Genomic DNA, 72,089 nt, shown 5'->3' on the forward strand with positions numbered 1-72,089 from the left:
TTGATAATCTCGGTTGTATGTTATTTGTAAGCCTTGTGCTCGGTCTCGGCAGAGGGAGGGGCTGGAATTTGCCCTAAGTGAAGAACTTCGATAAATCCTTTGTTTGCCACCTTCTTACTCATGGTCATGAGAAGTTCACATTAACTTCATGGAAAATGGAATTAACATAGATTCATAGATTCATAGATTCTAGGACTGGAAGGGACCTCGAGATGTCATCGAGTCCAGCCCCCTGCCTGCACGGCAGGACCAAATACTGTCTAGACCATCCCTGATAGACATTTATCTAACCTACTCTTAAATATCTCCAGAGATGGAGATTCCACAACCTCCCTAGGCAATTTATTCCAGTGTTTAACCATCCTGACAGTTAGGAACTTTTTCCTAATGTCCAACCTAGACCTCCCTTGCTGCAGTTTAAACCCATTGCTTCTGGTTCTATCCTTAGAGACTAAGGTGAACAAGTTTTCTCCCTCCTCCTTATGACACCCTTTTAAATACCTGAAAACTGCTATCATGTCCCCTCTCAGTCTTCTCTTTTCCAAACTAAACAAACCCAATTCTTTCAGCCTTCCTTCATAGGTCATGTTCTCAAGACCTTTAATCATTCTTGTTGCTCTTCTCTGGACTCTTTCCAATTTCTCCACATCTTTTTTAAAATGCGGTGCCCAGAACTGGACACAATACTCCAGCTGAGGCCTAACCAGAGCAGAGTAGAGCAGAAGAATGACTTCTTGTGTCTTGCCCACAACACACCTGTTAATACATCCCAGAATCATGTTTGCTTTTTTTGCAACAGCATCACACTGTTGACTCATATTTAGCTTGTGGTCCACTATAACCCCTAGATCCTTTTCTGCCGTACTCCTTCCTAGACAGTCTCTTCCCATTCTGTATGTGTGACACTGATTTTTCCTTCCTAAGTGGAGCACTTTGCATTTGTCTTTGTTAAACTTCATTCTGTTCAACTCAGACCATTTCTCCAATTTGTCCAGATCATTTTGAATTATGACCCTGTCCTCCAAAGCAGTTGCAATCCCTCCCAGTTTGGTATCATCCGCAAACTTAATAAGTGTACTTTCTATGCCAATATCTAAGTCATTGATGAAGATATTGAACAGCGCCGGTCCCAAAACAGACCCCTGCGGTACCCCACTCGTTATGCCTTTCCAGCAGGATTGGGAACCATTAATAACAACTCTCTGAGTACGGTTATCCAGCCAGTTATGCACCCACCTTATAGTAGCCCCATCTAAATTGTATTTGCCTAGTTTAGCAATAAGAATATCATGCGAGACCGTATCAAATGCCTTCCTGAAGTCTAGGTATACCACATCCACAGCTTCACCCTTATCCACAAGGCTCGTTATCCTATCAAAGAAAGCTATCAGATTGGTTTTGACATGATTTGTTCTTCACAAATCCATGCTGGCTGTTCCCTATCACCTTACCACCTTCCAAGTGTTTGCAGATGATTTCCTTAATTACTTGCTCCATTATCTTCCCTGGCACAGAAGTTAAACTAACTGGTCTGTAGTTTCCTGGGTTGTTTTTATTTCCCTTTTTATAGATGGGCACTATATTTGCCCTTTTCCAGTCTTCTGGAATCTCTCCCGTCTCCCATGACTTTCCAAACATAATAGCTAGAGGCTCAGATACCTCCTCTATTAGCTCCTTGAGTATTCTAGGATGCATTTCATCAGGCCCAGGTGACTTGCAGGCATCTACCTTTTCTAAGTGATTTTTAACTTGTTCTTTTTTTTATTTTATCTGCTAAACCTACCCCCTTCCCATTAGCATTCACTATGTTAGGCATTCCTTCAGACTTCTCTGTGAAGACCGAAACAAAGAAGTCATTAAGCATCTCTGCCATTTCCTAGTTTCCTGTTACTGTTTCTCCCTCTTCACTAAGCAGTGGGCCTACCCTGTCTTTGGTCTTCCTCTTGCTTCTAATGTATTGATAAAAAGTCTTCTTGTTTCCTTTTATTCCCATAGCTAGTTTGAGCTCATTTTGTGCCTTTGCCTTTCTAATCTTGCCCCTGCATTCCTGTGTTGTTTGCCTATATTCCTCCTTTGTAAACTGTTCTAGTTTCCATTTTTTATATGATTCCTTTTTATTTTTTAGATCATGCAAGATCTCGTGGTTAAGCCAAGGTGGTCTTTTGCAACATTTTCTATCTTTCCTAACCAGCGGAATAGCTTGCTTTTGGGCCCTTAATAGTGTCCCTTTGAAAAACTGCCAACTCTCCTCAGTTGTTTTTCCCCTCAGTCTTGATTCCCATGGGACCTTACCTATCAGCTCTCTGAGCTTCCCAAAATCTGCCTTCCTGAAATCAATTGTCTCTATTTTGCTGTTCTCCCTTCTACCCTTCCTTAGAATTGCAAACTCTATGATTTCATGATCACTTTCACCCAGGCTGCCTTCTACTTTCAAATTCTCAACGAGTTCCTCCTTATTTGTTAAAATCAAGTCTAGAACAGCTCCCCCCCAGTAGCTTTTTCAACCTTCTGAAATAAAAAGTTGTCTGCAATGCAGTCCAAGAATTTGTTGGATAGTCTGTGCCCCGCTGTGTTATTTTCCCAACATATATCCGGATAGTTGAAGTCCCCCATCACCACCAAATCTTGGGCTTTGGATGATTTTGTTAGTTGCTTAAAAAAAGCTTCATCCACCTCTTCCACCTGGTTAGGTGGCCTGTAGTAGACTCCTAGCATGACATCTCCCTTGTTTTTTACCCCTTTCAGCCTAACCCAGAGACTCTCAACACTTCCGTCTCCTATGTCCATCTCTACCTCAGTCCAAGTGTGTACATTTTTAATATATAAGGCAACACCTCCTCCCCTTATCCCCTGTCAATCCTTCCTGAGCAAGCTGTACCCATCCACACCAACATTCCAATCATGTGTATTATCCCACCAAGTTTCAGTGATGCCAACAATGTCATAGTTGTATTTATTTATTAGCACTTCCAGTTCTTCCTGCTTATTCCCCATACTTCTCGCATTTGTGTATAGGCATCTAATATACTGGTTTGATCTTTCCTCCCAGTTTTAGTCCTGACACTCCTTTCTCTTTGCCAATATAGCCCACACTCCCTCTCATTTCCGACCCATCTCCCCAGTCTCCATGTTCCCCACTTACCTGTGGGCTTTGCTCACCTGTCCCCGTCAAACCTAGTTTAAAGCCCTCCTCACTAGGTTAGCCAGTCTGTGTCCAAATAGGGTCTTTCCCCTCCTCGAAAGGTGAACGCCTTCTCTGCCTAGCAGTCCTTCCTCGAATAGCATCCCGTGGTCTAGGAAGCCAAAGCCCTCCTGGCGACACCATCTTCGCAGCCAGTCATTCACCTCCATGATGCATCTGTCTCTGCCTGGGCCCCTACCTTTGACAGGAAGAATTGAAGAGAATACCACCTGCTCTCCAAACTCCTTCACCCGTACTCCCAGAGCCCTGTAATCACTCTTGATCTGCTCAGTGTCACACCGCGCAGTATCATTTGTGCCCACATGGATGAGTAGCATAGGGTAGTAGTCAGAGGGCTGGATAATCCTCGACAATGCCTCCGTAACGTCTCAGATACGGGCTCCTGGCAGGCAGCATACCTCCCGAGATGAAATGTCAGGGTGACAGATGGGCGCCTCCGTCCCCCTCAGCAGAGAGTCTCCGACCACCACTACCCTACGTTTCCTATTCGCAGTGGTGGCAGCAGACCTCCCAGCCTTAGGGGTATGAGGCTTCTCCTCCTTTACTGTAGGGAGTGATTCCTTCTTTCCTGTATCAAGAAGAGCATAACGGTTACCTATAACCACGGCAGGAGGGTTCGGAGCAGGGGTGGAGCGCTGCCTGCTGCCAGAAGTAACCAGCTGCCAGTGTCCACCCTGAGCCATCTCCTCCTTCACCAGTAGTGTATCAGCAGTACTGGGACAGCTACCTCAGCTGTCTCCACATGGACACTGTCGAGGAATTGCTCGTGGATTCGGATGCTCCTCAACCTAGCCACCTTCTCCTGTAGCTCTCCCACCTGCTGCCTGAGAGATTCCACCAGCAGGCACCTCTCACATTGGATGGTCCTCCCAGTCTGGATATCAGTAAGTGGAAATTGCAAGTTACAGTCTCTGCAAAACCACACCAGGGTCTGGGTAGAAGCATCCATGCTCAGGCACTCTGTCTGGCTACAGGCACAGGTGGAGGAGACAGAAGCAGTGCTGGCACAGGTGTTGCGGGTCTTCCTAACCATCGTAAGCCTCCCTCTGTCAAACTCCCGTCTGCAGCCCCCTGTAAGCTGAAAGGGTTGTTTAAGCAAGAAGTTTTGAATGTAGTTGGTTTATAGGTATTAAGGGGAATAAAGAGAAAACAGATGGAACCAGCAAGGGACCCTCACCCCCTTCCAACTCCCCTTCCAAACTCCCTTGCGAAACTCCCTGTTAGCAGCCCCTGTTCGCAAAGCTCCCTGGTCGCTTGTGCGCTGCTTTATAAACATGTGGCTACAGACCAGAGATGGGCCTTGTCACCGTGCCTCAGTGGATTGCTTCTGATAATATCAGATTCTGGACATACTGCTGAGAAATGGGGAAGACCCACCCCCAAATTGGTGGTTATTCTTCCATAAGATATAACAAAACTTTACTGTCTCTCCACACTGGTTGACAGGGAGTCAGAAATGCAGTCTTCCACCACCCAGCCACTAGATTTAATGATGAACGGTTATTTAAAGCCAATTTAATCAAACAAAGGGTTCTTCTAATCCCAAGAGATCAGGCACATAGCCAGGTCAATATGCAATTCAAATCTTATCCAATAATCAAGCTGTTGCCAATCCATTATTATCTAACATCAAAAAGCTTATTTATAAGAGAAAAGATAGAGGAGAGAGTTAAAATGGTCAAAGGAATCAAATACATACAACCATGGCAGAATTCTTCTATCAGGTTTGAAGCAGGGATGGAATAAACTGCTGGCTTGAATAGTGTCTGGTAACTTCCAAAAGATTGGAAGGTCCTCGGGCCATGAGTTGAGATGCTTCTTTTAGTGTAAATCCATAGTCCAAAGATCAGAGCAGGAAAGAGGCAAAATGGAGATGCTTGCAGGGCCTTTTATTCTTTCTCCCATGTTGATGGAAATCTCTCAGTCTTAGTTTGTGGAAAAGTACAGATACAAGATGGAGTCTAGGGTCATATGAGCAAATTTAATGCCCTTGCATGCTTCGAAGACTCATAGCAGGAGCCATTACCCATATTCTGACTAAACCGTCCTTAGGAAGGCACATAAGGTGGGGATGGACTTCTTCTATGGTCTTTGTGCAAGCTAAGTGTCCTTCAATGGGCCATTGACAATGTGCTGGCCAGACTGGATGTAAACTAACTATCTTGTGGGCAAGCAACAAAGAGTTCTGTGGCACCTTATAGACTGACAGATGTATTGGAGCATAAGCTTTCTTGGGTGAATATCCACTTGTCTGACAAAGTGGGTATTCACACACAAAAGCTTATGCTCCAATACATCTGTCAGTCTATAAGGTGCCACAGGACTCTTTGTTGCTTTTTACAGATCCAGACACATTTGAAATACAGGTATATAGTAAACATTCATAACTTCAGATACAGAAATGATATACACAAACAGCATAATCATAGCAAATCATAACTTTTCCATTGGCACTTTATACAACATACTTTGCACGAGATTTGTTGCACTTATGTAACAGTGGTAGCAAAAATTATATACATGGTCATATTTTAACCATATAACGTCACAAGCCTGAGCCATAATTCTTGCATCCCAGCACCCCAAAATGATTGGAAAATTAATAGCTAGACCCTGTCTCTGTAATGGGCCAGTCAAGCTAAAACTCCCACACTAGCCTATGTGGCTGAGATGCAATACCATCTTCAGCTACATAAAATTACAAACAGAGACATAGCGACTCACACACACAACAAATGGAAGAAAGAAGAATTTGATGGTAATTCATAGATGCTAGGAATTGCAGAAAATTGATAAGGGAAGCAAAGAGACACAAGGAGAAATCTATGCCCAGGAGAGTTAAGAGATTATAAGTGTTAGAAGGCTTTCCCTCAACCCTCTCACTTCCCTGGTTCTTGTCATGCAGACAGCAAGCAGCAAAAGACCAGAAGTCTGAAGTGCACACTATGCAATGTTTATTGGGTTAGTTTCCAAGCAAGCATATTCCGAAGCCCTTCACACCAGTTGGGTTTATCTTTATACGCTGATAGAGTCTGTTCTACAGAGGGATAGCTCAGTGGTTTGAGCATTGGCTTGCTAAACCCAAGATTGTGAGCTCAATCCTTGAGGGGGCCATTTAGGGATCTGGAGTGAAAATCTTTCTGGGGATTGGTCCTGCTTTGAGCAGGGGGTTGGACTAAATGACCTCCTGAGGTCCCTTCCAACCATGATATTCTGATTTTATGAAAACAATACAGAAATGAGGTTTTCACAACCACAACCATTGATAAGTGATTACTTGCCAGACAGGATCCTATCAAACTAAGTTTTCTTTAAACATCTTAAGATCTGTTTCTTTATCTGATGGTGAAGGACACTATCAGGACAGGATTGTCTTCCTAATAGCCCAATACTACCTTATTTCAGTGTGACTGGTTTGGGATGTGACCCTACGCTTCCCAGTTTATAGCTGCCCTTGCTGCTTAGCCAACTGCCTTAGCCTAAGAATAAGGCCTCAGACTATCCTAGTGAGAGAAGGCCCATACACAGGCAGACTGTGATTTTGATCCTTTGTTTTTATACCCCTGTAATTTGCTAAGTGATAAAAATACACCTAAGTTCTTAAAGTATAGGCTTTACCGGCAGGCCTGAATACCTATATTCTAACAATAAGGAGGAGTTTTTATAGTATATTAGCAAAAAAAAAAAAAAAGATTCTTGACAAAGGCATTGGTCCATTAGATTAAGATTGTAGAATTAATAATAAAACAGGAAAGGAAGAAGAGTTCAAAAATATTTCTGTGCTGTATTTGGGGGGGGGGGGGAAACAAAAGATGATTTAATGTCATTATATAATAATGATAACAATCTTTCCATTCCACTAGTATCTCAGGAGGATGTTAAACAGCAGCAACTAAAGTTAGATATTTTTAAATCAGTAGGTCCAGCCCACTTCCATGGAACAGTTTTAAAAGGTCTCACTGAAGAGCTTGCAAGACTGTTTACCCTGGCTGTCAATGAGTGTTGGAAAGTTGGGGAATTTCCAGAAGACAGGAACAAAGCTAATCTTGTGTCAATATTTAAAAAGGGAAAATGGGACAACCAATTTAATTATAGGCTTCAGTCCAACATTGATCATGAGTAAGATAATGTAACACATGATATGGGACTCGATTAGAAAAAAATGCTAATAAAATTAAGGCCTATCAACATGGGTTCATGGGAAACAGATCCTTTCAAACTAACATAATATTCTTTTCTGATGAGTGTACAAGTTTCATAAAGGTAATAGTATTGATGTAATAGAGTTCTGTAAGGCATTTTATTTGTTTCAACTTGATATTTGATTAAAAAACTTGAAAGATATAAATTTAATATGCCACACATTAAATGGAATAAAAGCTGTCTCACTGCTAAGTCTCAAAATATAATTGTAAATGGGGAATCATTTATCAAATGGGTATGCTTCTTGAAGAGTACCATGGGAATCATTTGTTGACCCTAAATTATTTAACATTTTTATTAATGACCTAAAAGAAAACATGAAATCATCACTGATTTGCAGATACCACAAAATTTGGGGAAGTGGTAAATAATGAAGAGGACATGTCACTGATACAGAGTGATCTTAATCTCTTGGTAGACTAGGAGTGAGCAAAGCATTTGAATATGGCTAAATATAAATGTATACATCTAGGAAAAAAGAATGACAGCCATATACATACAGGATGGGGGACTCTAACCTGGGATGCAGTGACTCTGAAAAAGATTTGGGGATGGTGGTGGATTATCAGCTGAACATGAGCTCCCAGTGTGATGGTGTGATCAAAAGTGCTAATGTGATCCTTGGATGCATAAATAGGGGAATCTCAAGCAGGTGTAGATAAGTTATTTTACATCTGTATTTTGCACTGGTGTAACTGCTTCTGGAATACTGTGTCCAGATCTGATGCCCAAAATTCAAGAAGGATAGAATCATAGAAGATTAGGGTTGGCAGAGACCTCAAGAGGTCATCTAATCCAAACCCCTGCTCAAAGCAGGAACAACCCCAACGAAATCATCCCAGCCAGGGCTTTGTTGAGCCCTTAAAAACCTCTAAGGATGGAGATTCCACCAGCTCCCAAGGTAACCCTAGGAGTCTGATAAATTGGAGAAGGTTCAGAAAAGAGCTACAAGAATAACGAAAGGATAAGAGATGGTGCCTTGTAGGGATAAACCCAAGAAGTTTAATCTCTTTAGCTTAACAAAGAGAAGGTTAAAAAGTGACATGACTATAGTCTATAAGTACCTACATGGGGAAAATATTACATAATGTGGTCTTCATTCTGGCAGAGAATGGTATAACATAATCCAGCGGCTGGAAGTTCAAGCTAGACAAAGTTCCCGACTCCATGGCAATGTATAGGACAAGCATGGATTCTTTGTAAAGTAATGATAAAGAAAATGTTGCTGTATTTATTCAATATAACTGTGAAGGGAACCCCAATTTATTGCAACTCTTATTACAGATGATACACTATCTTTTCCCATAGATCGACTGTGACAACTACAAGTGCAATCAATAAGCCAAAGAGCCAGTAAGACCCAGAGACAGTCAGGGGACTTGGAAAGAAAGAAAGAAAGAAAGAAAGAAAGAAAGAAAGAAAGAAAGAAAGAAAGAAAGAAAGAAAGAAAGAAAGACTATGTCATTTTTTCCCAAAGATCCATCAGGCTTAATTGATACAATGGGTTTCCATAAGTATGATGACACTATAAGTTTGGATCACATTTATGTTGCCAGCCCAAAGGGCCCGAGGAGGCAAACAGCAGGGTTCATTGCCCGGTGTGCTTGGCACCAACAAAGACACTGAGGGGAGAAAGCAAGCCAAGTTTATTTCAGAGCTCTGAAAAGGCACTAGGAGACCAGCATGTCTCAAATCAAGTGCAACAAATACAAACAATTTTTCCCTTTTATATTCCAAGCAGTTTCTGTGCAAGCCTTTGTCTATTTCACCCTTACCCCTCCCTTCCGGACAACAGTTACAGCAGGTACACAGTGTGCATGTTAGAAACTTTCCCATTCAAATGCTTATCTTTTGGCCTTGCAAGGCCTGTGCAGCAGTCTTCCCCCGTCTTATCTCTACAAGTTTTGCTAGTGTGAACAAAACTACAGCTGTCTGCTAGAAAAGCTGACCCTTACATTTCTGCTTCAGCATGTAAGCAGTTAGCACAGAAGTAGATGAAAGTTCTCAAGATGGAGTCACTGTGATTCACTTAGACCCAGAGCAGAAGAGCTTCATCGGCACTTTTGGCCTTCCACTCTCCTGAGTTACCTGGTAGCTATGCCTAGTGACACCAACATTTATGGCCCTGACCCAAGAATTTATGTGCTTCTCTTTGACGAATAGGAGAGGTCCATTGAAATCAATGAGATGATTCACATGATCAAAGTCATGCTTAAGTGCTTGACTGTAATGGGTTTAGAAGCTAAAAGATTTTCTCCTTGTAATTCCTACTCCTGAAAAATCTCTTTCTGATCTGAAATCCAATATAAATTTTGTTTCCTACACAGTATTATTTCGTAAATCAAATTTGGCTTTCATTAACCTCTCAACAACTGCACCACCTTCCGAATTTGTATGCAATGACACCTGTGTAGCTGCCTTTGAATCCTCAACTGCTGTGAAACAGAGCAAAATCAATGGAGCTCTGCTGGATTACCCCTTTGCCTTTGAAGGAGTTATGCTGATTCCTACCAGTTGGGAATCTGGCCCATTCATTTTGACAGAACTAATTTGATTTACACTGGCTCTGGAAATGTCACATTGACTGTGATGGAGCTATACTGGTTCATTCCAGCTGGAGATGTGTCTCACTAATTTCACAGGACCAATGGAGAAGTAAAATACTACTCAGAATTAACAGAAGCTGAATTATAAATTGTATTGGAGAAAACAATGTAGACATTCTACCAGGGAGAGTCAGTTCAGATGATTCAATGTGGACTAAGGGCCACTGATAGTAGAAGAAGTCTAGTGGAAGTGGAAGTCTTCTACTAGTAAAAGGTGAAAATATTTTACCTGCTGTAGATCCCATAATAGCCAAGCATTTAAACACGTGCCTAACTTTGAACATTTAAGAACATAAGAACTTCAGTGTTGGGAAAATTGGTTGAAACTATAGTAAAGAACAGAATTATCAGACACATAGATGAACATGATTTGTTGGGGAAGAGTCAACATGGTTTTGTAAAGGGAAATCATGCCTCACCAATTTGACAGAATTCTTTGAGGGGTTCAACAAGTATGTGGACAAGGGTGATCTAGTGGATATAGTGTGCTTAGATGTTCAGAAGTTCCCACACCAAAGGCCCTTAAGCAAAGTAAGCCATCACGGGAGAAGAGGGAAGGTCCTCTCCTGCATCAGTAACTGGTTAAAAGATAGGAAACAAAGGGTAGGGATAAATGGTCTGTACTGGGTCCAGTAGTGTTCAACATATTCATAAATGATCTGGAAAAAAGAGGTAAACAGTGAACTGGCAACATTTGCACATGATACAAAACTACTCAAGATAGTTAAGTCCAAAGCAGACTGCAAAGAGGTACAAAGGAATCTCACAAAACTGGGTGACTGGACAACAAAAAGGCAGATGAAATTCACTGTTGATAAATGCACACAGGAAAATAGAATCCCAACTATACATATAAAATGATGGGGTCTAAATTAGCTATTACCACTCATGAAAGAGATCTTGGAGTCATTGTGGATAGTTCTCTGAAAACATCAACTCCATGTGCAGCAGCAGTCAAAAAAGCGAACAGAATGTTGGGAATCATTAGGAAAGGGATAGATAATAAGACAGAAAATATCATATTGCCTCTATATAAATCCATGGTACACCCACATCTTGAACACTGCATGCTGATGTTATCGCCCCATCTCAAATATATATATATATTGGAATTGGAAATGGCAACAAAAATTAGGGGTATGGAAAACTTTCCATCTGAGGAAAGTTTGAAAAGACTTTTCAGCTTGGAAAAGAGTCGACCATGGGCAGAAATGATAGAGGTCTATAAAATCATGCCTGGTGTGTAGAAAGTAAATAAGTCATAACAAAAGAAATAAGGGTCACCAAATGAAATTAATAGGCAGCAGATTTAAAACAAATGAAAGGAAGTATTGCTTCACACAACTCACAGTCAATCTGTGGAACTCTTTGCCAGAGGATGTTGTGAAGGCCTAGACACAAACAGGGTTCAAAAAGGAACTGGATAAGTTCCTGGAGGATAGGTCCATCAATTATTAACAAGGATGTACAGGGATGCAAAACCATGTTCAGAAGTGTCCCTAGCCTCTGTTTGCCAGAAGCTGGGAATGGGCAACAGGGGATAGATCACTTGATGATTACCTATTCTGTTCATTCTCTCTGGGGCACCTGGCATTGGCCACTGTCAGAAGACAGGATACTGGGCTAGATGGACCTTTGGTCTGACCCAGTATGGCCATTCTCATGTTCTTATGTTCTTATTATGTCTTATTAAGTCTGAGGATGAACTCCAGGCCTCACTGAAACCAAGATCAAAATGTCTATTGACAACCATCAATGAGGCTACGATTTCACCTTGACACTTTTTCCTCTCACTAATTAATATGGAATATCTCTCTATTGGTAGCACTATGTTCAGAAAGGAATACATTGGTGGAAATGATGTTTTCTCCTGGACAATTCAGCAGAAAATACATTTTGACCTAACAACAAAAGGAATTTTCTCAACTTAATGTAGAAAATCTGTTTGTACTGATTTAGGTGACTCCCATTTACCTTCTCCTTTGGGGACTTGTTTGAGAGGTAACTCTTGTCCACATTCACAAGGGATGCAAGATCTCCCTACATAAGGTTACCACACATGAAGAACAATCATCTTCAAGAAGTCATAACTCACTCAGAGTCTGTATTTAAATTACTCTCTGGTTGATTCTATTTGTGGATTGAATGAGAGGTGAGAATATTTCTTTAGATTGCTTGCTTACTTCTTTCCTGCTTGCTTGCTTGCTTTCTTACTTTCTCACAATACAAGCTTGTAAATGAATCTTTCTGACTTTTTGTGTTGGGTGTTTCAAAGATCCTAAGTGTGTTAATAGCAACTACCAGTGAAATTCAATTTGAGTTGAGTGATTAATTCCTTTATACACTTTTGAAAATTAAGCTAAATTTTATTTCTGTCTTCTTCTCTTTTTTTTTTTTTTTTTTTTTTTGTAATTTGGCTAAATGTGCTTTGCAGGAATACACATTTCCACAATGATGTTTATGAATCTTGGACCATGCTCCGATCTCATTTTGACCAATATGAATCTGATAAAAATTCATATACATCTTTGGACTTCCTCTGAATTTTATTGTAGTTGAGTCTAAAGTCAATGGAGATATATATAATATAGTAACACAGATATAAGGAGCGGAAGATTCACAATCTATTGTCTGTGCCCTCAGAATTTTGGAATGAAATTTGAAATGTGATGCAAAGCATAGTAATTTTTTAGTCACTCTAATATGAAATACGAAAAATTAGTCTAATGTAAATTCATGATTAGTTAGATTTGTTGGCCCTAACACTCTTCTCATTTTCATCACTTTTACAAGTCAGTAACTCCATTGACTTCAGTGGAGATACTCCTGATTTTCTGCAGCAGGAGTAAGAGGAAAATCAGGAGAAGCAGTAATTTAGTAACAAGAGTAGAGAAGTCTGAAGACAGTAAATTGAAACTTTAATAGTAATAAAGTAAGGAGTACTTGTCATATCATGTGAATGCTATTCCTAAGAATCAAGCAACATGTATATATTTCCATGTAGCTTGATCGTCAAAATGAAATTTTGGAGGGCACGCTTCCCCTCTTGTTTGCACAAGCTGTACTCCCGTGCAACTCCAGTGAGTGGATAATCTGCCCCACTGACTGTAGTGGAGTTGCACCTGATTTACACTAGGATGAGTTAAACAGAAGTCAGGTTATTTTATTGTGCATCTTGATTTTACCTAAATGTAAATGTTACGATGTTATGTTTTGTGGTATATATGTTGTATGTGTTACATATACCGAAAGTGTCCTATATTGCAACAGATCCATTTTGTGAAATTAATTTAGAAAGTGGAATCTTGGTTTTTAATAAGACTTCTAATGTATGATTGATTTTTGAGATCATATTGTGAACTCCTATCTCATGCAGTTTATGTAAACATACTGACTGACTTCATGAACCTTTATCTGAGAATATCGAGAGTGTTATTGTTTCCCTTCTCTACCCGAAAGTCAGGAGACTATAGATTCAGTAGCTCCGACAGCTTATTGTGCTAAAATATTTTAATGTAGCTCAGTTTGTTAATACGTTATATGAAATGTGTAGAATTTCACAAGTTCTCTCTCTCTCTCTCTCTCTCTCTCTCTCTTTCACTTTTGGTCTGTCTAGATGTTTCAATTGCCAAATTCCTATAGTTTCTGAAAAAGTATCTGACAGCAACTTTAATCTTTGTTCCTACAGAGGGAACACTCAAGCAATGGAACCCAGTAACCACACCAGGGTGACCGAATTCATCATGCAGGGGCTCTTTGACCATCCTCACCATCAGGGACTGTTCTTTGGGCTATTCCTGTGCCTTTACACAGCCGTTGTCATGGGCAATTCCCTGATCATTGCAGCTATTGTCCTCCATCCACCTCTCCACACCCCCATGTACTTCTTCATCGCCAACTTGGCCATCGTCGACATTTTCTGCACCTCCTCAGTTCTTCCCAAGATGATGAAAAACCTGATGCAGGAGAAGAAAACTATCTCTTTTGATGGCTGCATGGCCCAGCTCTTTGCTTTCACTTTGTCTGGGGGGACGGAACTTGTGCTCCTCACTGCTATGTCATATGACCGGTATGTAGCCATCTGTCACCCCTTGCGCTATGTCAACCTCATGACCAAGAGAATTTGCATTAGTTTAGCAGTTGGTGTCTGGTCTGTCAGTATTACCAATTCATTGGTGCACACACTGCTTATGCTGCGTCTGGATTTCTGTGGACCCAAACTCATCCAGCATTTCTTCTGTGAGATCCCTCCATTGCTGGCACTGTCCTGCAGTTCCATCTACTTCAATGAAATCATGATCTTCATTGCAAACACCTTCCTGGCTATGGGGAACTTCCTGCTGACCACTGTGTCATATAGCTTCATCATCATCACCATCCTGAAAATCCAGAGTTTCAAAAGGAAGCAGAGAGCCTTCTCCACCTGTTCTTCCCATCTGCTCGTGGTCACCTTGTTCTACTCTTCCATCATCTACACCTATATCCGGCCAACCTCCAGTGACTCTCTGGCTAAAGACAAGATGGCAGCCATAATGTACACCCTGGTGATTCCCACCATGAACCCTCTGATCTACACTCTACGTAATAAGGAGGTCAAAGTGGCCTTTGGGAAAATCTTTTCATTCAGGAAAAAATAATCATTTTGTCAAGAATGAACCTGATTTTCACCTGCCTTGTTCCTTCTAGGCCAAGTTCACAGGTGGTGTAAATTATTGCAGAATTATGGACTTCAGTAAACATAAATTGCACTAAGGTTGATTTAATTCTATGGAATTTCAATGATTAACACCAGTAGGAGAAGTATTGTGTTGACTGCAGGGGGCTAGGCTGATTTACACCAGCTGGGATCTGGCCCCATTGACTTCATTGGAGCTATGTTGAGTCACACTATGTGAGTAAGGCCCATAGAGCCAGATTTTTAAAGGAGTTTAGATAGCTAGTGAGATTTTCAAAAGCACCTTGGCACATAAAATTCAATTATTTCAATTGGTGTTAGGTGCCGAGGTGGTTCTGAATATTCCGTTAGGTGCCTATATAATTATAAAGATCTTCTCCATTGTATAGCAAATTACTGTGAATGCAGCCTCATTGAATCACACATTATATTTTACACTCTATGCGTAAGTATGATAAAAATAAAACTTACTTTCTTTGTGTTCTCTTTTTTATAGTGAGATTTACATTTCAAACATATATCTGTTTAGATCTGGAGGTCTCCTGGCCATGTGTCATGGACTTAAGTCAGAGATTTTAATAGAACTATTTTATGAAAATAAGTTTTTTATCTTACTGTAAATATACACTTCTCAGAATCAGAAATTGGGTATTTTCAAAAGATTTGTTCTGTTTATAAGGCAATGTTTCAATCCCAACAATAGAGATAATATTAATGAAAATGTTGCTCACTGTTATCACAAGAAATAGTTCACTGAGGTCAGGGGTTTCATGTCCAATTATTGCTGCTGACTCATCTTATAACCTCCATAATTAAATACATTTTTGATCTTTAATTAAAGTTCCAGAAAAAAGAAACTTAGAAAAAAACAGTCCCTGTATTTTTAAAAAAAAATAAAATATTAAGAAAAGATTTCATGGTCACAGTTTCCAGTATTCCCTTTACTTTTAGCCATATAGAGTTTTTAATATGGAAATCCTCTGTTTATGTGTGGTTGGGGATGGCCATTGTGCAGGAGACAGTGTTTTCAAGTAAGTTGACATCAATGCGAGTACCCTGAATGGATAACATTGAAATGTAGATAAGGTGTAGACAAAAGTTATTGGTCCTTACATGATCCCTAGGATTAAACTGTGCAGTGTGGGACATGAGTTGGAATTGTCATATCTCCCTGAACCTAAACCGTTGTGTCTGGGCCTGGCTGGAATGGGCATAGAGCTGTTACATGCATAATAAAGTAACTTGAGTGATGATCTGGAATGAAACAGAGTTCCTGGATCCAAGAGAACTGGTTGAAGTGTTCTCATAGAACTTGACAAGATGTTCCGGATAAGATAAGTGGAAAAGGCCTTGGAGGGAATCCCAACAGAAAGCAGGGAAGGAAAATGACACTTAGGGGAGGGAGTGACAGCAGGAACCCACAGCTCATATTCCAGGTTTTATTTGGGATTTAACCGAAAACAGTGAAGGGTGTGTGGCTGAAGTCTGTCTGGCCAGTTTTGTCAAAACACATTTCAGAATCTAACCACAGAAGGCTTAACAGTGTCATAGGCCTCTGACCAACAGGACTTGCTTCACTGACATCTATTGAGCTATGCCACCTAACACCAACATAGATCTAGCCTTGTTTTTTAGGTCAATTACCCTGGATTCCCCCTTGCTGTCAATTTTAAAATCCAGAATGAGTGTTCTTTTTAAAAAATATATATTCTCTAATTCAAACAAAAGTTAATTCATGGAATTTTCATGGCCTTTGTTATTCAGGAGGTCAGATTAGATTACCACAATGGCCCTTTCTTGCCTTATGATGTTTTAATTTATGAATCTACAACTCTGTTATATGGGTCTATTGAGCCAAATTCTCACTTACATTGACAGTAATTTACATCACTCTGGCAGTGGAAAAGGGATTTAAAATGGAAGTAAGTTATATTTAGGCCAGTTGCACACTACAGACCTATATTGGTATAATTAAGTCACTATGTCAATGGGAGAGTTTCTCCCATTGACATAGCTAACGCCTCTTGGGGAGGTGGACTAACTACTCCAATGGGAGAAGCTCTACTATGGCCTAGTTCCATTTTAGAGCTGCACATGAAGAGACACCCTTAGAGTCACTTTGAGGTTCCTTTATATTAATGGAATGGAGGAAAATTGCCTTAGAGTAGAGTCACAAAAGGATGTATGCATCTTTGTTGACACTTTTGGTTCCTAAATCCTGGAATAAAGCACCACTGGTAGTAAAAAAAAATCTACAACTCAGCTGCTGCTGAAAATCTGTGGGCTCCTAAATTCACTCAGCAGCTAGGTATTTGCAGATGAATTTCCATAGGCAATTAGGGGTATGCATATGCTCTGCAGTGTGGGTATCTGGACACCTTAGTCCTAGAGAAATTCATGAAGCAAGGGAGATGTTTTTCTGCCTCACTTGCATATATGGCTGCAATTCTCCCCTAATGTGCACCATAATACTACCCACACTTAGTCTGAGGAAGGCTTGCCTGTGCTTGCCAAGCACTAACTCCCTGTGTCCACCAGCCACAGGCAACACAGTCATTCCCCTCTTAGCACATGCAGGCTCCACTGTCCCCCTTCAGGGTAGTGATAGGCATGCCCCAGCCCTGAAGCCTTCCAAGCTTATCCCTGGAGTATCCACCACTAATTCACTGGACCTTTACATATTCACCACTCCCAAATGAGCAGGATCCTCAATGGGTGCAAATCCTCAAACTCCACTGGTTTCATTGGATCTATGCTGAATTAGAGTAGCTCAGGGCTGGCCAGTATTTCATGCATATGTTAATGGGGTTAGCAAGAATCCAGATATGCTAATGAATGGATCATTCAATTAGTATGATTCACAGCTGACTTACACTTATGTAGCCAATAAACTTTGTGAAAAGCCGCCATGATTATCCTCTTAGCCAGTAATTTTTCTAGGTGCCCAAAAGTTAGGGGTGACAACCCTCACGCTTGAAACACCTAGGTCCCTTTGTAATAACAGCGATAGTGTAAATGGACATCAAGAACATTAAACCAGATTTCCCCACTCATTTACACCATCAGTATCATTTCACATCCACTTTGCATTCCTGATTTGATTCACTTCTCACTTCCGGTGGTTTGAATCTGAAATAAATTCAAAGCAAGCAATGGAACTCAGCAAGTTTGCAGATGACACTAAACTGGGAGGAGTGGTAGATATGCTGGAGGGTAGGAATAGCATACAGAGGGACCTAGACAAATTAGAGGATTGGGCCAAAAGAAATCTGATGAGGTTCAAGAAGGACACATGCAGAGTCCTGCACTTAGGACAGAAGAATCCCATGCACTGCTACGACTAGGGACAGAATGGCTAGGCAGCAGTTCTGCAGAAAAGGACCTAGGGGTTATGGTGGATGAGAAGCTGGATATGAGTCAACAGTGTGCACTTGTTGCCAAGAAGGCTAACGGCATTCTGGGCTGTATAAGTAGGGGCTTTGCCAGCAGATCGAGGGACGTGATCATTCCCCTCTATTCGACATTGGTGAGGCCTTATCTGGAGTACTGTGTCCAGTTTTGGGTCCCACACTACAAGAAGGATGTGAAAAAATTGGAAAGAGTCCAGCGGATGCAACAAAAATTATTAGGTGGCTGGAGCACATGACTTCTGAGGAGAGGCTGAGGGAACTGGGATTATTTAGTCTTCAGAAGAGAAGAGTGTGGGGGGATTTGATAGCTGCTTTCAACTACCTGAAAGGGGGTTCCAAAGAGGATGGATCTAGGCTGTTCTCAGTGGTACCAGATGACAGAAGAAAGAGTAATGGTCTCAAGTTGCAGTGGGGGAGGTTTAGGTTAGATATTAGGAAAAACTTTTTCACTTTTTAGTGTGGTGAAGCACTGGAATGGGTTACCTAGGGAGATGGTCCCTTCCAACCCTGATATTCTATGATTCTCCAATAGCTTCTGTCTTGTGTTGATGAGCACATCTGCACTGCTCTGGTGTGAACCTGCTTTAGGTGAGAGGAGAATCCTGGTGACATTTCACATAAATAGTCTATATGCTTAGAATGAAGAATTCCACCAGAACTTTTTCCATGTGCCCAGTGTGTGAAGAGGGAAACACAAACAGTAACCTTTACATTTTTGAAGGAGAGTCAAATAGAGTTAATGCAACAATGAGGCAGTTCACAGTAAAGGAGATGGTTAGAAATACCAGGAATAGGGATATCCTCACCTCCCATTGACAGATGAATCCCAGTAACATGAATTCTTACACCACTATTTGGTTGTCCTGTCCCATATCTCCATTACCCTTGAAACTTGATAGAAGCATAGAACCACAGAGGTTAGAGATATGGTGGCTCAAATACTCTATCAGCCATAAATTAAACGCACCTTACAGCTAGATAGATAGATGCCATTTCAGTTTCAATATTTTATAGATAATGATTGAAAACAGTATTAGAATTGTTACTGAATTTTTGTTTATTGAAAAATGGGGCTTTGGTAAATGAAAATTGTCAAATACTATAAATTAATATTGTAAATAAAAGGGTATGCTGAGCCAGGTAACCATAGGCTAGTTAGCCTGACATAAATCCTGGGCAATGTAAGGGAAACATTGATATAGGATTGAACTGATAAAGCATTAAAGGGTAGTAATATAATTAAAATAGACAAAATTCAAAGTTTGTTTTAATACAGCCAAATGTAACACTATACATCTAGGAACAAGGAATGCAGGTCAGACCTACAGAACTGAGCACTATATAATGGAAAGCAATGACTCACAAAAGGATTGAATGGTCATAGTGGAGAAACTACCGAATATAGCTCCCAGTGTGATGCTGTAGCAAAAATAAATATAAATAAATAATTGCCATCTTTTGATGTAAGAACAGGTGAGTGACGAGTCGGAAGAGAGAAGTAATTGTACTGCTATGTACGGCTTTGGGGAAACTGATATTGGAATACTGCTTCCAGTTCAGGCGTTCACAGTCTAAAAGGATGTTGAAAAGCTGGAGAAGCTAGTCACGGTGGCTAGATGGTGATCTGAAAAAGGGGCTGGCCGGACGCTGGAGGAGTGGGCCCGGGAAAGATGGAAGTGTGACATATAGATGGGGTTCAACCGGGAGTGGTACGACCGATGGACCTCCACCCGGACAAAAGTGAATGTCGAAACATCATCCGGGTGGTGGTTGCGCCAGACGTCCACCAGGGAGTGATGTTCGACGATCTCCCAGAGGACATCCGCGGCGGCCGGGTGCTGCTCGGTCCCTGAGCGGTCCCATTCCTCAAGGGTGGAGTTAAAGTCCCCGCCCAGGACCAGGCACTCGCGAGGATCCAAGGTGTCAAGGAAGGCGGATGCCTGCTGATAAAAACACAACCTCTCTGGGCCCAATGTCGGGGCATAAACGTTGACGAGATTAACCACAAGCCCCTCCATGCGGACCTGGAGATGCAGCAGGCGGCCTGGCACAGCCTCAGTGACCTCCAGCACCTCGGGCCGTAGGTCGGAGGACAACAGGGTCACCACTCCAGCCGTACGAACTGTGAGGTGGCTAAAATAGACCCTCTCCCCCCACTCCAGCCGCCAGCTAGCTTCAGTGGCCAGATCCGTATGGGTCTCCTGCAGGAAAATCACAGAGTACCCCCCCTCCCGAAGGAAGGAGAGCACCTGGCTCCTGCGGAGACCCATCCTACAGCCCCGGGTGTTTAATGTTGCAAAGATGATCAGTGCCATAAGGAGGGCTGGGGGGATCCTCGCCGGTAGAGACGCTCACAGCCTCCGTCGGGCCGCACAACAATCCGTGACCTACCCCGTGTGTGATTAAGGAGTCACGGAAGAGGCTGACCCGTTCGTAGGCCGCAGCGGCCTGCCTCCCGGTCCTCTTACCCTCCCCCATGATGGCCCTCACGGCCCGTAGGATCTGATGAATCCCCATTGCTGGAGTGCAAGCTGTACCTTGTTGTGGGAGCCATGGACGTCCTCAAGGAACTCCCGTAGCTCCTCTCTCAGCATATGGGAGGGTGGGGTCACTGATCTATGGCTTTCCCCCAGTGGGGCCCCTGTCACAGCCCTGTGGCCCACCGAGACGGGCAAGCAGGGGGCAGACCTTCGACGTGGCATCAGATGGGCCGACACCACGTGGCCCACCTCAGATCCTGGCTCAATCGAGGGCGGCGGAGGGAAAATAGCAGCCCCTGGTGGGTCGGTACAGGGAAAAACAAAGGCCGCTCCTTGGGGGTCATCCTCTGGGATATAGAAGGAGACAGCCCTAGGGGTGGCAAAAGCATCACGGGAAGTGGAGGGGACAGGGACGGGGTCGGTGTCAGAGGTAGGGCTGGAATCAGGAATAGGGACAGGGGAAGGGGCGATATTGGGATCGGGGGTCCCAGCAGCCAGGCCACTTGGTGGGGCGGGCAACACCCCGCAAATGGGTTCAGGGATTTGCGGGGAGGGAGGTGGGCCCTCGGCGATGCCGGACTCGTGCTCCAAGGCAGATGGTAAGGCCACGGCATCCGTAGGTGGAGAATCAACGATGGGGCCCCCACCTGGAAAGGAGGTTGGCTGCCCCTCAGCCATGAGGGAGTCCCCTGGCAACTCGGGTCCCGGTTGCATAGCACTGGCCATCGCCTCAAGAGGCTCGGCAGCCGCTAGCGGGGTGCCATCTGCAGCCGGGTTGGTGGAAGAGTCCAGGGGCTCCTCGGAGGAGGGAGCGGAAGCAGTGGGTAAGGGGATGGAAGATGTGGAAAGGGGGGCCGAGGCGAGGTCGCTCAGATCGAGGCCTGCTGGCAGAGGGTTGTCCTCCCCATGGGTAACCGGGGTCAGACCCAGGGCCTCGATCTCCTCATAAATGGAGGGGAGATCGCCGTCCACCACCCCAGGGCTCTCCCCGCCAGCACCTGAAGCGACGCTCGCCTTGGTGCTTGCAGGGGCTTCAGATTGTAAGGGGGCGAGAGGGGCTCCATCAGGGGCTTTCATAGGAAAGGACTCTGGAGGAGGGGCAGTGCTATCCTCTGACATTACCACGTCTTCCCCAGCTGGCAATTGTGGACAAAATCCACCCGGGGGCAAAGCGGAAGGCTCAGCATCGGTGCCTCCCTTCCTGGTCTTCCGGGGGGCTACTGCATCAGATGGGAGGAGCGGCGCTCGAGCCTTCTGCTTGCCCTGCTTCCCCTGTACTAAGGACCAGCCCTCCATGGCATCATCTGGGGGCTGGCTAACAGGAGTTGGGTCAGGGAGCAAGGGCGAAGGCTTAGGGACTTGGGGAGGTAATGGTGGGGTAGCATGTAGGAGGGAGGATTCTCCCTGGGGCATGCCCTCTTCTACGCCCAGCGGTATCCCTACCTCACCCTCCTCCACAGGCCCCGCCAGATCGCAGGAGGCAGAGGCGGGGCCCTCCCGCTCCTCTAGGCGCACTGGGGGAGATACCCCTTGGGCCCGAGCGGGAGCATTGGTGGGCCGGAAAGGAGAAGGGGCAGCTTCGGGCGCCGGGCAGCTAGGGGCACCGGCGATGATGGGGCCGTCGCCCTGCCGGGGCTCGGGGGTCTCGGATGTCCCTCCGTGCCGGGCCAAGGGACACTCCCTCTGGACGTGTCCCATCGCTCGGCAGAGGTAGCACCGGGCTTCCCCCGTTGAATAATGCACCTGGTAGCGGGCCCCCTGGTAGGGGACCAAGAAGGACCCCTCGAGTGCCTCACCATCACGTGCCGCTGGTGGCAGTTGTAACTGTACCTGCCGGCGGAATGAGAGGACATGACAGAGGGCGGGGTCTTTGTAGCCCAATGGGAGAGGGCTGACCACAGAGATCGGCCTTCCCAGGGTAGAGAGGGCAGGTAATAGGGCGGCATTTGGAAGGAAGGGAGGGACAGAAGTCAGGACGAGTCGGGCGCCCAGGTCTTCTAGCGGCTCCAAGGGGACGTACATGCCCCCCACTGCCAGGCCCTTCTCCACTGCCTCCTGGGCAGCAGCCTCCGATGCTAGGAAGAAGACAACCTTTCCGTACATCTTGGAGGCCACCACAATGGCAGTGGGCCCCACCACCCTCGCCAACACCCACATGTAGGTCTCCATGTGGGGTGAGGCAGGTACCAGGAGGCAACGGACGCCGCGTTTCCTAGTCAAGGTGGGGAAGGGGCCCTGGCCGCTATAGATGGTAGCAGAGGCAGTGGATGGGGGAGATGACGTAGCAGCTGGTGGGGGTCCGCCGCCACCTGGGCGTATGCCCTGGGGGCCGGGGGAGGGACACCCACTGAGCTGGTGGAGGGAACAACAGGGAGGGACGCCACGGCCGGTTGCAGGGCCGTGGCAGTGGGGGCACCCCCTGCCATGGAGGGCCTGTTTTTTTTAGCGGGGCCTTTACCCTTCTTTGTGCCCTGGCCCTTCCTGCCAGTTGGGGGGACTCCCCCAGAGTCAGAGGGGGCGAGGGACGTGGCAGCAGCGGAGGTCACCTTGTTACCCGCCGCTGCCGGTGTTCCAGCAGGGGTGGTAGCAGGTGGAAGGTCCTGTGGTGAGAATAAGGAAGGTGTTTGGAGGAGGCTATGGGGAAGTAGCCCAGGGAGTTGTAGCTGTCATGCAGCTGTTACAGGAGGCACTATAGACAGCTGCAGTCCACAGGGCCCTGGGCTGGAACCTGGAATAGAGGCCGGGCCTGGGTTCCCACCAAACCTCCCAATTGACCTGAACTGTGGGTTCTTCCAGAGGGGAAGGTCTCTGGGCTGTTCCCCAACCCACATGGTGAATCTCTGAGGCAAGAAAATCCTCCAATAAGCGCAAGACCCACCAAGATAGAGGAGGAACTTTGTCACAGTAGACAAAAGAACCTTGAATTATGATTCTATGATTCTATGGGGCCTCTGCTCCAGGAGCCAGTGCCCCATGCCAGAAGCTCCTCTGGCATGACTGTACTGCCCTGAGCTCCGCCCATAGGGGCTGGCATCAGGCTCACCAGCAGCTGTCCCTGGTTGTGCTCTTGTGTTCAAGTGGCACGCATGGCCCCAGACAGGATACACAGACAGCTGTGTGGAAGGGACTGGGGCAGGGCTGTGGTCAGTACCTCCATGCTGGAGGAGCTGCCGGCATGGGGCACTGGCTCCTTGGAGCGACAGCTCCACGTTCTGCTCCTTTTGCCACTGCGGTTCCCGGGATTTATATCCGCAGATACCTGCATCCGGGAATATTAATTTGTATCTATGCAGGGCTCTATACATTACCTCCTGGTGACTAATTTCTACTCCAAGTCTATAAGGTATACTTTCAATATAAATCTATTGTTCTTTAAATATTATCCATACCTATATCTTGCAATGATTATGAGTTTGACAAGTTATGATCTTTTCTTTTGTAGATACCTGATGTGTTATTCTTTAGGGATAAATATCCTGCAAGACATGTTTATGATGTAGTCAGTTTGTCAGAAAACATAAAATCATCACAGAAACTGGCAGAGTGGTAAATAAGGACGAGAACAGGTCACAACATAGATGTCTTGGTAAGCTGGATGCAAGCAGACAATATGAGTTTCTATATGGATAACTGTAAATGCGTACATCTAGGAATGTAAGTTTTGAAGTGACTGGGAAGCAGTGACTCTGAAAAAGATCAAGGTGGATAATCAGCTGAACATGAGCTCGGAGTGCAACTAACAGGCCCATAGTTACCCAGGTCATTCTGTCTACTTTTTAAAAATATTGGTACAACATTAGCTTTCTTCAAGTCTCCTGGAACTTCTCCAATGTTCCAAGACTTATTGAAAAACAACATTAACAGCGTAGCATGCTCCTCAGTCAGCTCTTTTAAAACTCTTGCAAGTTATCAGGACCTTCTGATTTTCAAGTGTCTGGCTTTAGCAGCTGCCATTAAACATCCTTCCAAAATAGTAGTGGAATAGAAAGAGTATGATCATCATATCATATGATTGCATCATTTGTTTTCCCCGCAAATACAGAACAGAAATATTTATTGAAAACTTGTACTGTTTCTGCATTGTTATTGATAATTCTACCATTTCCATCCAGTAATGGACAAAATACCATTGTTAGGATTCTTTTTATTCCTGATATACTTAAAATACTCCATCTCATTACACTTAACTCTGCTGTTCATAGATTTTTTTTCTGGTTTGCCTTTGCTTCCTTATCAGCTACCTTCATTTCCCCACTAAACCAGGTCAGTTTTTTAACCAATATGGTCTTCATTGGTTGTTGGATTATGTTCTTTTGGGCATCTAGTCTAGTGTTTTTATACAATTTGCAATTATCTGTCACAGTTTTTTTTTTTCTGATTTAATTCTTTCCCCCAGCAGATCTGGCTCATAATTGTTTTCAGTTTTGTGAACTTGACCCTTTAAAAGCAACAGGTATACACATGTGTGTAAGTACATCTCATATGGTCCTAGCCCTCCCTCAACCGCTCCCAGATGTGGGTAAATACTAATCACTTTTCCTAGTTCTGGATCTCTCTTATTCCCAGCTGTGGATCCCCTTTCTGAGAACTTCTTAGGCAGTGGGGTCCTGCAGTCCAGCTGCCTAGACCCCAGAAAAGGTGCTCCAGCCCTCCTGATCCCCCTTTTTTTTTTAAATGCTCCCTCGGTGTTATACCCCACTGAGGATACTATGGGCTTCACTAACCCCTTCATGGAAAATGTGGCACGCAAGCATGAAACACAGGCTTAGCAGAGGATTTCTTAACTACACTCACTTTACTCTTAAACAGTGCTATAGAAATACAGAAGTATGAAAAATAACCAGTAGTGCTGAATACACCACCAGGATTATGATTTCAGTCTTCCTGTTAATCCAAGTTTTGATCATTGTCAATACATGAGGTGGCCGTCCTGTCTTCTCTCTCCATAGCCTATTCTTCCTGTATATGACAGTGGTCAGACACCCTTCACAGAGTGCATCCCCCCTGCCGCCCCCCCACCATAAATACAGGTTAGATTGCTGGGTAGGTTAAAGGTCAGCAGGTCAGAATTCTGGGTTGGGGGAAAGAAAGGGACAGCATGTCAGATTGCGTGACTTTTAATGTACTTTCCTGATGGGTGCAAAAAAGGAAACAGATATGCTATCATTTTAATAAAAAGGTGGAACTTTTAAAGTTGAAAATTCAATTACATTTTATATTTGGAAATATATTATAGAACGTATAATAAGAATAAGAATAAGAATAAAAGTATTAACATTCTGCATGTGAATATACTATATATATTTAATGAAGGTGCTATACAAACAAACTTTACTAATATCACCACCTTGTGATAGGTAACTATTCCCATTTTATAGATGGGTAAAATTAGGCTAAGAGGTTGGGATTATCAAAGAAACCATAGAGAGTTCCACACCATCTCTATCAAAAACACCTGGGCACTTGAATTACTTAGGTATTTGTGTTATATAGTTGGACAAATATTTTTTATTGTTCTTTTTATTATTATGTATTTATTGCATCATCCAGGAAACTGAAAAGTTAGGGAAAACATTTGTTTCAGAAAATGTTCAGAATTTTTCAGCAAAACATAGAAGTCCATTTCAAGCCTCCATTTGAAAAATGTGTGTATCCATGTAGTCTGATGTTCGGGCTGATTCTTTGGGCGGTGAAAAAGTTAATGCACAGCTCCTTCTAAGCAAGCAAATTTATTCTTATGATAAAAGTATTACAGAGAACACATCATAAAAAACAATACCCAGATTTAAACAAACACTAAACCTACCACGAGCCACCCATCAGTCTTACGGGACTCTTGTAGGCCAAAGTCATTCCAACCCTTCCTCTAGGATTGGGGCCCCCATTTGACAGAAGGTTCTGTCCATTTGCATAATCATAAAGAAGGTCCTGTGTCCATTCAAACTCAGCCTGTTTATACCAAAAAAGCCCTTTCTTTGACTGAGTCTCTGGGAAAATCGGTTAAACCAGTAGTTGCAAACTTCTCCAGGGGTTTGCTTCTCTCTAGAGATGTTTAGTCTCTGTGATTTATCTTAACCACACCCTTCACTGTTTTTACTTCCTGGAGGAGCTGTAGTAACCCTTAACCATAGAGTAGAGCACAATCAAACATAAACTATTTATCAGTTTTTTGCCATGATCCCTAAGGATACTGTACGGTTGCAATATAAGTCACAGAGTAGATGTATGCTCCTTCATGAAATATGCCTGAGTGAACTGGACACAAGTCATCTATGTAGAAAAGTAGAGGGGGTGATGATCAGGACCTCTGGGTTGTATTTCCAGCTCTGAGAAAGAGCATATTTTAGTGGTTACAACAAAGGCAATCATCATGAGTACTACAGGTGTGGTTTCCATCTAGTACAGCATCTTACTGTGGGAATATGGTCCAGTGGTTAGACTGGAGCACTGGGAACCATGTTTACTTGGCTATTTTCCCAGTTTTGGTACAGAGTGTACTCTAATAATGAAAGCAGGAAATTGGGGAGGGAATGGCTTATCTTCTGGACTGATGATCACTTGACCTCTTATTGAATTCAGCGAGATTTGGATGATGAAATCCCTTAGGTTTTTTTTTTCAAAATGTGATCAACAAATAATTTTAAAATGGCCAAAGTAGTGGATTATTAGCCCCTTAATTTAGATATTTTTGCTTCAATTGAAAAAAAATGATTTTCTTAACATTTTCCCTAGGGCCATTTTCACTTCTTTGTTTTTCAGGCTTTAGATGATGGGGTTTAACATGGGGGTTAAGATACTGTACTGAATGGAGACTAGTTTGTCTAAAACTAGCAAAGATGTGCTTGAAATAGGTTCTGCATAATGACAAAAAGCAGCTAGGTACTATAAGCCAAACACAATCAGGTGGGAGGTGCAGGTGGAGAAGGCTTTACTCCTGCCCTCTTCGGAGCACATCCTCAGGATGGTGGAGATGATGTAAATGTAAGAGACCAGAATGAAAAGGAAGGAATTTGACCTTAATATCATCATAGAAGTAAGAAGCACCACTTGATTGAAGAAGGTCTCAGTGCAGGACAAGACCAGTAGTGGAGGAATCTCACAGCTGAAATGGTTGATTTCATTGGGTCCACAGAAGTGTAAGTTTAATACAGAAATCATGTTTAACAATGAATAGAGACACCCAACAGTCCATGCACCACCCACCAGCTGACTGCAGACTCGTCTGTTCATGGTCTCTATGTAATGCAGTAGATCACATATGGCGGTGTATCGATCATAAGCCATTGCAGAGAGAATGAAAACTTCACTACAACCAGCCAGAAGGATAAAAAAACATCATGCAGACATTGACAGAAATGGTTTTGTTGCTGCTAAGAAGTTCACAACTGTTGAGGAATAGCAGATATCAACAAAGGATAAATGGAAGAGGAAAAAGTACATAGGAGTATGAAGTTGAGGATCTGCCTTAATTACCCACATGATCAACAAGTTCCCCACCAAGGTTATTAGCTAAATAAGTAAAAACACCATAAACATCAAAGCAATGGATCTGTGGAAAGTCCCAAAAGAATAAACTCATTCACTGTGGTTTGGTTTTCCATGCACTCAGGAAATCCATAACCTGAAAGTACAGAGGGAAATTAGTACAATTCATTGTGCCGTCCATTTATAGAGTTTAAGGCATAAAAGGAGCATTACATCTTCTAGTATGATCTCCTGTATGTGACAGGCCAATACGTTTCACCCAGAGAACCCCTGATTGGGGCCAACAATTTGTATTTCACCAAAGTACAACTTTTGTTTGGCTAAAGCATATCTTCTAGAAAGGCTTCCAGTCTTCAGTTGAAGACATCAAGAGATGGAAAATCAATGACTTCCCTTGGTTCCTTGTTCCAGTGGCTAATCACCCTCACTCTTAAAAAAATTGTATAATTTCTAATTTGAATTTGTCTGGCTTCAGCTTCAGTTCTTGTTCTGTCTTTCTCCGCTAGTTTAAATGCTGCTTTAGTACCAGGTGTTTTCTCCCCATGAAGGTGCTTACACATGTTAACTCTCAATCTTCTCTTTGCTAGGCTAAACAGATAGAACTCTTTAAGCCTTTCACTCTACGGGCTTGTCCAGATGAACAGCTAGTGCACAGCAAACTGTGGTGTAAATCTATAGGGCACAAGTGGGCCACACACCAACTGTCCCTGTGGAGCAAGTTTCCTAGTATGCTTTAATCTACTCCCGTTTCAAAGCAGACAGTCATACAGAGTAATCCAGATGACATGGTAAAAGAAAGATGTTTAAAAACTAGAGAGGGTGCAGAGAAGACCCACAAAAAGAAGAGTGTTTTAAAGAAGAGCAAATCCTGTGGAATCAATGGGCCTAATTCCCTTTTGGAAAATAGATTTATATCTATATTATCTGTATCATTACAGGTGTTTCAAACTCTATAGCAATAATAATAAAGAGTAATAGTAATAAGTAGTAATTATTGTTGATCTATTATCTATATTATATTTAATAAAATAATAATAACAATAGTAATACATCATAATAATATCCTCATATACAAACATCAAGTGGTTTATAAGTGAAGGCTGCTATTTTCTATTCACCAACAACAGAATCATTAAAAAATAGTATGTTATCCATTGTCCATTGCTTTGCACTTTTGAATCTGAATTTCATTTTCCCAGGCTTTTAGTCACTTTTTTGTTGCTCACCTCTGAGTCTCTTCAGTTTCTGCTTCTTCTGCTCTGAGACAGCACAGTCAGAGATGAACACAGTATTGCAGGTAAAGGTATTATTGTCATCATCATATTCTTCTTTCTTGCCACTTACCTATTCAGAGTTGGTAAAAGTATTAAATTGTCACTATAATTTCTTACTCCTGTTCTGATGCATTGCAAGGTTGTCTATGCTTTTTTTACCACTTCAGAACATGAATCAAAGGTTTTTGTGGACCTGGCCACGAGAATGTACAGTGTGATGGCTCTGCTAAGCATGGACTACAACTCCCATCAGCCTCTTCCCCACTGCTCATCCCCTTCCTCTGGCCAGGTAAGGGAAAGGATCCTGAACCAGGAATTGGCTGGGTTTTGTTGGAAATGGCAGCTGCATGTTGAGCCAGGAGCTGGAGAGAAGTTGGATGCAGAGAGCAACCCCTAGGAACCGCATGTGGAACAGGCTGTGACTACCAGATATATTACACGTGGGTGCTGTTCTGTGTGCAATTTACAGGGAAGCAGCAGTGGCTGGGCAGAGAGCCAGTACAGAGGGGTCTCAATGAGAGACACCACTAAGTGTTCCTGGTGGGGAAACTGGGAAGCACCTGTCTGCTTGAATAGAGACTGGCCTAGAGAGGGCACTCCAGGCACTATGCCTGAAGAAACATGATTCTCAAATGGATAGTAGTGGGAGCTGCTGCTGCTATTGCTCACTTTGAAATCAGAGGGGTAGCCGGGTTAGTCTGAGTCTGTAAAAAGCAACAGAGGGTCCTGTGGCACCTTTAGGACTAACAGGTCTGTTAGTCTCAAAGGTGCCACAGGACCCTCTGTTGCTTTTCACTTTGAAATGTAACTGTTTAAGCCTCTGTACCTCAGTTATTTGCAACTTTCCCCTTTCCTAACAGTCCTAGTAAAACATTGTTTCCCTTAGCCATGTGTCTGACCCACCAGGACATGTGCCTACAAGCTGAACCATGTACAGTGCTTGCCTTTGTATTGTGGTGCATTCTGCATGCTACTGGCACCTTGGGGGTTTGGTGGTGATAATATTAATCATTACCATGGAATTTATTCCTGAATAGTTACACATAATTTAAAACACTGCAATGCATATGACTAACTCAAATTATCCCTTCCAAGGAGCATCTACTGTAAATCAACTGTCATGCCACCAATTCTGGTTTAGATCCATCTTTTGCTCATAATCATCTCCGGTCTTGACTAACTTGAATAATTTTGTGACATCTCCAAGTTTTGCCACATCACTGCTCACACCCTTCTCCATGTCACCACCAAAAGTGTGAAACAGCATTAGTCCTAGTACAGAAACTTGTGGCACCCCACTGAAATCATTAGGTAAAAAAAGACCATGTCTCCCAATTGTTTGTTTTCTGTCTCTTAGCTAGTTTTTGAGCTATGATAGTTCTTTGTCTCAAACTCCAGTGCAGTTTAGTTCCTTTAGCAAAGTCTTATTAGGAAATTTTTCAAAGAGTTGTTTGAAAGCCCAAATACATTATATTTGAAATGAAAGCTTTTATTTTATCACATAAAATCAATCCACATCATTTTTTATAAATCAGAATATAAAGGGGAACACATTAAACATAGATGCTTGATTTACCGTACTTATAAATGAATGCACAAGAAAGACAACTTTAGCTCTTCCCCGAAGGGATGGCAATCAATAATATAGTTGAGCTATAAGCATTGGCCTGCTAAACCCAGGGTTGTGAGCTCAATCCTTGAGAGGGCTACTTAGGGATCTGGGGCAAAATCAGTACTTGGTTTTGCTAGTGAAGGCAGGGGACTGAACTTGATGACCTTTCAGGGTCCCTTCCAGTTCTATGAGCTAGGTATATATATAATAATATATTTGTTCTTTTTAACTGTCCTATCTAGATAGCTAGCTACATGCAATGCCAAGTATCAGAGGGGTAGCTGTGTTACTCTGTATCCACAAAAACAACGAGGAGTCTGGTGGCACTTTAAAGACTAACAGATTTGTTTGGGCATAAGCTTTCGTCGGTAAAAACCCACTTCTTCAGATGCATGGAGTGAAAATAACAGATACAGGCATAAATATATATTGGCACATGAAGAGAAGGGAGTTACCTTACGAGTGGAGAACCAGCGTTGAAGGCCAATTCGGGGGAGGGATAGCTCAGTGGTTTGAGCATTGGCCTGCTAAGCCCAGGTTGTGAGTTCAGCCCCTAAGGGAGCCATTCTAGGGATCTGGGGCAAAATCAGTACTTGGTCCTGCTAGTGAAGGCAGGGGGCTGGACTTGATGACCTTTCAAGGTCCCTTCCAGTTCTAGGAGATGGGATATCTCCATTTATTTATTAATTCAATCAGGATGGATGTGGTCCACTCCCAATAATTGATGAGGAGGTGTCAATACCAAGAGAGAGAAAATTGCTTTTGTAGTGAGCCAGCCACTCCCAGTCCCTACTCAAGCCCAAATTGATGGTGGTAAGTTTTCAAATGAATTGTAGCTCTGCAGTTTATCATTGAAGTCTGTTTTTGAAGTATTTTTGTTGAAGAATGGCTACTTTTAAATCTGTTATAGAATGTCCAGGGAGATTGAAGTGTTCTCCTACTGGCTTTTGAATGTTACCATTCCTGATATCTGATTTGTGTCCATTAATCCTTTTATGTAGAGACATTCTGGTTTGGCCAATGTACATGGCAGAGGGGCATTGCTGGCACCTGATGGCATATATCACATTAGTAGATGTGCAGGTGAATGAGTCCCTGATGGTGTGGTTGGGTCCTATAATGGTGTCATTATAGTAGATATGGGGACAGAGAAGGCAACAGGGTTTGTTACGGGGATTGGTTCCTGGGTTAATGTTTCTGTGCTGTGCTGTGTAGTTGCTGGTGTGTATTTGCTTCAGGTTGGGGGGCTGTCTGTAACCAAGGATTGGCCTGCCTCCCAAGGCCTAAGAGAGTGAGGAATTGTTTTCCAGGATAGGTTGTAGATCGCTGATGATGCACTGGAGAGGTTTGAGCTGGGGGCTGTACGTGATGGCCAGTGGTGTTCTGTTATTTTCCTCGTTGGACCTGTCCTGTAGTAGGTGACCTCTAGGTACACATCTCATTCTGTCAATCTGTTTCCTCACTTTCCCCAGGTGGGTACTGTAGTTTTATGAATGCTTGATAAAGATCTTGTAGGTGTTTGTCTCTGTTTGAGGGGTTGGAGCAAATTCGGGCTTGGCTGTAGACAATGCATCGTGTGATGTGTCTTGGATGGAAGCTGGAGGCATGTAGGTACGTATAGTGGTCAGTAGGTTTCCAGTATAGGGTGGTGTTTATGTGACCATCACTTATTTTCACTGTAGTGTCCAGGAAGTGGATCTCTTGTGTGGACTGTTCCAGGCTGAAGTTGATGGTGGGGTGGAAATTGTTGAAATCCAGGTAGAATTGTTCAAGGGCCTCCTTCCTGTGGGTCCATATGATGAAGATGTCATCAATGCAGAGAAAGTAGAGGAGGGGCGCTAGGGGACGAAAGCTGAGGAAGCATTGTTCTAAGTCAGCCATAAAAATATTGGCATACTGTGGGGCCATGCGGGTACCCATAGCAGTGCCGCTGACTTGACGGTATAAGTTGTCCCCAACTCTGAAATTGTTGTGGGTGAGCACAAAGTCAAAAAGCTCAGCCATCAGGTGTGCCATGGCCTCCTCAGGGATACTGTTCTTGATAGCTTGTAGTCCATCCTCAGGTGGAATATTGGTGTAAAGAGCTTCTACACCCATGGCCACACACTATGCCAGCATTCTTAAAACTACAATACCCACCTGGGGAAGAGAGGAAACAGATTGACAGAGCAAGATGGGTACCCATAAGTCACCCAACAAGGAAAATAACAAAACCACTGGCCATCACATACAGCCTCCAGCTAAAAACTCTCCAGCACATCATCAATGATCTACAACCTATCCTGGAATATGATCCCTCACTCTCACAGACCTTGGGAGGCAGGCCAGTCCTCGCTTACAGACAGCCCCCCAACCTGAAGCAAATACTCACCAGCAACTACACACCACACCACAGAAGCACTAACACAGGAACCAAACCCTGTAACAAACCTCGTTGCCTACTCTGTGTCCATATCTACTCTAGTGACACCATCAGAGGACCCAACCACATCAGCCACATCATCAGGGACTCATTCACCTGCACATCTACTAATGTGATATATGCCATCAGGTGCCAGCAATGCCCCTCTGCTATGTACATTGGCCAAACTGGACAGTCTCTACGTAAAAGAATAAATGGACACAAATTAGACATCAAGAATGGTAACATACAAAAGCCAGTAGGATAACATTTCAATCTCCTTGGACATTCGATAACAGATTTTAAATTAGCCATACTTGAACAAAAAAATTTCAAAACAGACTTCAAAGAAAAACTGCAGAACTACAATTCATTTGCAAACTTAACACCATTAATTTGGGCTGGGACTGGGAGTGGCTGGCTCACTACAAAAGCAATTTTCCCTCTCTTGGTATTGACACCTCCTCATCAATTATTGGGAGTGGACTACAGCCACCCTGATTGAATTGGCCCTGTCAGCACTGATTATCCACTTGTAAGGTAACTTCCTTCTCTTCATGTGTCAGTATAATAATGCCTGCATCTGTAACTTTCACTCCATGCATCTGAAGAAGTGGGATTTTGACCCACAAAAGCTTATGCCCCAATAAATCTGTTAGTCTTTAAGGTGCCACTAGACTCATCATTATTTTTGTGGATACAGACTATCACGGCTACCTCCTGATACTTGACATATGCATACAGGTGACTCAGGGTCAGGAGGATAGATGGCAGGGTGAGCTAATGGACAACAGATGACATTGCAGACTATGGCTCAGGGTATTGCAGTTGAGAATCATAATATGCAACAGAAAAATTCACCACTGAACTGAGCCAGTGGTCTGTCTTAATGAAAAACACTGAGATCTGAATCAGCAAGCCGCACTCTGTGCTGGTGCAGCTGACACCTGATCTCCATGAACAGCATAGGAGAATCACGCAGACAAACCCATCAGCACTAACACAGTCATCTCCATAGTGAGAATACACTCCACAAAGGAAGATATAAAACCTTCTCCACCTGCAGCTCCTGTTTTTTTTCTATGGGATAGGATGCTCTCCATCTGGAAGTCTCAAACCAGCCTCCTCAGTGGTTTGGGGCAGGCTGATCTCCATTCAGTACAGCATCTTAGCTCCCATGTTAAACCCCATCCTTATAGCCTGAAAAACAAGGAGATGAAAAGAGAGCTAACAAAAATGTTGACTTTTTTTTTACCTTTTTTGTGTAATGTAGCTGTTTTAGAAGCAGTGAAACATCACTAACAGACTCTTCAGACATTCTTTGCCTCTACAGAGGGTGGTAGAAAGCACAATCACATACAGGGAGTGTGGGGTAATTAATAGGAAAAGGGCTTTTTAACATCTTATCCATAGATATGCCAGCTAATGAAGGCATTCCGTTTCCTCAAATGGCACAGGTCTCTAATTTGGTGTTGAAGTTCATTGCTTCTAACCCCTGTAATGGCACAAGCAGTGAATCCATGTCTATCCTCTTCACAAAGTGATTTGGGACTCACAGATACCTGAGGACTGTAAGTCTGGAGTATCAATAAACATCAAATAGCATCCAGAAAACCTCTCTCTCTCAGCCCAGGAGCTCTGAACTCCAGCCCTTCCTTTTCTAATCAATGTGTCCCACTCCTCCTCCATAGCCAGGAACACAACCCTGGACACCTGACACCCCCATTCTCCCAACACACACTTTAACCATTCGACCAGATTTCTCTCTCAAAGCCAGGAATAGACCCCAGGAATACTTTCACTGAGCCTTTGATGTCTATATAAGAAATCACTACAAATACTGGGAGTTCTTTGCCAGAGACTCTGTTGTGAAATCAATGGGTGTCAGGCACCTAGATGCTTTTGGAAACACCACAAGGGACCTGAATACCTTTATAAATCTGGTCCTTTGGCACCTAAGTCCCAGAGTGACCCACATACCCCATGCTCTGCTGCCGCCAAACTCTGTAGGTGCCTCAACTTGCTTGGTGGCTCCGTTTCCCTTATAAGAGCTCCCTCAGTGCCTACGTTTTAGGCCTCAGGACCCCTCAGGGCCCAGTGTGATTCTCAAACAAGGTGAAGATAGGTGGGAGGGAAAGCTGATGTTACCCTTTAGTCCAGAGCTCAGGGGACTCACTGGGGATGCAGGAGACCCCAGTTCATTTCCCCATCTGCCTGGCAAAGTATTTGAACAGGGGTTTCCCACCTCCATACCCAACCCTCTGGGCTGTAGAGAGTCATTCACAGGCTCTCTCTGGGCCCATGGAAATTTAATCATTTGTACACAGTGGAACAGCTTCAAAAGGAGAGTGAAAGGAACTCACCACAGGATATCCCCAAGAGCAGTGACTGGGGCCCTCACCAGAGCTATGAGACACCCCAGTGCAGAGCTGTTCCCATCAGGCGGGGGGCACTTGAACCAGGATCCATCATATTCTGGATGAGTACTTTATCTACTGGGCTAAAGGTCAGAGGAGAGATGTCTGTCTGCTCTCCTAGGGGGTATTCTGTATGGAGTCAGGTAGGCTCTGAGCACAGCTACTGCATTGGACCCCACAGATGGAACAGGCAGGACAATCATTATCTTCAGCTGGCTGGAGGACCACCCTGCAGCTTAGGTATAAGAAGGGCACAAGGGTGCCTCCCTGAGGCAGCAGGGCACATGTCCGAAGGCATAAACACAGGCACCTAGGTAACCTGAACAGCAAACAATTAGGTGTTAAGTCAGTTTAGGTGCCTACAGGGTTGCATGGCAGCTTAGTGGGGTTTTGTGGATCACAGTGGTGCCTAAATCTGGGCTTTAGAGACCTAAGTCCCTTTGTGGATGTGGGCTCAGGTGTTACTCCATGTGAGGTTGTCTGGCAGAATCTGGCCTTAGTCTCATAAGTTGACTCCCCCTTAAAGGGTGTAATTCACCCATACATGGCCCCCTACACCAGCTCTGTCCTTCTTAAGCCCTTAACACAGAACTTAGCTGGAGCTTAGTTTGTGCAAATAGTCTTCCGCAGAGTCTTGCTACTGTGGGGCAAGTTGTTCTTTGAGATCCAAGGCCCACATTCTGGGCCCACACCAGATCCCCCCTTAATGGAGCCTTAGCTAAACTCCACCGACTTTCACACAATTGCTTTCCTTCTGACCTCAGCCAGTCAGGAGCAGCCTGGACTCAAATCTGAGAAGAAATTCTCACCACACTTCCAACCCATGAGTGAGTGACACAGGCTGGCTAACAGACAGGAAGGAAATTAGCCCCATGCTGGGTGCACCCTATGAGTCACTGTCCTGTCTCCAGCAGTGGCCAGCAGCTGAGGAAGGTGAAAGAGCACCTACAATGGGACATTATATAATGATCAGTCCCCCAAATATGCGGGTTGGTTTAAGCCTTGATGCATGGTGGTTTTAAGATGAAGCCCCTGCTTCAATTACATTGCTTAACATGAAGGAGAGATCTCAGTCTGGATCTAGCTGATTTTCTTTACAAGGTAACAAGAACATTATTCACAGTAGCAACTGGAATGTACTGGGGCAAGACCCCACAGAAGGGTGATCCACAGGTTCAGGTTCTTGTTTATGACTTAGGAGATGAGCTCAAATCCCTGTTCTGCTGCAGACTTCCTATGTGACCTCGGGCAAGTCATTTAGTCTCTGTGTGCCTCAGTTCTCCATCTATAAATTGGGATGATAGCACTTCCCTACCTCACAGGGGTGTGCTGCAGATAATTATATTAACAATAGTGAGGTGCTCTGATTCTATGGTAAGAGGGAGGGGGGCAGATAGTGTCTATGCTAGACAGAAAGAAGCCAAATCTAACAATCACTGTGCGTTCCCCAGAACAGATTCACTGTCATAATGTATAATATTCAGTAGAAATAACGGGTCAGTTATTCAGCTGGTATAACTGGTGTGTTGTCATTGACTTCACTGGATCTGCAGTGATTTATATTATCTGAGGATCTACAGATGAATCAATAACAAATAAGGCAAAGCATATAGATCTTATGCATTGTAAAGTTCTCATTCATTACTGATTCAGCACACTGTTAGCTTGTTAAACAGGAGGTACATTTCCCAGATGTAACCAGAACATATTTAGACTCCCCAGAAACAATTAACTCTTGGTCTTATAGTCAGGAAAATAAAAGATCTTTGTTTCCAACATGGGAGGGGCAGTGACATAAGCTATATGCTATGACTCTATATAAATTTGATCCACTCCCACTGACTTTTCAGGATAAGGTGTACCTGATGATTTTACTTACTATGTGAGACAGAGAGAGAAAGAAAGGAATGCAGAAGGTAAAGAGAGTGAACAAGCAAGAGAGAGAGTGTGTGATGGGTATATATGGGGATAGATAGATAGATAGATAGATTTGTATAACCCAAGCCCTAATTTTTAGAAAATTGAAGATCAAAGACTAGAAAGCCTAAAACATAAACAAGGTATCTTTCGTACTCACATAGCAATGGAAAGATTATTACATTTGGGTAGCACAGGCAAGAAAGAACGAATTATGTTGCCTTTCCACTGACTTCAGCAACCTTTGGATCATATCCAAAGTGAGGTGGCTTGGCTGCCTGTCTATCTGATTCACCATGGCTGAGACAAGGTAGTCAAAACACAAAAAAAATGGTTGGTTTTATCACACTCTAGCCTTTGTGACGACTAATCCCTCCATGTTTTACAGTACTGGACTGTGATACCAAGTCTAACAAAGTCAAGCGACATCACAAAGAGAGGATCGACTCTTCTGGTGAGTAGACATTTTCAAAACCAAATAATTTGGTAAATAAACTGGGTAAATGAACTGAGGATCTGAATAATTGGTTCTGCCCTGCCTACGATCTTGTGTCATGTGTCAGAATATATACTTGGGCATAACTCAGAACAAAGTGTGTGGAAAATGTTAACATTCCAATTTTGTTGTGTCTTACATACCTTTTATATTGGTGTAGATCACTACACAAGGGCAAGACATTGTAATATCTGGCCCATTCGTTTGTAGAGAATAATCTGGTATGAGGCTGGTTTGTCTGAACTGTATCAAATCCTTATTTTGTTACAGACAATGAGAGTTCTGCTGTTGGTGTCAATAGCACCATATAGCCCATGCTCCTAGAAAGTCTTTATTCTAGGACAACTCAAAAGCATGTGTTTAAAACAGTCAATTGCCACCATCAACATGAGTGGTAATCGTTGGAGCTGGCCAAAAAATGCCAGTTTTTCTCAGAAAATTTTGCTTAAAAAAAATTGGAAGAATTGTTTGTTTTGTTTTCAGTTTCAAGAAAACAAAACAAACAATTCTTCAGATTTGATTTTTATTAGCTTTTTTAATAAGAAAAGCAAACTCAACCTCTGAAAAACGTTTGGGATTAGAAAGCTGAAAATTAGGTACTTTAATGAAAAAAGTCACATTTTTAATGTTTTTTATACTTTAAATGCTGAAAAATATCATGTTAGTGTTTTAGAATCTATCTATCTATCTATTGGATTTCCACTGAAAAATTGAAAATTTTGAATGAAAAAATATTTTCCCTATGGAATCACTACACCATCACATTAAATGAGTAGCCTGCTTATCAGAGATGATCAGCATTTTGAACTCCCGTTGATATTGCATCTGGGAGGGCTTAGCATCTCTGAAGATCAGGCCAATTACAGAGTTGCCTACATATGGTTTTCAATGCCTAACATTAACCAGCCAAGTTAAAAAGTTTTAGCCAACATTTCCTCTATCCCTGTGTAGAGAGAATCTGTTTTCACTCACCAATGTACACACACACACTCATACATGTGTATTATTAGAATTACTCACACACAAACACATTCTGCTGTGTACCAGTTAAGATTGCTATTTTTAATTCACCCATACCTGTATAATTAAAAATGTTATTCCATCCAGTGTTCATTCCATTCCATTCATGACTGAGTGGGTCTGTGATTTGTTTTTGTTTGTTTGTTTTTTGTTTTTTCATTTGTTTTTGCTTTTTCAGGAAACTTTGCACCCCGTCATGTAGTACTACTGATTCATTTCTCATCTATCTATCTATCTATCTATCTATCTATCTATCTATCTATCTATCTATCTTAGTGTGANTCTATCTATCTATCTATCTATCTATCTATCTATCTATCTATCTATCTTAGTGTGACCAGACGGCAAATGTGAAAAATCGGGATGGGGGTGGGGGGTAATAGGAGCCTATATAAGAAAAAGACCCAAAAATCGGGACTGTCCCTATAAAATCGGGACATCTGGTCACCCTAATCTATCTATCTATGCAAAATAAAATTCTATTTATTTTATTTATGTTTGTTACTTTTTACATATTTTTCTACTCTTACAGGTCAAAATTTTGCTGAGTAAGTGTCAATGGAGAACAAAACGTCTATCAACTATTTTGTTCTCTCAGGTGTTTCCAATGATCCACAGCTCCAGACTTTCTTCTTCCTGGTGTTTTTAGTTATTTACCTAATCACCCTTCTGGGGAACATGCTGATTATGCTGGTGATAAAGACTGATCCACACCTTCACTTTCCCATGTATTTTTTCCTATTCCATTTATCCTTCCTTGATGTCTGCTATTCCTCAGTCACTCTCCCTAACATGCTGAAGATCTTCATAACAGATAAGAACACAATTTCTTTCAATGGCTGCATTGCCCAGATGTGCTTCATTCTTCTGACAGGCTGCACTGAAATTTTCATGCTCTCAGCGATGGCTTATGACCGATATGCTGCCATATGTCACCCACTGCAATATGCAACAACTATGAATATACAAGTTTGCAGTCAATTGGTGGGTGGTGCCTGGTCAATTAGCTTATTCTATTCACTGGTAAACACCATTCCTGTGTCATATTTACACTTCTGTGGGCCAAATCAAGTCAGTGGTTTCAGTTGTGAGCTCCCTTCTGTGTTAGACTTGTCCTGCATGAAGACCCTCCTCAATGAAATGGTGTTTATCGCTTCTGCGGCAATTTTAGGATTGATTGCATTCCCCCCTACTGTGATCTCCTACATCCACATCATCTCCACCATCTTGAGGATACGCTCCGTGGAGGGCAGGCGTAAAGCCTTCTCCACCTGCAGCTCCCACCTCATTGTTGTGACCTTATACTACGGGACTGCTTTGTTTAGATACTTGAGACCCAACTCAGCCTCCTCAGTTGTTCTAGACCGGGTATTATCCATCCAGTATGGCATCTTAACCCCCATGTTAAACCCCATTATCTACAGCCTGAAAAATAAGGAGGTGAAAACAGCTCTGAAGAGAATATTGGGAGGGGAATTCATATTTCTCAAGTAATGTAAATCCATTCAATTAAATGTTTAATTCAACTGCCCATTCAACTAATTTCAATGTTTACAATGACCTGGGAATGTTTGCTCTTGTATTGATATCCTTTGCTTGATTTTCAACAACCGTCGGGTAAGGCTTTTCAAAAGTATCTTATGGAGGTTGGGGCCCAATTCCCATCAGAAAAAAAAATGGGTGTTTAAACCCATTAGAAACATTTGGAAGTCTCACCTTTAGTGTATTAATATATTTTAATTAAACCAGATTTTTGTTAGATTTTTACATAGAGGAAATATGAGCCATTAGGTACTTAAAACCTCAGAGTAACAAAAACCAGATTTAAGAACTGACACGTCAAGGTAAAGAAACTCTTTCCTTGCTTGTTTCATTTAAATTAAGATGGTTAAAAGTAGCATTCTTCTTCTGCATAGTAAAGTTTCAAAACTGTATTAAGCCAATGTCCAGTGGTAAAGTTTTGAAAGAACAACTATAGTGTTTTGTTCAGATTTATCAACATTTCAGAGTTACAAACAACCTCCATTACTGAGGTGTTTGCAACTCTGTGGTTCTAATGTATAATAATGTTCTCCGAACCTTACCAGCTGTGAAATGATCTTCACCAAGGGTGGTTCTTTTCTCCTCTTTTTAATGAAATTGTTGCCCGGGGGGCTGGAAGTCAGGACTCCTGGGCCATATTCCCAGCCCTAGGAGGGGAGGGGAGTCTAGTGGATTAGTTCAGAGCAGAATGGGGCTCAGGACTCCTGGGTCCTATTCCCTGCTTTGGGAGTGGAGCTTGGCTGGAAGATGGGGGAGGGAATCGGGATTCCTATTGATATCACATTGTTGCATTATGGAGTTAATAAAATAGCTCAATCTACAGGATACATCAATCCAGGGCTGCCCATCACCATGGCATTAGTGAAAGAATACGAAACACTTGGATCAAATGGTTATTTTTTTTAACCCAGTTCTGGTACTCTATTCACTTATACCAGGCTAAATCAGGAGTAACTCTATTGGAATCAATAGGTCTGATTCGCCTCTCACTTACACTGTTGTAAACCAGGAATATTTTTTTTTCTAAAGCCAGCACGTTGGGTTCTCTGTTTAGCCATGGGTAAATCAGGAGTACATCTTTTGCAGTCAATGGGCCTGATTCTTCTTTGACTCACTCTGGTGTTCTGACATTTGGGAATGAGGAGTCTTCTAGCATCTGGCAGAACTTCTCTGAGACTTTGTTTACACTAAAGGGGAAAGTCGATCTAAGCTACTCAGTTTGAGTTAAGTGAATAGTGTAACTCAAATCGACATAGCTTAGATCTACTTACCGCAGTGTCCACACTACGCTGTGTCAACGGGTGAGCATCCCCTTCCTCTTCTCGATCTGGTGGATTACCAGAGTCGATGTCTGAGCGATCGGCAGTTGATTTAGTGGGTTTTCACTAGACCTGCTAAATCGACCCCTGGTGGATCAATCACTGCAGCGTCGATCCCAGCTGTAGTGTAGACAAGTCCTGAGCCTGGGAAGCATCCTCAATGAAATAATCTATGCACCAGACCTAAAGTATCTGTGTAGTGTTTAGATGCTACCACCTTAGACAAAGTCTTTCTCTTTGGAAGTACTCTATGGTATATAAAAATGTGAAGTCTAAGTTGTTCCACTTTTTGTAATTTTGTTAGCTGCACAACCAGTCCAAACTAGCTTTTTCTAATCAGATGTGTCCTTAGACAATGCTGTCTTTATGGCTATGGAATAGAGACTACTTTATATTTATCCTTCTGCTCCGATCAAAATGTCATAACATTTCCATTCATGTTTATTAAATTTGTTCATTTTGTTCTCTTTTCTCTCCTTATAAGTCATAGATTTGCTAAATAAATGTCAAAAGAAAATCAAACCACTGCCACCTATTTTATCCACTTGGGAGCTCCTAAAGACCCACTGATTCAAACTTTATTCTTCATGATGATTTCATTTATTTCTCTGATAACCCTCATGGCGAATGTAATATCATCCAGGTGACAGAGGCTGATCCTCAGTTTTATACTCTTATGTACATTTTCCTCTTCCATTTATCTTTCTTCGATATCTGTTATTACTTTGTCATACTCCCTAAAATGCTGGAAAATTGCCTAATCCAGGTGAAAACCATTTCTGTGAAGGGCTGCATTGTCTAGATCCTGGCTGGTTGTGGTGAAATTCACATTCTTTCCATGATAGCTTATGATCAATACACTGCTATATGTCAGCCAATGCATTAAGTTACGATTATGAACAAACAAGTCTGCAGTTACATTGTTCCTCATCCTAGTCACCTACATGGACATCATCTCGGCTATCCTGAGGATACGCTCCTCAGTTGGTAGGCACAAAACCTTCTCCACTTACAGTTCCCCCCCTACTCTGGTTTCCTTATTCTACTAGATTCTTCAGTTGTCTGAGACCCAGCTCAGAAGGGGTTTTTGGATAGAATGTTCTCCATCCAGTACAAGTTGTTAATGCCCATGTTAAACACCATCATCTAGAGCCTGAAAACCAAAGAGGTGAAAACAGCTGTTGAGAAAATATTGAGGAAATGCAAGGAATGTAAATTTTACTACTTTTAATTTTGAAGTAAAGACATAGGAACTGAGTGATAAAATGTTCTGAGCTCGTGTAATTTATTGGCATATTGAATTCAGTCCATAAATGATAATATTCTGCTTCAACCACTGCAATTTGGAGTCATAATAGACTTTTGGAACTATCAAGCCAAATCCATCTTGTCTCAAAGGGATTGTCGTCAAGGGGATATATGAAAGGACAGCAAATTTTGAGTTAATATGTAATCCATATTTCAATTAAAATGTCCGTTTTTTCAAACATCACTAAGTTTTAAAAGAAAATATGTTTCACAATGGAAAAATAGTTGTGAATATTTTCTGAAAATAAGTCTTGACCAACAGCCCACTGGGAACATTCAGTGTTTCGTGTCTGAGAGGGGTTGCTAGTAACTGCTCAAAATGGTTCATAGATTCATAGACCCAGAGCCACAGAGAGAATTAGGTGTTGCAGCACCTAACTTTTAGGCACCTAGAAAATAACTGGAACAAGAATGGAATCCAGAAAACCTGATTTAAGCACCTAGGCTGCCTCTACAATGCATGGAGAGAGATAGGAGCCTGGGAACATGATCCACATAAGCCAATAAGCTAGGCAAGGAGCCACATAAGCTAGCCACTGGTCACCTGTGTCTTAAGCCACACCCCCTCACAGAGTTTGGTGCCGAAGTCTGTGCTTCAGGGAGGTACTTATCTGTGACTCCAAGGCACAGCCAAGGCCTCCCTTTCCTGGTGTCAGGCGGCTTAGGAGTCTAATTTCTTGGAAGAATGAATTAGGGCCAGTTTAGCACCACACAAAATGGTCACCTCCCTTATAACCTTTAAGCCAGTGGTTAGAATACTGAGATGGGAGGTGGGAAACCCTATTTCAAGTCCCCTTTGTGCCTGATGAAGAGAAGGGATTTGCATAGGGATCTCCCCCTCTAACATGAGTGCCCTAACCACTGGACCACAGAGTCATTTGCATACTTTTTCTGGCCCATAAATTAAGACATAAATTAAGCAATCCCAGCCCATCTGAATTAAGTAGCTTCTTCGCTTTTGACCTCAATGGGACCGAAGTATGGCAAACGTTATCTAAAAGCTGCAGAAAAAGCACCTTTAGCTCATGCCAGGTTAAAACCTTCAAAGAATTCAGGAGGTTGTCCTGACGTTACAATTCTGCTTGTTGAATATTTTATTCACGTTCACTGCACGTTTGGAGGTAGGGAAACATTCATTTAAACCAGTGTTTCTCAAACTGGGGTCCGCGGACCCCTGGGGGTCACCGAGAGTACTCCAGGGGATCCATGGGCCCCACTGATCAACTCCTCCCCCTGCTTCCTGCCCTCAAGTTCTCCCCTTCCCTCTCTCTCTCACGGAGGCTACTGAAGCCAAACCGGGAGATTTTAGGTGCTAAAAGTCTGATGGCACAGCGGGACTTAAGGCAGGCTCCCTGCCTGTCCTGGCCCCACGCCGCTCCCGAAAGACACCAGGATGTCCCTACAGCCCCTGGCGGGTGGGGGGAAGAGGGTCTCCGTGTGCTGCCTCTGCCCTGAGCGCCAACTCCACAGCTCTCATTGTCTGGGAACTGTAGCCAATAGGAGCTGCGGAGGTGGGTGCCTTCGGGCAGGGGCAGCATGTGGAGATCCCTTGCCCCCCCCACCTAGGAGCCACTTCCAGAGGGATGCGCTGGTCGCTTTTGGGAGCCACCCGAGGTAAGAGCCACCCGGCTGGAGCCTGAACCCCACACCCCCTCCTGCACCCCAATCTCATGCCCCAGTCCAAGACCGTTCCTGCTGACACATGTTATAGTAGATAGTCCCACTGTCTGGAGGGGCTCACCACTGTGACTGCCCATCCCAGGGCAGACTGTCAGAAAACAGGGCAGATACCCCAAGCTGGTAGCATGTTCTATAATTAGATTTCACCAAGCCAGTGAAATATAATTGTTGTGTTCCCAGAATTTTCCATTCAGATTTTTTTTTCTTCAAAAAAATTGAAAATTTTAGTCAAAAATGAAATTTCCCTATTAAGTGGTTTAGTGTTGACCAAACCCCATTTTCCAGCAGAAAAAAACTTCTCAACCAAAAATTTTCAAGGAGCCCTAACATAGAGCAAACCATTGGTCCAATTTTCAGAGATGTTGAGCACCCAACACAATAAATAACACTTTCTACAACTTGGGTCACATTAACAAAAGGACTTAGGTGTTGCAATGGTGAATATTACAGCACCTAACCTTTAGGCAGCTGGTCACCCAGTGGAATCCACAAACCCTGAGTTAATCATCTAAGATCCCTATACAATGAACGGGGTGATATAAGTAAGCTACTGGGGAAATCTGAGATTAATTAACTTACTCAGGGTCACACAGTAAGTCATTGATAGAGAAGAGAATGGTCCAAGTTCCCATATAGCACCCAAGCCACTAGAACATGCTTCCTGACCACTCTCCCAGCTGTTGGCAGCAGTTGACACTCACTCTTTAATCACTGAACCCAGGTGTTACTGATGACACAAGTTGAAAATGCAGCAGACACTCAGCCCATAGGTGTTCATAGAGAATCAGCCCATAGGTTCCTTTGCAAACAGAGATGAAAAACTAGACAAGAGGGTTTTTTAATCCTTAAAGAGAAATCCCCAGCTGGTGTCAATTGATATATAATGGGGCACTAGGGGCAGCAGAGGGTGAGGGATGGGAAATATTTTACTGTATAATGGGCATTAAGACACTTAAGAGATGATCAAGGTGCTGCAGTGCCCCATAATGGACACCAGGTTGCAGCAGAGGATGGAGCATGGTCAGAGAGAGGTTGTATAGTCACACTGTGGTGAAGAATTTTGTTGTATTTTATTTCATTCTCCAAATCCTCAGCCCTGCAGTCTAGTCAAATTCTGTTGAATTCAAGGGGGGCTACACACAATGGCATTAGATGGTAAATTAAAGTCTAATTAATGTCCATACAGCTTTGGGTTTGTAAGCCTCTCATGAGTTAGTCACCCACAGAGGTTAATTATCTCTTGAACAGCTCACTTTCCCTTGGAAGGGTGTTTGGAATGGGGGAGAGCATCACAGGGTTGTCAGAAATAATAGCAAGGCCTTTGATTATTCCTGCAGCTTTAGATTCTCTTGTTGGCACAGAGCAGTGTATTCCCCTGTTTTCAGTGGCAATCACCTGCTTTACTGTAGCTAAGAAGATTAATAAAAATTAATAGAACTAATTATTCCAACAGAGTAATCATAGGACTGAAAGGGACCTCAAGAGGTCATCTAGTCCAGTCTCCTGCACTCATGGCAGGGCTAGACCAGCAGTTCTCAAACTTTAGCAATTCAAGGACCCCTATTTTGATTTCAAATTTTTCAGGAACCCCTAAGCCCCCCCGCTCAGTCCTTGTCCTGCCCCTTTCCTTGAGGCCACACCCCTGCCCGGCCCCTTCTCTGAGGCCCCGCCCCCACTCACTCCATTCCCCCCCTCCCTCCGTCGTTTGCTCTCCCTCACCCTCACTCACTTTCACCAGGCTTGGGGAAGGGAGTTTGGATGCAGGAGTGGGTGCGGGGTGCAGGCTCTGGGAAGGAGTTTGGGTGCAGGAGGGGATGGGGGTGCAGGCTCTGGGAGGGAGGGAGGGAAGGAGGGAATTTGGGTGCACATCCCTCTGGCAGTAGCTCCTAGGTGGGAGAGGGGGTAGGGGTCTCCATGCTTTGTCCCTGCCTGCAGGCACTGCCACCGCATCTCCCATTGGCCACAGTTCCTGGTCAATTGGAGCTGCAGAGTCAGCGCTCAGAGTGGGGGCATCATGTGGAGACCTCCTCCCCCCCCAGGGTCCACAGGGATGCTTCTGGGACCGGTGCGGGGCCAGGGGAGGTAGTAAGCCTGCCTTAGCCCCACTGTGTCACCGGACTTTTAGCATGCAGGAGGTGCTGAGAGGGAGGGGAAGGAGTTGTGGGAGGGATGGGGAAGGGGAAAGAGTTGATCAGTGGGGCCCTCAGACCCCCTGGTGTTCCCTTGGAGAAACCTAGACCATTCCTGACATGAGTTCATCTAATGTGCTCTTAAAAATCTGCAATGATGAAGATTCCACAACCTCCCTAGGCAATTTATTCCACCCTGCTTAACCACCCTGACAGGAAGTTTTTCCTAATGTCCAACCTAAACCTCTCTATTATCATGTCCCCTCTCAGTCTTCTCTTTTGACTAAACAAACCCAATTTTTTCCCCTCATAAGTCATGTTTTCTAGACCTTTAATCATTTTTGTTGTTCTTCTCTGGACTGTCCCCAATTTGTCCACATCTTTCCTGAAATGTGGTGCCCAGAACTGGACACAATACTCCAGTTGAGTAATGATTTGCCACAACCAATGTAAAATCTCCCTGTGGCTTTTGTTGAGCTTTTGGCCCCACACTCACAGGTGTGGCCAGGGCAGGAGATATGCCTGGACCTGGTATGGTCCTTGATAATTTTCCATTCACCACAGGATCAGTGTGGGCTTGAATTGCAAAGGTGCTGAGATCTCATTGATGCCAATGGGAGCTGCTGGTGTCAATTGTTGCTGTATATCAGGCCCAGTGGTGTGACAAATAATTTACATGGGGAGCAGAGCCCTTGTTCTATTGTAAGTCCTAAATAATGCCAAAGGATTAGTATAATCAAAGAATGTATGGAGTAAGTCCTCCAAATGTAGACGCATGCTAGGACGTTCCTGGTTTTCATTGTTACACTCTAGAAGTAATAGGAGTTGCCTGGCACAAGGAAGGAGAAATATCAAAAGATATAAACCGAGGTATAACTTTGGGATAGTAAGAGAAATTGCTTAAAGGGGGAGAGGCCCCAACTGATAGTAGGCGCAAATAATGAAATACAATCCTTGAAATAAATCAAATATAAAAAGCCTCCAATAATAAAAGCATTATGGAAATTTGCTATTAACCAGCACCATCTACTGGATATTAATGGAAGCAGCAACTAAATTAAGGGTTCTGAAATCTCAGGACCCACCTGGCATGTGTCCAATAGGAATCAGAGGGCGGTCCTCTTCAACAAGCTCTGAAACTAGGGTATATACACTGAGGTCACCATGTGCTCAAGAGAGATGACTGAACCCAATACAAGAAGAAGCAGAACTGTAAGTGTACCCAATTCTCAGACCAGCCTCCCCATCTCAAGGTTCAGAGGATAAGAAGAAGTAAGATTTCATCTCAAAGATTGTATTTCCTCGATTCTACTTTAACATAAATAACTGTAGGTTATCTTGCTGAATCTACACTCTCTAGTGAGACCTCAAGTAACCACATTTTAGATTTTACCTCCTTTATAAATCCAAGCAAATTGGCTTAAAAGAGATTGAAAATAATTGTTTTAAACAATTGCTTTTAATATTCTAAACTTGTCCCTTTTAGACCAATCTAGTCAAAGAGAAGTAACCACTGTCTTCAAAGTGTCTTAAAGACAAGTGCACCCTTAAAACTGTGTAATAAATAAAGAATTGAGAATGGTTGATCATAAGTAAATGTCAAAAGAAATCTTGCAATTTGCATTATTCTTTGCTATAACCTCTGAGCTTCAGCTCTAGTCTGTGATAGTTGCTTACAGCACTGTACTCTGTGTGCAGTACACAAAATTGCTTGTGATTACATTTGAATGATAATGTGGTAATATTAATGTGGTTCTAAGTGAATTAATGAATTGTTGGTTGGTTAAAAATAAGCAATCTCTTGATTTGAGAAATCAGTTTAAGTTAAAAAGTTGACCTGAAAACCCCCCAGTATTAAACTAGTAAGCAATATAGAAAAATGATAGATGGTTGGTTGGATGGATAGATGGATAGATGAGAGATAGTTGATTAGATAGATGAATGAATGAGGGAAGAGAGAGGGATGGGGAATGGATCAATGTATAGAGAAAAAAGAGTTTGTGTGTCAAAGAGGGACAGATAGACAGAATATGAACAAACAGATTTATAGATAGAGGGATTGATAGATATGTATGGGGTGACCAGAAAGAGAGAGAGATGGATGAACAGATGGACAAATAAATATTCAGAGAGGGAGAGAGAAAATAGGTAAATAGATTGATAGCAGAGAAAGGTAAAGCAAAGCATTAGGAAACGAGGGAAAATGCCAGCTGTTAAAGACTTACATAACTTCTCACTTAGAAAATGGGTTATCATCAGCATGGATGCAGTTCACCCTTTTCTACTTGAGGAGCTGTGGAACGAAATGATCTCTGCTTTGTGGAGAAAGGAGGTAGAAAAAAAGAAGGGCATATTGGAAGTCACTGGGAGTCTAGAATTAATTCAGCAAAGGGGATGAGGTTAAATGGCTGAGATTCTTAAAGGTTCCTAAGGGAATTAGGTGTCCAAGTCCCATTGAGTCCACGGCAATTGGGCTTCTAACTCCCCGTTAGGTTCCTTTGAATATCATAGTCATTAAATACTGGTAGAATGAGCATCTATCTATCTATCTATCTATCTATCTATCTATCTATCTATCTATCTATCTATCTATCTATCTATCCCCTTATACACCCATTGATCTAATCAACTGTCTCTCACCTATCCATCCATCCACCCATCTTCAGATATCTCATCTAAATCTGACAAACTCATTTGACGTGAGTGAATATTTATGAGTGCATCATTTATTGAAAAAAAATGCTCCTCATTTTCTAATTGGGAATTGTACTCAGGCATCTTCTCATTTGCAAAGATGTAGTATTTATTTGAATTGTTGTTTAGTTTTCATTGGACTTGCACTGGTCATATGTTCCTGTTTCTGTATCTTTATTGGACCAGCATAATCCTTCATTTCTTTATTTATTTTAATGTAAACAAAAGAAAAAATCTGAGCTGGAAAATTGTATCGTCCAAACATTCTTTCCCATATGAATAAAATGCACTTTTCTCAATTTTTTTTATGATTCAGTAGGCTAGTCACAGAACACGCATTTTTTCTCTGCACAGTCCTGTATGCTGTTTAAAACTCCCTTAACAATGAAAAATAAAACTCAATCCCTGCAAAGGGCCAGCATTATAAATTAGCAAACACAACAAGGGTCTGGACAAAGTAGAAGCAATATATTATTCCAGCGAACTATTTTTGAAGCATTCATATCATTCCAGACATCAGTTGTATTTTCAAGAACAAGCAGAAGGTCTCTGTTCTTTCCAAGTTCCAAATTAAATCTGCCCTCATCTTTCTCAGTTTCTTCATCCATTAATGACACTGTTGACCTTTATTTCTGGTTTTCCTATCACTGCAGGCTATCATGATTCTGAACATGCTAATGGAGAATCAAACCACACTGACTGAATTTACTCTCCTGGGTCTTTCTAATGAGCCACACCTCCAGATTTTCCTCTTCCTGGTGTTTTTAGCTATTTATCTAATCACTATCTTGGGGAACATGATGATAATGCTGGTGATATGGGCTGACCATCACCTTCACACCCCCATGTACTTCTTCTTGAGTAATTTATCCTTTCTCGACATCTGTTACTCCTCAGTAACAGTCCCCCAAATGCTGGAGAGCTTCCTAGCAGAGAAGAAGACAATTTCTGTCCATGGGTGCATTGCCCAGCTGTTCTTTTTCTTTTTTCTAGCTACTACAGAGTGCTACCTCCTGGCTATGATGGCTTATGACAGATACACTGCCATATGTGAGCCACTGAATTACTTGAAAATGATGAGTGAATCGGTCTGTATGTGGATGGCAGGTGGCGCGTGGATAGCTGGCTTGCTAAATTCCCTTGTCAACACTCTCCTTGTAACTGACTTACACTTCTGTGAGCAAAAGGAAATTAACCATTTCTGCTGTGAGCTTCCGGTTCTATTACCACTTTCTTGCACTGACACGTTCATCAATGAAATGGTACTGTTTGCCTTCACTATAATTTTAGGGATGCTCTCCCTCCTGTTAACATTGATCTCTTACATGTTCATCATCTCCACCATCCTGAGAATACCTTCCAAGGAGGGAAGATGTAAAGCTTTCTCCACATGCACCTCCCATCTCATCATTGTTGGTTTGTTCTATGGGACCGGGCTTATAAGCTACATACGAACTGACTCTAGCTACTCTCTCACTCTGGAAAAGGTGGTGTCCATCCAGTACAGTGTCTTAACTCCCATGTTCAACCCCATCATCTACAGCCTGAAGAATAATGAAGTGAAAAGTAGTGTGTGGAGAGTGCTCAGAAATTGCAAATAGGAAGAGATTAATGTGAACTTGGTGTCTGAGGGTGAGATTTTTAAAACTGCTGTAAGGTCAGATTTTTAAAGATATGTGGGGCATATGGGATTTTCAAAAGCATCTAGGTGCCTAACACACATTGAAATCAAATCCCTTAACCATCTTTGAAAATCTCAGTCATAAGACATGATGACAATTAGCAGTGAAATAGAAGTATCTATAAATGTATTGGTAATGTGTGATATGTCTGTTTGTGAAGGCAAGATCCTCAGCTGGTGTAGCTTTCAAAAGATACATTGACTCAAGTTGGGCCACATGGATTTATGTGAGGTGTCAACCTGGCACATTGCTTTCAGTAGATCCATGCCAAGTAAAACCAGCTGTAGAGCTGGCATGCCTTCAGTGGAGTTACACTGATATAGAAAAGCTAGGGATCAGTCTTCTTGACTCCATTTGTGTTATATCTATTTATACTTACTGAGATATGATTCGTTGAGTCCAACTCAACTATACTAAGTTACACCACCTGGTAATCTGAGCCCTATTTTTCTATTGAGAAATTCTTCTCACAGTTCATCTATAGAATATTAAACATGCTTGTAGTACTGCTGTCCTGTTCTCCTACATTTGTTTCACTCAGCTATTAAATTTCTTCTTAATAAAATTGTAAGATCTTTGGTCCATGGATTCTCTTTTAGATCCATCTGTAGAGTTGTCATAACTATAAAGGGAGGGTAACAGCTGTCCTGTGTACAGTACTATAAAATCCCTCCTGGCCAGAGACTCCAAAATCCTTTTCCCTGTAAAGGGTTTAGAAGCTCAGGTAACCTGGCTGGCATCTGACCTAAAGGACCAATAAGGGGACAAGATACTTTCAAATCTTGGGAGGGGGAAGGCTTTTGTTTGTGTTCTTTGTTTGGGAGTGCGTTCGCTCTCGGGACTGAGAGGGACCAGACATCAATCCAGGTTCTCCACATCTCTCTAAACAAGTCTCTCCTATTTCAAACTTGTAAGTAAATAGCCAGGCAAGGCATGTTAGTTTTCCTTTGTTTTCTCAACTTGTAAATGTACCTTTTACTAGAGTGTTTATCTTTGTTTTCTGTACTTTGAACCTAAGACTAGAGGGGAGTCCTCTGAGCTCTTTAAGTTTGATTTCCCTGTAAGGTTAATTTCCATACTGATTTTACAGAGATGATTTTTACCTTTTTCTTTAATTAAAAGGCTTCTTTTTAGAACCTGATTGATTTTTCCTTGTTTTAGATCCAAGGGGGTTGGATCTGTATTCACCAGGAGTTGGTGGGAGGAAGGAGGGGGGATGGTTAATTTCTCCTTATTTTAGATCCAAGGGGTTTGGATCTGTATTCACCAGGGAATTGGTGAAGGTTTCTCAAGGCTTCCCAGGGGGGGAATCCAACTGGGAAATGGTGGCAGCGGACCAGAGCTAAGCTGGTAGTTAAGCTTAGAAGTTTTTATGCAGGCCCCTACATTTGTACCCTAAAGTTCAAAGTGGGGATACAGCCTTGACAAGAGTTCTTATACTAGATGCTGTGGGCTAGATTCACAAAAGGACATAGGCACCTCACTGCCACTTTAGGCACCTAAATCCCAGAATAAAGCCCCACTGGGATTCACAAACCCCCTGCTTAGCTTCCACCAAAATTTTTCAGCACCTACATTTTTGCACACACACTGATGCTCCATGCCAGGCATCTGGATGCCTAAAACACAGAGTGATTCAGAAATGGGGAAAGATAGGTGTTCCTCCGCCTACCTCACAGTGGTGACTTGGTAAATAAAGAAGGGATAACCTAACCTAACTAAAATCCATATTCCCCAAATGAGAACTAGGTAAACTCCATTTATCCATGTTTACTCTTGACTATGCTATTGCTGCAGGGCCCAGTCTCACAGGCATGCTCTGAGCTTGCCTACCCAATTGGGCCCTGTGAGACTCTGTACTTCAGAGTAGTGCCCTTGACCTCCATATTTGCCACTGTGATGTGATTATGATGTGTTTTGTACAATGCATTCCTTGTGAGGTATCATTTGAGAAGTCATGATCTGTTGAATATTAATATACTTTGGAATTATGTGTGTTACCTGAAGTTGTACCTGAAGTAATGGAGTTTTGTTATGTGTGTATTACTGAAATACATTATGAGTTTGAGAGAAACCCACAGCCCGCCTTTCAGTGACAACAAAGGAGTAACTGACAAGGCAGATTTACATCAGGACCAGCCAGACATGTGTTGATGGCTCATCAAAGAATCAACTCTCCAAGAGACTCCTCATTGAGGCCATGTACCCAATGGGGGCTGCCTGACCCCCACATCTCAGCAAGGATCTTTATAGCAGCTGGAAGAATGTATAAAAGAGGGACAATGACATTATCACTTGGCCTCTCTCCTCCCCCATCTCAACATCTGGAAGATCGTTTGGAAGATTGGTTCCCGGCTGGGAAGGGGATCCTGCTTGTGTAATAAAAACTGTAAACTGCCTGTGTCATCTATTAGGGTGAAAAAACTGTTTGATTAAAATCTTGTTTAGTCTGTAGAATTTAGACTGCAATTTTATTTTTTATTTCTTATGTAACCAACTTTGATGTCTATGCCTGCAACTTATAATCACTTAAAATCTATCTTTCTGTAGTTAATAGTTTTGGTTGAAATGCTCGGGGAATCTCAGCTCAGGTTCACATGGACTGGTACGTGTCCACTACCCTTTGTCAGAGTGGTGAACTAATTATGAGCTTGCACTGTCCAAGTGATATTTTAGCAGTATAAGATGGTATATTTCTGGGTTGCAAGGCTGGGAGCTAGGGTGATTTTTTGGTGCCTTTCTTTATACAGCTCACGAGTGGCTTAGAGAGGATTCATGTAATTTCGCTGGGTTTTGGTTTCCACATGTTGATGGCTGAGTGATCACAGCACCTGGAGAGGTTTGCTGCTTGTCACGGGCATAGTATTGTGAAAAACAGCAATAATAATAACCATAATCATAAAGGGTCAGACTGTGATACACTTACTCTATACCATTTAGGGACAAATTTTAAAAAGTATTTAGGCAGGTGAGACACCTAGGCCCAAACCCATCAAGGGACTTAGTGTATGTTCACACTACAACCACTACAGTGGCACAGCTATGGTACTGCAGCACAGTAGTATAGATGCTTCCTACATCAATGGAAGAGATTTTTTCCCTGTCTATGCAGGTAATTCACCTCTTTGAGAGAGGCAGTTGTTAAGTCAATGGCAGAACCTAGCTATCAACATAGGTACCATCACTCAGGGAGGTGTTGTTCCTACAATGGTGGAAAACCTCTTCCACTGCGGTAAGCTGAGTCTACGCTATAGGGTTATGCCAGCATAGCTATGTCACCGTACATGCTGCTATAGTCCCTACAATGTAGACAAGCGTTTGCTCAGTAACTGTAAAAGTGTTTGCCCTGAAACTGTCAAGAAAGGAGCATTACCAAGTGTGAAATAGGAGTTTACCACAAGAGGTGTCATCTCCTCTCCAACAAAGGAAGGTCCATAGACACCAAACAAGCCATTGTGGAACATCAGTGGGCCAAAGACTTTGTGGATTGCTTGCCCCTGCCCGTCCCCCCCTCCCCCATACACACACACAAGCACTCATCTCATCAGCTTGAGCTCTAGGTGCAAGGAATAAAAATCCATGTTAAGAAATCATTGTCTCTATGCTGCTAGAATTCTCAGGGTACATCTACACAGCAACTAGACACCCATGGCTGGTCTATGCCAGCTGATGCAAGCTCATGGGTCTCAGGCTGTGGGGCTGTTTCATTGCTGTGTAGATAACTGGGTCCGGGCTCTAGCCCCCTATGAGGGTGAATACCCAGTTTTCCACTGAAAAACTGTTTTTGATGGAAAAATTTCAAAGTTTTATAGTCCTTCCTCCTAATTCTCAGACTTTTCACAGAAGTGAGTAATTCATATCTCCTTTCAAATGCAGATTATTTTGCTGTTTTGTTGTTGATTATGCAATAGAAGTATAGGAATTGACAGAAATTGACATAGTAATTATCAAGTTATGCATCTAATCCAGCATCCTGATTCCAACTGTGGATAGAACCAAATGCAGCAGAGGCAGGTGTAAGGACCAGCCATAGACAGCTGAAGGATAATCAGTTCCCTACATTAGGTATCATCTTGAATCTCTAATAATTAGAGACTGGTGTAAGCGCTGAAGCATGAAATTTAATATCCCTTCCAAAATGTATGTGATTATCACTTAACCCTGGATTTTCTTGATATCCATCAAATTGTCCAATCTTTTTTTTTACTCTTGTTAAGATCTTGGCCTGAACCATTTAATGCAGCAATGAGTTCCACAGTTTAATTACTTGTGTGTGTGGGGGGGAGTATTTCCTTTTAATGGTTTTGAGTTTCCCAAGTTTTATGTTTCAGTTAGCCTTAATTATTATGCCAAAATTGAACCTAGTGAGTTTATTTAAGCCAAAGCAATTGCTCTGACCAGCATATATTGAGTTTCAAAATAGTTGTATTTAAAAGATGTTTTAATATAAAAATAATTAAATATTGAAAAAATATTGAAAATTCAATGAGCCTATGAAGAGCAATGTAACATTTTTTAAAGTCAAAAACAGTATTTAAACTGGTTAACAGACAGAGTTTAGCCGTGCCATTAGTGCAAATTGGAACACAATGGTGATTATGGAAACACAACTGCTGCCTCCATAGTACATTCTCTTACACGGAGTACATTTTTTCCCTCTCTGGGTGTCTAATAGATATCAGAACTGATGGACAAGAATAGAACTTCCCAATTATGGGTGTGATCTGCAAATTCAAGGATTGTACTATGATATTTTGATTATTGATTTTTCATGTTTTCTTTACTCTCAACAATGCTCACAATAGATATTATGTAAATATGATGTGTGTGATGCTTTTGCTGCTGAGTCTTTCTGTCATTGGTAAATGAGCCTATGTACTTGTCACCTCTAGAAAACCATGTAGTAAGACAGTTGTCTAAAGCAGTTACCACTGTGGCTAGTTCTCTATTACAGAAGCCAATCTCAAAATTGTATTTACATTAATTAGTTGCATTACATTGAATTAAATGTAGTTTCTTTGGGCTGCTAGAAAGACAGATGGAAAGGGTAGACAAATAAACATTAAAAAGGAGACCTTTTAAAGCTTCTAGGGTAAATTTTCAAAAGCATCCAAGTCCCATTTTAAAAAGTGATTTGGAATTAATGCCTGTTTTAAAGTATGTAGGTGTCTGAAAATGCAGAAAGCACCTAAGGAGATTTTCAAAAGTGCCTAGGCACCAAGGTCCCAATAGGAGTTAGGTATCTAGATCCAGATTTTTAAAAAATATTTAGGTGCCAAACTCACTTGAACAACCTGGACCTTCAATGATTTGAAAAATCCCACTAGGCAGCTGCCTGCATCTTTGGGTGCCAAAATACCTTTCAAAATCTGGTCATAAGTGCTTTTGAAACTTTTACTGTTAATTTTACCTGAAATGTTGAGTACTGAGGCCAGTTGTCAGTGCAATTTAACAATAAAAAGGTAAAGGCTTGAGGTTTTTTGTGTGTTTCATGTTTTTGTTTGATGTTACTTGTTGGGGGTTTATTGTTGTTATTATTACTACCTATTTTCAAGGGGGACATTCAACATCAGCTATATAGTGAGACACTGGTTGTGACCTTAATTAGAGGTGTAGGGTGTAAAATAATACACTCTAAAGGATTACTAAACAAAATAGTAAAATGTACTCCAGAGGTCAGGGGGTTAAGTTAAACTCCTTTTTCATAAGAAAGAAAGAAAGAAAGAAAGAAAGAAAGAAAGAAAGAAAGAAAGAAAGAAAGAAAGAAATGGAAGGCATTTACAAAGAACTCCATAATTATGTATATAATTAGATTCCAGGATTGTCAAAACATATCACAGGTCTCATTTTGTTCAGAATACCACAAGGTTCAATCACCAGTGGGATCTGTGGTCTGTTATCATCCATTTTTTAAGTTCTCAGCCATTTTGAATTTGCAAATTACACCTATCTGATGTACAGCTACCATAAGGCATGTATCTGTGCCATGCCCAGAGTCCTAGAACACTGGGATTTCAGCACTAACTCAACCAACCACCACCCTTACACTATGGCTAATTTGCATGCAACAATTTCACTGGCTATCCGAGGGAGATTGCACACATAGGAGGTTACATGGCCCAATTGCCACATGCATTTCATATGTTGTTTCTGATACTGACAATATCTAGATAGATAGATAGATAACAACTCACAATTTTAAGCCAATCTCAGAGGAGGGGTGAAGGGAAAGCCCTCTAACAATCCTATCTTCCCCCAGTTCATAAATCAGACTGGGGCTTAGGTGTCTGGCTCCACAGAGTAAGTCAGCAATGCACATGCTCATACCAAACAAAATTAATTAATTAATTACTGAAATAATTTAACAATCATAAAGTTCCCAGGGTGTTTTCAGTACAAAGTACATGAGATATATGCTACTAAACTTTCACAGCAATGGTTCATGAGTCTAGAATGATCTCACAAGATCAGAGTCATGGATGGAATGGTGCCTCTCTTGTGGATGTGGTGGCTGGGAATATTTTAAGCCCTTAGATTGGGTGAGTGGGATTATTGTAATAAATCAATGTCTTTGGTGAGTGGGAATGGACAGGTACACTGCCATAATGGATGGGAATGTCTTTGGTTGGTATCTATACTAAATGGGAATGCACCAGAGTTGGGGCTGAGGTAACTGAAGAAAAAGTCAAGTTCCCTCCATTCCTACTGTGAATCCTGGTGCTCAATCAGCTGCCAAATAATTTAGGGAGCCCTTTTTTTGGCAACATGTTGTTACATTTAAAGAAAGAACTGGCTCCCTCTTCATGGCTATTTCCTACTCCTTCCTATGGCTTTCTTGAAGGCAGCTTGCACATCCTTGTTCCTGAGGCTGTAGATCATTGGGTTTAGCATGGGTGTGACCACAGTATAAAACACAGAGACCACTTTCCCAATTTCCATGGAGTAGCTGGAGGAGGGGGAGAGGTAGGTGAAGAAACCCGGGCCATAGAACAGCAGGACGGTGAGGAGGTGGGAAGCACAAGTTGAGAAGGCTTTGCGTCTGCCCTGGGCCGAGTGGATTTTCATGATGGTGGATAGTATGTAAGCGTATGATGTGGAAATCAACAGGAAGCAACTTCCACCTACTGCTCCACTGAGCAGAAAAACCAGCACCTCATTAAAATAGGTGTCCATGCAGGCCAATTTGATCAAAGGAGGGATCTCACAGAAGAAGTGGTTGATTTCATTGGGACCACAGAAAGGTAGCCTGGCTATGAAGAACGTATGTAACATTGAGCAGACAAAACCACCTATCCATATAGCAATGGCAGAGCACATACAAGTCCTGTGGTTCATGATGGTTGTGTAGTGCAAAGGCTGGCATATTGCCATGTAGCGGTCATAAGCCATCAGGGCAAGAAGCAAAGATTCAGATCCAGCAAAGGAGATGAGAAAGTACAGCTGGGCCATGCAACTGGAGAAGGAAAGAGATTTAATCTTGGCAACCAGAGTCACTAGCATATTGGGGAGAGTGACGGAAGAGTATGAGATGTCTAAGAGAGACAAGTTGATCAGAAAAAAGTACATAGGAGTGTGGAGAGTGGTATCCACCCAGATAGCCAAGCAAATGGAGAGGTTGCCAGCCAAAGTCAGCAGGTAGATAATCAGGAAGCTCATGAAGAGTAACGGCTGCATTTCTGGGAAGCTCGAGAGGCCCAGGAGTCTGAATTCTGTCACTGTGCTTTGATTGTTCATGTCTATCACTTTACCTGCATGCAGGGACAAATAAGGTGAATATATTCAGTTGAAAACAACATGCGGATAATACAAGACAGTGGAACGGAGAGAAGGTATATGTATGCTAAACATAAGTTCCACCATCTCTTCCTTTTCGGACCACATTCTGTAGTTCAGGGAGCATTTCTGTCTATCAAGCTCTTTGGAACATAATTAAGCCTTAAGCACTTACGTTTATTATTATTATCATCATTATTACTTTTAGATATATTCACATGTAACAACATAAATAATAACACTTGATGTTCAATATTTATTCTGGCTGCACAGTCCTAATTTACATCAATCTACCATGGAAATTCAGCAGCTACCCAAAGTTCATATTCTTTGTTTTGATATTTTTCCATCTTAATGACAGATTCTTTTAAAATAAAGGTTTAAAGCTCCTATTAAAATGGTAACTTCTTATCAGGGCTGGTGGACATTTTTCTGCCCAAAAAACTCTACAAGCACATTCTGGAATCCATCTTGATTCAGGAGAGAAAGTGCATGCTTAAAGTTAAACAAATGTTTAAGCGTTTTCCTCAGTATGGATGGATTAATTCCTTATTCCCTGGGCAACTTGGGCAGCAGTGACCCTGAGATGGTTGAGTTTGGGATCCTCACAAAAGGAAGAAAAGAGAGTAGCAAAATATGGATCCTGGACTTCAGAAAAGTAGACTTTGACTCCCTTAGGGAACTGTTGGGCAGGATCCCCTAGGAGGCTAATATGAGTGGGAAAAGAGTCCAGGAAAGCTGGCTGTATTTTAAAGAAGCCTCACTGAGGGTGCAGGAACAATGTGACAGATGATTTGGAAAAAGCTGAAGTACTCAGTGCTTTTTTTGCCTTGGTCTTCACAGACAAGGTCAGCTCCCACACTATTGTCCTGGGCAACACAGGATGAAGAGGAGGTGAGCAGCCCTCGGTGGTGAAAGAACAGGTTAAGGACTATTTAGAAAAGCTGGACATGTACAAGTTCATGGGTCCAGATCTAATGCATCTGAGGGTGCTGAGGGAATTGGCTGATGTGATTGCACAGCCATTGCCCATTATCTTTGAAAACTTGTGGTGATCAGGGGAGGTCCTAGACAATTGGAAAAAGGCAAATATCATGTCCATCTTTTAAAAAGGGAAGAAGGAGAACCCAGGAAACTACAGCCTCACCTCAGTCCCTGGAAAAATCATGGACCAGATCCTAACGGAAACCATTTTGAAGCACTTGGAGGAGAGGAAGGTGATCAGGAACAGTCAACATGGATTCACCAAGAGCAAGTCATGGCTAACCAACGTGATTGCCTTCTATGATGAGATAACTGGCTCTGTGGATATGGGGAAAGCAGTCGATGTGATATATCTTGACTTTAGCAAAGCTTTCAACACGGTCTCCCACTATATTCTTGTCAGCAAATTAAAAAAGAATGGATTGGATGAATGGACTGTGAGGTGGAAAGAAAGCTGGCTAGATTGTCGGGCCCAATGGGTAGTGATGAATGGCTTGATATCTAGTTGGCAGCCGGTATTAAGTGGAGTGCCCCAGGGGTTGGTCTTGGGGCCAGTTTTGTTCAACATCTTTATTAATTATATGGTTGATGGGATGGATTGCACCCTCAGCAAGTTCACAGATGACACTAAGCTGAGGAGAGAGATAGATACGCTGGAGGGTAGGGATAGGGTCCAGAGTGACCTAGACAAATTGGAGGATTGGGCCAAAAGAAATTTGATAAGGTTCAACAAGGACAAGAGCAGAGTCCTGCACTTAGAACGTAAGAATCCCATGCACAGCTACAGGCTGGAGACCAACTGGCTAAGCAGCAGTTCTGCAGAAAAGGACCTGGAGATTACAGTGGATGAGAAGCTGGATGAGTCAGCAGTGTGCCCTTGTTGCCAAGAAGGCTAAAGGCATATTGGGCTGCATTAGTAGGAGCATTGCCAGCATATTGAGGGAAGTAATTATTCTCCTCTATTCGGCACAGGTGTGGCCACGTCTGGAGCATTGCATCCAGTTTTCGGCCCCCCACTTCAGAAAGAATGTGGACAAATTGGAGAGAGTCCACCAGAGGGCAACAAAAATGATTAGGGGCCTGGGACATATAACTTATAAGGAGAGACTGAGGGAACCGGGCTTGTTTAGTCTGCAGAAGAGAAGAGTGAGGGGGGATTTGATATCAGCCTTCAACTACCTGAATGGGGGTTCCAAAGTGGATGGAGCTCAGCTGTTCTCAGTGGTGGCAGATGACGAAACAAGGAACAATGGTCTCAAGCTACAGTAGGAGAGGTCAGGTTGGATATTAGGAAACACTATTTCACTAGGAGGGTGGTGAAGCACTGGAATGGGGTACCTAGGGAGGTGGCAGAATCTCCATCCTTAGAGCTTTTTAAGGACTGTTTTGACAAAGCCGTGGCTGGGATGATTTAGTTGGTGTTGATCCTGCTTTGAGCAGCGGGTTCAACTAGATGACCTTCTGAGGTCTCTTCCAACCGTAATCTTCTATGATTCTTTTAGTCCCCTTTGAAAATTTCTCAGCATTGGTACCTCACTTTGCCATCTGTACAATGGGGATTTACCATTTCACACCTCACAGAAATAAATCTAAACATTAATTGAAATTCTAAAGCAAAACTTGTTTTATCTTTGAAATTCAAATTTTTAAAAATATTTTTCATATGAAAGTGGAACAATTTTAATCCCTTCCTGTGTGAAAATTTTTTCCATCTTACTTTTGAGAAAGAGATTTATTTCTTCTTTGTTCTTTTAAAAATGTTTTAAAAATCCTTTCACATGCACAGAATATTTTAAATTTCACTGAAAATGTAAAAAATGGAAAATCACACCATAAAAACAAAGAAATGAATTAACAAAAATCTTTCAAATTATGCATTTCCTCACAATGTTTTCTATTTTTTGGATAAGCACTAATTAATTCATAAAATATTTTAAATATGTTCAGATATATGGGAAAATCAAACAGATTTGCCAGAGTTTGAAAGCAAAACACGTATATGTCTTTGCATGACTGGGGTCTTAAATGCATATTCTCTGCAAAATTATGAACTGCACTTTTACTTCTTCTTCAAATCTATTATTTTTCATCCCTCGCTGTACTTTTTTTGTCAATGAAACTATAAATGAAATGTTAACTACGGTCTGTACTTTTCACAGAGAAAGGATAGACACTGTTCTGCACCTTGGTGTTTTCGTGCAGGGGGTCACGTATTCCGATATTAAACAAATTGTTTCTTTCTGACATACACTTACCTACATGCTCCAGTCACCATGTGCTTTCCATGAGGCAGCAGATCTCCCAAAGAAAACAGACCTTGAAAAATTCAGTTTCTGAAAACCTTCTGGTGGTTGTCCTTTCTCCCAAGCCTTAGAGATGTTCTAATTGGTCTCCTCACATTTCTGATGACACAGATTGCTGCAGGATAGTTATTCTGCTTAATCTGCAAAGAGTTGATTCAAGGAGCATTTATAAATTATAGACCCACAGACGTAAGTGATGGTTAAGACTCCCTTGAGTGTCTTGCCCATTCTCTTGACTCAGTAGAAGGACTGTTTCCTACAGAATCCTCATGTGCTTTCTCCTATCTAATTTTAAATGTCAACAACCTTGATCATGTAACTTTCTAAGGTTTCCCAGTTGGCATTGTTAAAAAGTTAATGGTATTTCACCATCAAGGCCTTGAGCTATCCTTTCACTGAAGTCTATAGCATATCTTCCAGTGCTTTGAACCTGAAAAGGAACACACCTGGTTGTGGTTAAAGCAGTGGAGTGGAGGTCAGAAAACCTTAGCTCAATTCTATCCATCTGAAGCAGATCCTCTTTGTGTCTTTGAACAAGTCACTCAGGCAGATTTGTAAAGGTATTTAGGCACCTAGTGGGATTTCAAAAGTAACTAGGTGCCAAACACCCATTGGAACCAATGAGTTTTAGACACCCGGATGCTATTGAAAATCCCTCCAAGTACCCAAATACCTTTACAAATCTGGTTTTCTGTGCCTTGGTTTACCCATCTTTAAAATGGAGACAATCATCTTTCTGTACTTTCTTATTTATTTAGACTGGTATTTTTAAAGGCCCCTAAGGGAGTTAAGCACTCAGCTTTCTACAGTTATATGCTCTATCTTAACCACAAGTAACAAGCTCAGTGAAGGAATTTCTTGGTGAAAATCTCTAGCCTGTGCTATGCAGGTGGTCAGAAGTATATAATTTTAATGTTTCCTTCTGACCCCAAAATTTATGCATCTACAAAATCTAATTTATTTTCAATAGCAGTTGGGCACTTAACTGCCCTAAGCGTCTTTGATAAATCTTAGATTAGAAGGTTTTTGGAATATATAAAGTATATATATACAATGACTAGGAGAATGGACTCCTGACCTCATTTGGGACTTTTACTTGTATATAATAAAGAATATATGTTTCTTTCACTAGATGTTTATTTCTCTGTCAGCAGATCTATATCTGTGCCAACAGATGGTGGCTACATTCTTTTTGCTATCTGGGGAAATTTCCTTAGGCTAAAATTTCCAAACATGAAGATCTACAGTTAAGCATACAGGTGCTTAAGTGACTCACAATGTGACTCAGTCACCTAAATCCCTGTTTTAGCCTTCACTGCAACCCACAAAACTCCAGCCAAAAACTTGGTGCCTAAGTTTTCAGGATCAAATTTCCCTAGGCACCTCTGTTTCTGCCACTGGGTATGGGCAGTCCTGGCTCACTCTAGGAGTCCAGACACCTAACTCCCACATAAGCCCCAGTATGATAGGTGAACTGGCATAAGATAGGCAGGCAAAGACCTATTTAGTGTGCAGGACCTGATCCAATAGACATGCTCAGTATAAAGTATTAAATAAAGCTTTCATTTTAACAACATCATTTGTTCCCTTTCCCTTTAGCTGAAGAGAGTTTATAGAAGAAAGAAAAAAACACCTGTTGTTTGACAGTTCGCAGACGGTATTGAAGATGGTAATAACTGTCCTTTTTGGTGAAAGAAAAGAAGTTGGTTGAGATGAGCTGGAGGTATTGGTATTGCTGCTCTGTTAATATCCTTTAATTGCAGCCAGCCTGTGGGATTCAGCTGGAGCTGGTTGAGGTGTTGGACTCATCTGGTCCCTTTCTCTGGCCTGGTCTGGTCCAGACATCTCTCAGGATGAGGACAAAGGAAGCGCAATGTTAGGGATGGCAGTTATGATGATGAAGATGTTAGGGATGGCAGTTATGATGATGAAATTTGCTCCAGTAGCCTCCGTCAGTTCTTCCTTCCCCCTCTTCTTTCTTTAAGGACTCAGAAAGGGGAGCAATGGTTGGAATAGCCCATCCCCTTATTATTTTGTCCACCAGTTAGGCCTAATATCCTACACACCAATTTTGGTTCACTAATTTATGGCTCCACATCTCTTGTTTTTAGCAAGCATGATTTCAGCAGTCCGTGAATTAGATCAACAAGAGCTTTTTGTTTAGACCAATTCAGTCTTTCTGTCTCCCTTTCAAACCTTCTCCCATCAAAGATTGTTATTATAGGTTATTGTGACATCTTATGAACTTTCACATAATTTTTACAAAAAGCAACAGAGGGTCCTGTGGCACCTTTAAGACTAACAGAAGTATTGGAGCATAAGCTTTCATGGACGAATGCCCACTTCAACAGACGCAAGACATTTTGATAATTGATAATTAACGTTGATAATTTTTACAGTTATAGACTCATAGACTCATAGACATTAAGGTCAGAAGGGACCATTATGATCATCTGGTCTGACCCCCTGCATGCTGCAGGCCGCAAGACCCTTCCCTGTACTCTACCGTTGAAGTCCCCAGTCCTGTGTTTTAGTGACTTCAATCGGCTGAGACCCTCCTGCTAGTGATCCCTGCCCCATGCTGCGGAGGAAGGCGAAAAACCTCCAGAGGCTCGGCCAATCTACCCTGGAGGAAAATTCCTTCCCGACCCCAAATATGGCGATCAGTAATACCCCGAGCATATAGGCAAGAGTCTCTAGCCTGACCCTTGTTGGCCATTATGTTGTTCATGTACCATTGCTTGGTTTTCCTTGACTACTATGTTTTATCATTAAACCATTCCCTCCATAAACTTATCCAACTTAATCTTAAAACCAGACAGGTCCGTCGCCCCCACCGTTTCCCTCGGAAGGCCGTTCCAATATTTCACCCCTCTGATGGTCAGAAACCTTCGTCTAATTTCTAGCCTAAACTTCCCCCCGGCCAGTTTGTATCCATTCGTTCTCGTGTCCACATTAGTACTAAACTGGAATAATTCCTCTCCCTCCCTTGTATTAACCCCTCTGATATATTTAAAGATAGCAATCATATCCCCCCTCAGCCTTCGCTTTGTCAGACTAAACAACCCAAGCTCCTCTAATCTCTTTTCATACGACAGGTTTTCCATTCCTCTGATCATCTTAGTGGCCCTTCTCTGCACCCGTTCCAGTTTGAGTTCATCTTTTTTAAACATTGGAGACCAGCTGCACACAGTACTCCAAATGAGGTCTCACCAGTGCCTTATACAACGGAAGCAGGACCTCCCTATCTCTACTAGATATACCTCGCCTAATACATCCCAAGACCGCATTGGCTTTTTTCACCGCCACGTCACATTGCCGACTCATAGTCATCCTGCGGTCCACAAGGACCCCTAGGTCCTTCTCCTCTTCCGTTACTTCTAACCAATGCGTCCCCATCTTGTAACTAAAATTGTTATTATTCGTCCCCAAGTGCATAACCTTACACTTTTTACTATTAAATTTCATCCTATTTCTAATACTCCAATTCACAAGCTCATTCAAGTCTCCCTGCAGAGTATCCCTATCCTCCTCCGAGTTTGCAACTCCTCCCACCTTCGTATCATCCGCAAACTTTATCAGCCCACTCTTGCAATCTGTCCCGAGGTCAGTTATAAATAGATTAAATAAGATGGGTCCCAAAACCGAACCTTGAGGCACTCCACTAGTAACCTCCCTCCAACCCGACAATTCACCCTTTAATACGACCCGCTGCATTCTCCCCATTAACCAATTCCCTATCCACCTCTGGATTTTCATATCGATCCCCATGTTTTTCATTTTAACCAATAGTTCCTCATGGGGTACTGTATCAAACGCTTTACTGAAATCCAGGTAAATTAGGTCCACCGCATTTCCCTTATCTAATAAGTCCGTTACTTTCTCAAAGAAGGAGATCAGATTCGTTTGGCACGATCTGCCCTTCGTAAAACCATGCTGTAATTTATCGCATTTGCCATTAACCTCAAGGTCCTCAACTAGTTTCTCTTTCAGAATCTTCTCCAGCACCTTGCACACTACTGATGTTAAACTAACAGGCCTATAGTTACCCGGGTCACTTTTTTTCCCTTTCTTGAAAATAGGAACCACATTGGCTATTCTCCAGTCTAACGGGACTACCCCTGAGTTTACAGATTCATTAAATATAGTCGCTAATGGGCCTGCTATTTCCCGCGCCAATTCCTTCAATATTCTCGGATGAAGATCGTCTGGTCCACCCGACTTAGTCCCATTAAGGCGTTCTAGTTTTGTTTCTACCTCGGATGCGGTAATCCCCCATCCCGTATGCCCCTCTGTAACGGTGCTAGTATCCCTAATACCTTCATTGGCCTCATTAAACACCGATGCAAAATATTCATTGAGATATTGCGCCATGCCTAGATTATCTTTAATCTCCTCTCCGGCTATAGTCTTCAGCGGTCCCACTTCTTCTTTCTTTGCTTTCTTCCTATTTATATGGCTGTAAAACCTCTTACTATTACTTTTAATTCCCCTCGCTAAGTCCAACTCTTCCCGGCCTTTGGCCTTTCTCACTCTATCTCTACATTCTCTGACTTCGCTAAGGTAAGTTTCCTTACTGATCCCTCCCCTCTTCCACTCTTTGTACGCTTTCTGTTTTTTCCTAATCGCCCCTTTCAGCCGGTCGCTCATCCAGCTCGGTCTAAGTCTCTTGCTTAGTAATCTTTTTCCCTTTTTGGGGATACAGGCCTCTGACAGCTCTTGCATCTTTAACTTAAAGTAATCCCAGGCTTCTTCTGCCTTTAGGTCCCTTAATACGTTTGCCCAATCCACTTCCCTTACCAGTCCCCTTAATTTGTTAAAATTGGCCTTTTTAAAATTATAAACCCTAGTCCTTGACTTAATTCTGGTACTCTTTCCATTTAGTTTAAAGCGAATTAGCTCATGATCACTGGAGCCCAAGTTGTCCCCCACTACCACTTCCTCAACAAGGTCCTCACTACTTACCAGAATCAAATCTAAAATGGCCTCCCCCCTCGTCGGCTCAGCTACCACTTGATAAAGGAATTGATCCGCAAGCACATCTAGGAACATCTGAGCCCTATTATTGCTACTAGCGTTTGTTCCCCAATCTATATCCGGGAAGTTAAAGTCCCCCATAATTACACAGTTTCTATTAGTATTTACCTCCCTTAATACATTAAACAATTCCTTATCCATATCCTGGGTCGATCCCGGCGGTCTATAGCACACCCCAAGCACTATCCCCGGAGAGGCTCTAGTAGTACTTTTACCCAGCTTGAGTATTGCCCAGACGGACTCTGTATTATCTATTCCATCCACTATTATTTCTTTACAGCTTATTTCACTATTGACATACAATGCCACCCCCCCCTTTACCTTTATCCCGGTCTTTCCTAAACAGCGCATACCCCTCCATACCTGTGTTCCAGTCGTGACTGCCATTCCACCATGTTTCAGTTATTCCTACGATATCCGGTTTCAATTCTCGGACCAAGAGCTCCAATTCCTCCATTTTATTACCTAGGCTTCTCGCATTGGTGTACAAACAGCCTAATATATGTCGTTTAGCCTGTCTCCCATTACTAGCACTGTATGTTGCGCTCCTCTTTGTGTTCGTCCCCCCTGTCCCTCCTATGTCCAATCTCATTTCCCCGGCTATGTCTCCTCTTATTACACTCAGCTTTTCAATACCGGAAACTGGCGTGGAGATTAACTGTGCATCTCCCAACCATCTCCCCAAACTTCCTAGTTTAAAGCTCTTTTGATAAGATGAGCCAGCCTCCCTCCCAGAAGTCTATTTCCTTCCCTACTCAGGTGAAGCCCATCCCGCGAGAACAGGTGTCTGTCCCCGAAAGCCTCCCAGTGGCCATACATCCCAAAGCCCTCCTTATAGCACCACTCCCTTAGCCAACTATTTATCCTCGCAATCCTATCAGCCCTTTGGTGCCCTTCCCTCGGAACAGGCAGAATCCCACTAAAGATAACCTGAGCCTCTATCTCCTTGAGAGTCTTCCCCAGCCTGGCATAATCTCCCTTGATTCTCTCTAACGAGAACCTAGCCGTGTCATTCGTTCCCACATGAAGGATTATCAAGGGGTTCTTACCTGCTCCTTTCAGGATCCTTTTCAACCGCAGGTCCACATCGCGTATCTTTGCACCCGGTAGACAGCACACCCTTCTGTTCTCCGGGTCCGCCCTGGTCACAGGCCTGTCCAATCTCCTCAGTAAAGAGTCTCCAATTACATACACCTGCCGTCGCCTGGCAATAGTGCGATCTAGTAATCTAGTCTCCGATCCCTCTAGTCCTGACCTGTGTCTGCTCCTATCTTCCCTTATGCTCCCCCTTATGCCTTCCTGTATCCTCTGGTGGCCCATAATTGGTGCTGTCTCCATCAACTCCTCCCCCCTCTCTCTCGGACTAGCCGCTCTTCTCTTCTTCCTCACCCTCCCACCTTCAGTCATCACCTGCTGCCCCTCTACCTCGTTCTCCAAACACTCAAACCTATTCCTGAGTTCTATTCCCTCCTCACTGGCCCTCCTTTTCCTTGGCCTACTTCTCACAGTCACATGCCTCCACTTCCCTGGATCTCCTCCTTCCATTCCCCTCTCGCTGTCATCTACTACTGCCTCCTCCTGCACCCTAGAGCCTTCCTCTTCAGCCCCGCCTTGCCCATCCTCCATCAGCTGCTCAAACCCCCGCCTAAACTCCACCAGGGTCTCTACCTGCATCTCCAGCCCCTTAATCTTTTCCTCCAGTAACACTATAAGGCGACACTTCATACACACATACCTTTGTTCCGGGTCTCCTGCTAGGACTATATACATACCACAGCTTCCACATGCAGCCATCTGCATTCTGTCTGCTGCTGCTGCTTGGCTCATGGCTGCTGCAGTTTCTGCCCACAGCACCTGGGGCCACGGAGCACACGACACGACACGCCCTCCTGCCAACTCCCTCTCAAACTCCCCTGTTAGCCGCCCTGTTGGCTGCCGCTGCTCGCAGCTGTACCGCTGCCTGGCTGGGCGGCCGCTTTTATGGGCCCCTTGATCAGCCAAGCCCCGCCCCCTGCTCAGGCCTCGGCGTCCGTCCCAGCACCCAGCCCCTGCCGGCCCCTACAAACCAAAACAAACAAACACACAAAGTTAGGGTAAATTTTTAGCCCCAGTTATCATAACAAGGTTCAACTCCCTGCTCTCCCTAAAAGGAAAAACAAAGATCTGAGCCAGGGTCTCTCACACCTTTCAGGAGAGTGTGCTAACCACTGAGATATGGGATATTCCAATGGAAAGCTCTCCTGTTGAAGCTGTTCCACTGTGTGCTAAATAATTGAAGAGTCATTGAGCCAGAAAAAAACTGGATAGCTTGGGCCTTCATCTCTGAGGTGGGAGACCTGGAGTCTAGTCTAGTTTTCCTGCTTCATTGACAGTGGAGCAGCTTCAACAGTAGAGACTGAGGGAGGGCTACATCAGAATATTACACAGGTCAGTGGTTTGGCCACATTGCCAAGAGTTGGGACACCCCTATATAAATCCTTTCTCCCCTCAGGTATAGGGGGACTGTGACACTTTGTGCCCCAAAGCAACACCCTGGCACCCCCACATTCACCATTGTTATATAATTATGATATGCTTTGTACAAAAGATGCCTTGTGAAGTATCATTCTAAAAGTCTTGATCTGTTGAACATTAATAACCCATTGGATTGTATGTGCTGTCATTGTATGTGAAGTTATGAAGTTTTGCTATATGTGTGTTACTGCAAGATGTTGTGAAGTTGGAAACACCCACCCCTAGCCTTTCCGATACAACTGTGCTAATGGCCCAGCAACAAAGACAATGGACCATGGAACAGCTTATCCTCACCTGTGGATGCTTCAGTCAGCCTATGGACAATGGCTGCCATGACTCATTGGCAGGCGGCAAGGGCTTGTGACCAGATCATATGATACTGAACTCCATTTTGGTACCTGTGTTTTCCCATAAACTGGGCTGGGAAATTGGCTTGAAACCAAGGGATTTCTTCCATATGGAATAAACTATAAAGTGGGGAAGTGACACAGCAGCCCACTCCCCACACAAGAGAACACTTGGGAACACCTGAGGAACGAAGACTGGACTTGGGGAAGTACTGGTGCTAGGCTAAAGGGATTTCTAGCCTGTGTATGGAAGCTTGATGGACTGTTGTACTATCTAATGGGGCGAGACACTGCTTGAGTCACATCATCGTCTTCGCATGCACTTGTGGGAGCATAGATCTGGATGATTTTGAGGGTGCTGTTTCGGTTCAATTGGAGGTAAAGCACCCCAATACACGATGACTTCAAATAGCATGAGACAATTTTCGAAGACCATTCCTTGAAATTGATTACTTTCTGATCGATAGATGACGCATCATGCAGGATATTTCTGTAGTGCCATCATTCAATATTGGTAGCGATCATCACCTACTGAGAGCCAGACTCGTGTTCATTATGAAGGTGGAGAAAAAGGTGCTGTATATGGCAAACAGAAGGCACCAATTGGTAGCTTTTGATGAGGCAATCCCGAAGGAAAAGATTTCTACGGAAGATTGGAATCTCCTGGACGACTGTGACAATGATTCTAATATGTATTTGTTATCTACTGCCTTATTTTCATTTGTTATGCTTATATTTTTGTTTCTGTTTTAACAGCTACTTTCACTTCCCCTCTTAGCCAAGATGGGGCTTTTGACCAATGTTGTTTTCTTTCAAAAATGGGAAATGGTGGCTTTTTTTAGCTAGTTTTGATCCACCAGAGTGCACAAACCTCCCTCCCCCCCTCCCGTTGGAGCTCTGCTTTACTGTGTTATATCTGAATTTGTGTTATATTGCGTTGCATTATATCAGGGTAGAGGTGTATATATTAAAAACAATACAAGAGCCCAAGCTTATGCTAATAAGCTTATCAGAGATCACTTCGATTCCATCAGGGGCTCTGGGTCTGACCTCCAACCTTCTATGAGGTGGGAGGGTGAAAACCCAATTTTCCACTAAAAGATTGTTTTTGATGGAAAAATTTCAATCAGCCCTAGATAACAGCATACTGAAATCACAGATTTCAAAGTGGTAGTTGTGTTAGTCTGTATCAGCAAAAAGAACAAGGAGTAGTTGTGGAACCTTAGAGACTAACAAATTTATTTGTGCATAAGCTTTCATGGGCTAAAACCCACTTCATTGGATGCATGCAGTGGAAAATACAATAGGAAGATATATATACAGAGGACATTAAAAATGGGTATTGTCATATTAACTATAACAAGAGTAATCAATTAAGGTGGGCTATTCATAGAATATCATGGCTAGAAGGAGCCTCAGGAGGTCATTTAGTCCAACCCACTGCTCAAAGCAGGACCAATCCCCAGACAGATTTTTGCCCCACATCCCTAAGTGGGCCCCTCAAAGATTGAACTCATAACCCTGGGTTTAGTAGACTAATGCTCAAGCCACTGAGCTATCCCTCCCCCCATATAGCAGT

General features: G+C 42.7%; 4 protein-coding genes across 4 annotated transcripts; 3 read left to right on the top strand and 1 right to left on the bottom strand.

The window, feature by feature from the left end:
* The first annotated feature begins 13,715 nt into the window (after window positions 1-13,715).
* LOC117886161 (olfactory receptor 13G1-like) lies at window positions 13,716-14,648 on the top strand. Its single transcript, XM_034787809.1, has one exon. It carries the CDS (start codon window positions 13,716-13,718, stop codon window positions 14,646-14,648), a length of 933 nt encoding a protein of 310 aa, XP_034643700.1.
* A 25,108-nt stretch (window positions 14,649-39,756) lies between these two features.
* On the top strand, window positions 39,757-40,692 carry LOC117885437 (olfactory receptor 1009-like). The gene has a single exon (XM_034786745.1). It carries the CDS (start codon window positions 39,757-39,759, stop codon window positions 40,690-40,692), a length of 936 nt encoding a protein of 311 aa, XP_034642636.1.
* A 9,849-nt stretch (window positions 40,693-50,541) lies between these two features.
* Window positions 50,542-51,471, top strand: LOC117885438 (olfactory receptor 5A2-like). The gene has a single exon (XM_034786746.1). It carries the CDS (start codon window positions 50,542-50,544, stop codon window positions 51,469-51,471), a length of 930 nt encoding a protein of 309 aa, XP_034642637.1.
* Window positions 51,472-58,359: 6,888 nt separating this feature from the next.
* On the bottom strand, window positions 58,360-59,289 carry LOC117886235 (olfactory receptor 1019-like). Its single transcript, XM_034787899.1, has one exon. It carries the CDS (start codon window positions 59,284-59,286, stop codon window positions 58,360-58,362), a length of 927 nt encoding a protein of 308 aa, XP_034643790.1. The 5' UTR covers window positions 59,287-59,289.
* Between the last annotated feature and the right edge of the window lie 12,800 nt (window positions 59,290-72,089).

Source organism: Trachemys scripta, chromosome 12, assembly GCF_013100865.1.
Source record: "Trachemys scripta elegans isolate TJP31775 chromosome 12, CAS_Tse_1.0, whole genome shotgun sequence".
NCBI classification, from domain to species: Eukaryota; Metazoa; Chordata; order Testudines; family Emydidae; genus Trachemys; species Trachemys scripta.

What these genes read in the sequence shown, in the direction of transcription:
- LOC117886161 (XM_034787809.1), top strand. Translation starts at nt 13,716, where the DNA reads ATGGAACCCAGTAACCACACCAGGGTGACCGAATTCATCATGCAGGGG.
- LOC117885437 (XM_034786745.1), top strand. Translation starts at nt 39,757, where the DNA reads ATGGAGAACAAAACGTCTATCAACTATTTTGTTCTCTCAGGTGTTTCC.
- LOC117885438 (XM_034786746.1), top strand. Translation starts at nt 50,542, where the DNA reads ATGCTAATGGAGAATCAAACCACACTGACTGAATTTACTCTCCTGGGT.
- LOC117886235 (XM_034787899.1), bottom strand. Translation starts at nt 59,286, where the DNA reads ATGAACAATCAAAGCACAGTGACAGAATTCAGACTCCTGGGCCTCTCG.